Here is a 55,546-nt window from a genome sequence, read left to right as displayed (position 1 = left end):
ATGTCATGATAATGGACGATCAAGGGTTGTGACAATGGAGTTTGACATAATATTTTTTGAGGGGTGTGGGTGTGGGTGCGTTTTGGAGAAAAAAACCAATCTTGTTGACAATTAATTAGCTACAATAAGAAATAGATTAATTTATTACAATTAAAAAATTCCATATCATTTGGGTCCATTCACAAAATACATTCATTAATCCATACTTAATTTCGAATACATTTCAATTTGTCACTAAATGTAAATGTTACACTTTCTTCATCTTAAAAATTTTCCAAAATATCTGAATATTTCTTATTTGTATGGATGGACATCACTAGTCAGTGGCCCGGTGAAAAAAGGGATCAACTCAAAAATAACAAATTTTTTAAATAAATTTTAAAAAGTGGAATAAAACACCATTGAAGTCTAGGAAATAAATAAATTTCATAAAATTTTTTTTAACTGAATTTATAAAATATTGTAAAAGAAATATATTAACCAATTAAAGGAAAAATTACATGGTGATAACTTGTCGTCAAATGTCAAAGCATATTATAAAGGAGTGGTATTGAAAAATCATGGCTGCAATGACCAAAGTGTTAAAAAAAAAAATTGGTATGTTATTTAATTATCACAATTTGTCAATACTGCTGTGGTAATTTTTTTATTTTTACAGATTCTCAAGTAATACACTGTGTTTTTGATTACCACAATAGAATTAGTCAAATAGCGTAATGCTGTATACACGGTGTCCGGAAACTCGTAGTACAAGCGGGAAACTGGAGAATCTACACCACATGGGGAACCCAAATAAACATAAAGTTTTTTGATTTGAGCATTTTCACAAAAAAAAAAAAAAAAACCAAAAAAAAATATTTTTCGGCTATTTTAGGGTTAAAGTTTTTTCTGGTGTTTAGGGTTGAACAACAGATGTTTTAACCCTGCAGAGCAGAAATATTTTATGATTACACCGGATTAAATGAAGGGTGATTTCAAAATAATGCTTCAAATCCGAGTTTCTTCATTTGTTTTACTTTCAAATAGTTTTAATTAGTTGGGTACTTTGATCTTCAGTAATAATTTATAAGAATTTGATTAAAAAAAAAAAAAAAACCAACTTCTAAGTCGATTTACTCGATAACGAAAGCTCAAATCAAAAAAATATATACTACAAAATCGACTCCAAATGTGATGTAGATTCACCAGTTTCCCGAGTTCCGGACACCCTGTATAGTGAGACATAAATTGGGCATTTTGAATACTCATGATATCATCGACGAACTGGTGGCTGTAGTCAGTTAGCCATGAGTTGATAATAGTTTGTCTAGTCTATAGTTAGTAATAAGATAGATCATTGTAGAAATATATTATTTTTGTACAGCGCCCTTGTAGTGATTTTTATTATTATTATTGAGGTGATATAATAGGAATTTATACGATTACTTATTCCATAATGGCTTTGTCTTCAAAATTTTTTTTTCTTCAATAAATGAAAAACATTCTCTGATACGAATAATCTGACGATATTAAAATTCCTTCAACTCCCGTAGTCATAAATACAAATTGTTGCTTGTGCAATGATGGAGAACTTAGCTGGCGGAGGATTTAATATTTCACCCATATGACTGCTGGAGAAGCTAGAAACGTTAGATTTTCAATACCTCTTGACAATTCTTTTAGTAGAGAATTTCTTCTGAAGGAAAATAAAGTTTTTGTGAGGAAAGGCTACTTTAATTTCTATTGTTTTATATCTTGTTTATATCGTGCATTTTTTCAAATATTAAATAAAAAAAAATAAAAAAATAAATTAAAAAAAATACATCCTTCAATATTTTGCATTGAATTGCCATCACCATGTAAATAAATAAAAATAAACTCTTTATTATTTATATTTGATTTTGGCAATATAGCACCTCTTCATAAAATTTTGAGCACATAAGATTTTATCATGAAAAGGTGACAAAGTCCCTTTTTTCAACGGACCACATTAATTTTTCGGGTTCACATTTACCTAAATGGACGAATACAAATTATTTTCTATATAAAAATGAAAACAAAATAATCCATAATAATATAATTACAAAATTGAACCATTCATTTATTAAAAAAAAATATATTATTTATTCGCAAAACATTCCACAAACACTTTTTATAAAATTAAAAAATAAATATAAATTTAATTGTTGTTATAATTATTATGAATGTAGTTGAAGCGAAAAAACGATGGTAATAATATGCAGCCTTAAAATAATGAAAAATCTAATACAAGAAACAACGCTCTCTATCCTCTCTAGTCACATTCCGAATGACAACAGTCTTTTCATATAATTGTAAACACCGGCGCAAACCTCACCACTACAGCACTAGGCAAATTATTTTAAACAATAAATAAAGCGTTCCATCACATAATTTATTATTACCGGTAAAATTTAATATAAGTTATAATTACATTTATAATTTAAAGAGAACTTAAGCATCAATTATAATAATTATATAAGTATTATCACGGTGTAAGCATTTTAGTGAATTCAACATTGAAATCATTACAAACGGGTTGAAGAAAGAGACACTTATCGTTAGAAGAGATCCAAGTTGTTGAACACCCAAACGAATCGTATAAACAACCCATTCTTATGTGACAAATGATGAGTACACGTTTGGCGTGTTTCCCAAATATTCACCGGTGAAAATATTCCATTGAAATACTGGTGGAACAAGGAAAGCATTCCCACTTGACGCCTGTGCTCCAACGATAGCAATCTGTAATCTATTTCTGCAGAGTCAAGGTTTCTTCAGCTATCGAGGTGGCTGTCAGATTCAACAGTTTGACGCGCTTGCGATTTGTACAGGGTCAGCAGTTGTCTACCATTATAGTATCTGCAGGACCTGTAGTTAGTACACCTACTTCTGAGAGGTTAACTTGACTCTGGCTTCGACGGAGCTTCCGTGCTTGAGCTGGTCGCTTAAGGTTACACCGAGCCGAAGGCTTGTCGACAAGACTGCTTCCGTTCAAGGAGACTAAATTGTCATTTCAATCCCTTTTTGACGTAATCAGACATGACTGGGTTATAGAAACATGAAATTCGACAAGGTTATTTTTATCCCAAAAGGAAACCTTCTAGAGGCAACCGTTCATTCACCTGCTTCAAAGACCTCCGTTAGTGTTTCTGTGTCTTTTGGGGCTTGTTAAAGAACAAGTGAAGTGTTTTTTTGAACTCCATATTTTTGAAAATGATTTCAATATTAAACCTAGCTACCTCCAATAAGCATCAATAATTATAATCCATAAAAGATAGGTGCAAAAAGGACGTAAAGGTGTAAGGAGAATGCGTAGCGTGACTACAGTGGAGCGGAGAGAGAGCGGCGGCCCGGAGTTATCTGTCTGGCGGTGGCAGATCGTCCGCCATGTCCAGTGCGTCTGCATCGCCGTCTCCGCTCTGGCGCACGATGGTCTTGTGCAGCCGTTCCATGAGGTGCGAGGATATCTCCCACACTTCGGGCCACTGCTTCAAGATGAACACGGCGCCTATCACCACCATGGACGTTGTGAGTATCCGCACCCTTGAACAAAAATATGAGCAATAAATAAAGATATTTAGTTTTTGGAATAACCTCAAATTGTAATATTTAATTATTGAAAACGATATTAGCGATTCCTAAAAAGATACGGTCACATCTAGGACTCGAATCCAGGACCCTTGCCTTGCCGGGGCACCGCTCTACCAACTGAGCTAATGTGACCCTATCTCCTTCGGTTATATTTAACCGTATCATACTTCGAATAAGAACTACCAACATTGTCTTCATTTTTCTCACCACACATTTGGCGTTGTGGCACCGCACAGTTAAATATGACCAAAGGAGATAGGGTCCCATTAGCTCAGTTGGTAGAGTTTCAAATTTCGAATCGCTAATATTGTCTTCAATAATTAAAGATATTTAGCATAAATCCCTATTCATTTATTTTTATGTGAAAAGTGCACAAAGGTCCCAACCGCCTCCGACTATCCACCGATTAGGACTCGCGGCATCCTTAAATGAGGTTAAATCCATCAAAATGTTTTTTAATTAGTATTTAAAACAGTAACATTATTATTATTGAGCAAGATTATTTATTTAAACTCATGAAAAATTTCCAAAGTTGCCCTAAAATCATGAAAAATTCTTTAACCTCTTGAATATCGCGAGCAGAAAATCCTACAAAAATCCCAACTGTCGGCTGAGAATTCACCCGGTGCCAAAATTACCTTGATGGGTTTTGCTCAGAATAATTTACTTCTGATGTCCGGTCAGGTGCTCTGAAACTATATATTATTGCTAATTATTGACTAATTATTGCTAATAATTATTTGTTATCCTTTATGCTATGCATAAAACCTTGTCTTATAAACATTAGTTTATCATTAAAAAATAAGGGTACAACAGAGGTTGTATATATAACAATACAGTAATAGTTAAAATAAAAAAGATGAAGTCAAATTATGAGGGAACAAGAAGGTAATTAAGGTTTTAAAGTGTTAGTTGAATATAGAATGAGTGTTATGATTGTGGGTGCGTAAATGAAATATGATGGGCACTTACATGTGCAAAAATAATGATTGGGAATGCGGTCCATTGCCATAGTGCTTGGGTTTCAGATCGTCCCTGTTCAAAATGGAAATTTAGGATCAAATAAACAAACAAACAAAGAAACAAATCAACAAACATAAGCGGGGAGTAAAAAAAAGATATTGAAGATGAAGGGGTGTTTCAAAAGTAGATGAAATTAAATAAATTATAATGACAATGTAAGGGGTGTTTCGAGTTTAGCATTACTACTACCTACGTATGTTTCTAGCGAATGTGATCGTTATTGCCTTATAGTAATTTGGGCTTCATTGGAAATTAGAAAGGAAACAAAAACCTGTGATTTAAATGTGATATTTGATAAATTTTAAAAAATGTTTAATATTGAAACAGTTTTGGGACTATTTCATATCCCAGGTCATGTTTAAAATATTTTCTCCCTTGTTCCTCTCATTCCTTAAAGTCTTACCTGGGAATAAAGAAAAAATGAAGACTTAAAAGTATGTACCTACCTGCGCCAGTGATTTATTGTAACACACATGTCATATGGTTTGTCGAGATATTGTCGTGAAAAACTAAGATTACCTCTCTTGCATTTCACCTTTGAACTCAAATCAATCTTTAGAATCGTGCATCACTTATTACATGGTTTAGTGCCATCCACTACAAAATTAACTATGATTATATGAGATGTACACCTCAAAATTTTAAGTGATCCATGCGATAAAGAAACCAACAGTGTTCAAAAGGTAAAGATAATCCATCTCTCCTATTTTCCCAGTGGTTTTAACCCGATCGAATGAACTTATATGTTAATTTACAGTTCTTTTAACCGCCATTTGGGCACTAAATAAACGGTAACCGAAGAAAACAAAAAATGATAGAAGAATATGTCAGGTTAGGGTAGGTTAGATGAGGTTAGGTTTGTAGTTTGTTCTGTTTTGTCACTGTTCCTGGAACCATTTAACAGGCTCCCTGACAACTCTGCCTTTTAGTGGAATTTGAATCTTTTGAATAACTCAGCATCCAACAATTGGCGTGTGCATCAATAACTTTCTTTGCTGAGTGTTCATCCGGCAACTGTCGCGATGTGTCGTTTTTATAACTGGCCTTGTGCTTGATTGAATCGAAAATTGCAGAAAATCAGCGTTATTTGTAAAAGTGAGTTCTGATCGGCTGTTAAACGTTAGGTTTGACTGTAGCGAGCATATACAGATACTCAAAGTGAAATAAATTTATTTTATTATGTATATTACTAGGCATTTCAATTAACCCTTACCACTCCATTATTTTTCAATATTTTTTGTTAGGCAACTCTAATTTAAATAATTTATTTATTTAATATCAACGGTATAAATATACCACAAACAATGATAACATGTCACAGTTAAAATCGTAGAAATATTTTTAAAAAAGAATTACAAATATATGTGGCATTTGATTGTGAAATGACATTAGAGAGTAAGTAAGTAAGTAAACAAGAGATACAAGTACATAAGTTTCTATAGTGCAAATGAGGTAGAATTAGATTAAATTAATATTGATTGAAAAGATTTGATAGCATAGCCCTCTTGTACCTACCTTGCGTGCAGTTAAATAGATCTGCCACATCTGCGTATCTATTACTAACTTCATGCAACCTAGGTACAAGCGAGTGTTTGGAATACTCAGTCCTGATATTGTTGCATTTTAACTAAATTTTAGAACGAGTAGCTCTCGTGGGTATATGGAATTCAATGAGGTTAATTAAATCAGGACTGTCTATTCATTCGTTATGATTTATTCTTCAAATAAAAAATATTTTATGGAAAACATTATGGACTACTTATATTTTTGCATAGTATGGTACTTTTTAAAACATTCTCCAGGATGGAGACCAGGTTTTCTGGAACAGGTCTCACAAAACCACACTGTTTCGCGTCTTCCTTCTTTGCTGTTAACACTATCATCATCAGGATCTTCAAAATCACAAGCAACAGGCTCCTACTCACTGTCACTTTCATAAGATTCATCTTCCGAAAACACTTGGTATTCAGATGCCATATCACGCCAAGTTCCCGCCATTTTAGGTTAGGTGAATTTGCAAAAGTTATTTTATAGTAAAATAAAAACGGAAAACAGTCAAAATCTTATGAAAGCGTGAATTTAAATGTTTTTTTATCGAATAATCACAAGAAACAACGTAATGAATAATAAACAACGAAAATATACCGCGCGGGCACGTCTTATCTTGTCGGCCGCCAGCCGACAGCTGAGTTGCAGCGTACAAATAGTGATGTCGGCTGGCACCCGACAAATGAGTGGTAAGGGTTAATAGACAACATGTTTCGTTCACGTCAAATTCCAGACATGTTACAACATACTAACAAATAACACAAAGCAAAAATTAAACTTTACTATCATCGTAACGAAGACAAATATGCCAAATGCCAATTGCACAAACCGTCAGTTTTAATTAAGTAATGGCGGGCTGGTATTGAGAGTGTGCTACCGGCCGTCACCATAAGCCTTGTACTGTCATCTGTGGTTGAGATTTTAAAACGATTTTTGCAGTGAACATAGTTCGATAGATTATTGTTGTCTGCGTTTGGTTTTTGACTAACAACTACACTAGTTTTAAAGTTATATCGTTTTGAATATGGGTGACAGAGCAGAACGTTCAGAGTTTTCCAAGGATGGCAGAGGACCTGTTAATACATGGCCACAGCGCATTATCCTCACCTGGTCCGAAGGAACGGCATGAGGATGCCGGCAGCGGTGGCCACCAGCAGCAGCACCACCTGCAGCACCGTCAGCACCACGTTGATCAGTTTCACGGCCAGCACGCGAGCGTTGAAGCCCTCAATGCCCTCCAGGTTCACGTACTGCTGCTGTTGCATGGCTTGGTGTTCCATCTTGCTGATCTGGAAGAATACAACATTATTGATTGTTTTAACTCAACTGTTGTACGTTCCGTTTTCGGTTTTGAAAATCTGGTACATCCACTTTATTATTCAAGCAAGCCCTACTTTGACCAGATGACTAATTATGACTAATTGGCTTATTTATACTGAGCTTTTCAATATGTATTATGGTACCTACTTACTGACAAATTTAAATAAATTCCGGCCGCGACGGAAATCTACCGCGAAATCTCGATTTACGTGGAAATATATCGTATTTTTAAGAATATCTCAATTTAAAGGGTAGGCCGCGACCGAAATCGGCCGCGAAATCTCGATTTACACGTAAATATATACAGTAGAACCTCGTTAATTCGAAATCCAAGGGGACATCAAAAAACAAATTTCGAATTTACGAATTCCCACCTAATTCGTGATTGTAGCGGCGGGCCCTTTAAATTCAGATATTCGCAATAAATTCGTAAAAATGCTATATATTTACGCGTAAATCGAGATTTCACGGCCGATTTCCGTGGCAGCGGGCCATTTAAATTCAAATATTCGAAATAAATTCGTAAATATATGATACATTTATGCGTAAATCGAAATTTCGCGACCGAGTTTCGTCGCGGCCGACCCTTTAAATTCAGATATTTGGTGTAAACTCGTAAAACTACGACATATATCCGCGTAAAACGTATTTTCTCGGCCCTTCAAACTCAGATATTCGAAATAAATTTGAAAAAGTACGACATTCCAGTGTAAATCGATTCAGATTTACAAAATAATAATACTAATTAGGACGGTGTAAAACCACGTAAAAATACATTTTTCGGCGTTTTACCGCCACGGCTGACTTTTAGATTCAGATTTACGAAATATTATGATTTATTTTCGCAAAAATGATTTTTTTTCGAATTACATGAACTAATTTTCGTGCACGGACAAAAATTAATTTCGAATTACGAATTAACGAAATTCAAATTAAAAAAAATTTTGTGTGAAAAAATTTTTCTGCGGAAATTTTTTTGGCGAAAATTTCGAATGACGCGTTTTTTCGAATTATCGGGGTTCGAATTAACGGCATTCTACTGTAGCATTTTTACGAATTTATTGCGAAAATCTGAATTTAAAGGGCCGGCCGCTACGGTAATCGGCCGCGAAAATAAAGATATAATTGGTATTAATACGAATTTACTCCTAAAATATCACCCGGATTTGAAGAGGCGGCCGAGAAAATCGATTTTCGGTGTTTTTTTTTTTTTTTTTTCATGAAATTTCGAATTACGTGGGAATTCGTTAATTCGAAATTTGATTTTTGATGTCACGTGGATTTCGAATTAACGAGGTTCTACTGTAATTATCATAAAGATGATTTTTTTTAAATTTGAAGTAGTTTCTTGGGAAAAATTGTAAAATTACTTATTCACTCGAACGATAGTTACCCAAATGTAGGTAGGTGATGTTTTAAAATTTTTTAAATAAAACCAAAAAATATGGGATTGGTGAAATCTAGGTGGATTGATTGGCTTTAAACCGCAGTAAGAAGTTCATATATATTTCTGTATTAATATTTGAAGGTATGATATGAATTAAATCGAATGGCCTTATCGAAAACAAAACACCCGGAAATCTCCATCGCTCGAGTGGTTATTTAAAATACTAAAAATGTTACATGAAATATTATGCGGTTTATAATTAAGTAGGAAGGTATTTAAGTACCTACTTACAAAACTTATGATTTCAGATGAAATTTTGGTTTTGATTTTTTAAATAAAAGAAAATTAATACTAGTTTTTTGTCATGCAGTGAAGTTGAGGGGTTCAATAAACTAGATGCGATAAAGGCGACGAAAGAATGATAAATCCTTACCTTGGTTTGGCATAGTTCTAGCATCTCGTGAATGTCTCTCACCCTCTCCTCGCTCTGGTACTGAACCTTCTCCTCCACATCCGCTAAAGCCTGCTTCAAGTTCTCCACCTAAAACACAGATATATAGTTAAAAACCATGTCCGGGTTGGGTTATCCTACTCGTACACACTCAGTTAGCTGTCGTCTAGCTGCCGTATAGCTTGCTAGAGCTGACCATTTTACAAGCGTAAACATTATACCTTAACATGGAAAAAAAACCAAACAATGGAAATTTTATGAAAGATCGATAGCGGTGTTCATTTGTTTGTATGAAAGATCAATAGCGGTGTTCATTTGTTTTTATGAAAGATCAATAGCGGTGTTCATTTGTTTTTATGAATGATCAATAGCGGTGTTCATTTGTTTTTATGAAAGATCAATAGCGGTGTTCATTTGTTTTTATGAAAGATCAATAGCGGTGTTCATTTGTTTTTATGAAAGATCAATAGCGGTGTTCATTTGTTTTTATGAAAGATTGATTTGTTCCACCAGCCTCTCCGAGCGGAATCTCTTCCCCTGCAGGGCCGATGACAAGTATTAGTGATAATACGGTAAACATACCTCGTTCTGGTGAAGTTCTGTGAGATCATTGATTTGTTCCTCCAGCCTCTCCGAGCGGAATCTCTCCTCCTGCAGGGCCGATGACAAGTACGACACCTCCTGTGATAAAGTCTGCAAACAACATTACATCCATATTCATAAAGATAGATAGATATTAAACGAGAAGCAGAGATTTAACCTTTACAACTCCGTCTCATCACATGGCACATTTTAACACAATGAATGTATTAGAGTAAAACTTCATGGATCACATATGCAACATCCGCATACAGGGAGAGCCGAAATTGAATCACATATGCAACAGCCGCGTAGATCAGGTTAAAATAGAAAAGATTCTCAAAAATCATTCTAGAACTCTTTTTATTTATTTATTTTGCAGTCTCCATATATCACAAATTTAGAACACGTGAAGGTACAGTAGATGAGAAATGGAAAATATATATGTTATCTTTTTACAGTGAACTTCACACAGGAGGCCATGAGAAAAATAATTTCCATTAGGTTCTATGTCATCAGGTGATGAGATGTGGAGGGTCTTATTGAGGAGTCCGGTAAACACGGAGGCTGGCAGATTGTTCCACAGCCGAGCCGTTGATCTCAAGAACAAGTCTTAGAAGCGACCCGCTCTCATGTGACAAATGTCAACCGTGTACAAATGTTGGGCGTGCGTTTGGAGTGTTTCCTGACTATGCACCGGTGCCGAAGGGATCAATGACGCTAGTTCCTCAGAACATCTTCCATTGAAATACCGGTAAAACAAAGACAGCATTCCCACTTGAAGCATGTGCTCTAAAGATTGCAATCCGTTTGTTTGTTAACATAAACAAGTAAGTATATAACATGTGTATAATGAAGATTTAAAACAATTGTAACGACAACAATATCATCAAATAAAGATGCAATAGGTACAACTAGAAAAGGTTTGATGTAGAATATTTTTTAGTTCACGAACATGAGTACATACATAGCAATTGTTATAGGATCCGTGTGATTTTTAAGGTGGTCTTTCACCAGGGCGATACCGAGAGCATCTATGGAAGCAGGTTTCTTTGTAATAATACCTTAATAGTGTCCAGTTTTTCACATATCCTGTCGATGTCCTCCCTCCTGTCTTTAAGTTCACAGAAGATCTGCTTCAGGGAATAAACGTCATTCAGGTTATTGTTGCCAGTCTGGTTCTGGTATCTGCAATGCAACATAATGACAAAATGATAAATTAACTTTTACACCACATTCTAAATGTAAATATCCTAACAGTTGTTATGAAGCACAGTCACCCTATACGTATTAAAGTACAGTCACCCCATACGTATTAAAGTACGGCCACCCTAAATTCTCCCACCCCACGCACAAAGCAGATGATCAAGCGCTCGGTTGCTCCGTGTCCCCCGCCAGTCAATATCTGGCATCAGCCTCGGACACACTGTGTCCCGCCCCAGTCGAAATCCAACCTCGGGTCGATACACTGTGTCATTGCGCTCGGCAGAATCATCGCTCACTCGAGCATGACGCAATCCTTACCGGAAGCTCACGAATCCACGCGACAAAAACCGCGTCCTAAAACAATCTCTATGGTTGTGCCACGAGTTACAGCATGGCATGGCGAATCAGTAAGCAACACCAGAATATTCCCCTTTTAATTGTGTTCAATTCGTAAATTCACCTAGTTACCAATTCACCCTGTTGAGGGAGAGAGAGAATTCGATAATGTGTCTTTATAGTTAGGATGTGCTCCCCATGTAATTCTACTGTAATAAACCTTTGTCCTACATGTTTTGTTTGTGATAATTGAAGTGACCTTTCCCCATGTGACCGACTGCTGAGGACGGTGAACCGAACAAAGAGTCTCCTACGCCCTGATGAACATAGAATCTCACCTATCTACCATGAGCTATCCTAATCCTGCCCTTGGTTCGATTCCAGTTTGGGGCCGAAACACCATTTATATCACAGTGATGAAATACGAATTTTAAACAAAGTTGTACAGAGCAGTTTGGTCATTTTTCTATCGACGATAATAGTTAAAAAGTAGTCCACAAGTCTAAAGTATACTTTATATTAAAATATTTACAAAGAACCTTTAATTTTGTTGCACGGAAAGTTACAAAGATACATTGATGAATGTACATAATACAGTATAATCTCTATAATCATAAAAATTAAAAATTGAGCCTGTTCGGTTTGACAAATTTTCGAATTACTGAAATCTTTAACCTGGCAAGAAACTTCAATAAATAAAAATATATTTTGTTTAACCCGTAGACTAACCCGGTAGAGATAATATCCACTTAGAGCCGGTATTTTTTTGAAAACTTCATTTATATAGAACATAAGAAATTTTTACTTCTGAGCCTTTGTCTTTGATTTAGCAAAATATAAGAAAAATTCGAAAGAAAAGGGTTACCATCGGAACCGGTTTCAATATTATGTAAAATATAAATATGAATATTTACCCGCATCCCGAACTGGTAACGGATGAGCACTCGCTCCCCTCCTCGCTGGTGAGCTTGTTGTGGCCGGAGCCACCCCCGCCTGCCCCCCCGGAGCCCCCGCCGGGCCCCGCAGAGGGGGCGGGCTGGGCCCCCGCGCCGCCCTCCGCCCCGCGCAGGTTTCCCGGCAGCGTGTGTGCCCCCTCGCCGTCCTGGCGGCGACCATCGGCCCAGTTGTTGCCTGGAAAGTGGTTTATTCATTAAATAAAGTCAAATACATGGATTTAATCCATAACAAAAATATTTCTATAACTTCGGTTCGCGGAATGTCAATAACAAATAATTAAGAAGAAATGCGAGACATCTCTTATCAAATTGTAAAACTACCAAGTTAGCTTTGTGATTTATCGAAAATTCCAACAAACAAGAACTTTTGAAATAATTACAATAAATGTTTTAAAATATCTCTTCAAATTAGCCACATTTTGGACAGCGGACGCTCTGCAAATTAGCCAAAATGAGGCCAAAAACGCCCCGTCAAAGCCTGTTGACACATCTAGAAGAGGAGAAGTTACCACAAAAGTCAAGCAAGATTCACAACAGTCAGTCCAAAGCAGTTGTTTGAAAAGCGAAAAGCAATAAGTATATTTAAACGAATTTATAGTATTTAAAAGCAATTATATAATCAAAATAAATCACAACCTATAAAGCAGAAATCTGAGAATGCCTGAAGCAAAAAATACTGTTGAACGGTGAGTTCTGGCATCATGATTTGCACCTGAATTTTCTAGACCGTCTCAACTTGTTTAAGCTATGAGTTACACTCACTGTCAAAAAATAAGATAAGACACCATGTTATTTTTTGTCAGGTTACAAAAAGCCATTGTTTTGTAATGCAAGTAAGGCAGCTCGCAGACGAGAGACTTTAGTTGCGGCAACTATTTCATCGTAGTTGCCGTCTTCAAATTAAGTGTTTGAATTGGGAACAGTCTCATATATACCACAGTGAATTTTTATGCCCGTAACTGTCTCTCGTCTGGGGGCGCCCTAAGTTATGAAAAGTATTGATAATTTTTTGTACAAAATCACTTTTGTATTTTATTTATTTTTTTGCCAAACAGGTTTTTACATCAAAACTAAGATCTAATTTGTGCGTTATGGGTGATACCTGCATTACAGTCTGTCAGACTTATTAATAAATAAAAACTATTATTATGTAGGGTAAACTAGGTTATAATTGCCCGCAAATAGTGGCTGCCCAATCTCACTAATGTGTGTAAATATTTCACAAAAATCTTATCAGATGTCTCTATTAGTTCAATGTGAACAAACTACCGTATCGGCAGAAATAGCAACGTTGCGTGTTGAAAGTGAAATTAAATTTTGTGAAGCTAGTCAAAGTTTCTTTTCAATTTTGCAGGTATTTCTTATATTATCTTAATAATAAAACAAAATAAATCAAATATGATTTAAGATTTTCACGGCCAAAAGTATTTTTGTTATTTGTTTTTGGGGTGTTATGCCGTGTTGCGCTAACTCCTTCTTTAGTTCTTATCTGAATAACACATCTGCCCTGATGATGGACACTGCAATGCTGTCCGAAACGTTGGCTAAAGAAGGAGTTAGCGCAACACGGCATAACACCCCAAAAACAAATACCAAAAATAAATCAATGTGTACAATCTTCAGGTTGTTTTATTAACGATTTTTATCAAATCGCTAAAGTGGACAATGACTGTCATTATTGTAGGAATCACTATGAACAAGTGGTCAATCACTGTAAATTTAGCTTTATTTTTGTTCATCATTTAGTGATTCTGTAATATAATCGATGGAAGGTTTTGATAGGTAATAATTAATTAAATACTATGCAACTATTTATTGTTTTGTAATGTGGTAGATAGGATCAAACCTTGTAACAGTTTCAATTGCTACACCAGGAATCTAAAGTTAACCCATCAGTAAGTAAGAACTGATTTTTGACTTGCAAACGATCGCCTAGCATCTCGGATGTATGGCCGCTCGTTTTGGAGAAGTAACAGCGCTACTTGCGGAGAACGAGCAAATTGAACGAGCCCGCGGCAGCGGTCTCTTGGAAGGATTCTGATGGGTGCATCTCCAGACGACATGTTGGAACGAGTTAGCTAGCTTGATGTTACTGGACATTGTGTTCTAAATTATTATTAAATTTTGTGAGATCAATTCCTTGACTCACATATATGTAACAAGGTCAGTTCTTATGGTTTATTTAATGTCACATGTACGAAATAATGCTTTCCAATAATTCCAATCTACAAGTGCTTCTGATGGAACCTTGCACGCGATCTGAGATATTATTCAGTCCTAATTATAGAATCTCTTCTTCTTATTATGTATAACATATTTATTGTCTTATATTATGTCTTAATTATAAATGTTACAATAGCGTCCAACGTGGTTTATGATTAAATGTTACAAACTTTAAACATTCAAAATTTCCATATGCGGGCAATTATTACCTATTTTACTGCTATGTAAATTTATATATAATAGTTATTTACTGTAAATTACCTCTTAGTTCCTGTGGGGCAGCTTGCAAACAAAGTATACAATCAAAACATGTGTTTAAGCAACAATTCTACCATCAATTATCTCAAAGTGAAGATATTATTAAGTGCAATGAAATTCAATTTGTCAACTTCAAACTAGGCCTAAGCATCTTGTATTCAGAAAATAGCATAGTTCTCATGGATAATAGAAACAAGGGTTATTAATATGTAACTGGATGCGCAATGCATGTCGCCAGCATTGTTCACCAATACAATACTGCAAATTTTCTACCAACATACCAAACGCACAACTTTCATCGCATAGCCACTTTGATAGCCTGTGAAGTTTGGTTGTAACCCGGCGACAGTCGGCAAGCTTCCATGCCATATCTCCCTCTGTTTCTATTATCTGTGATAAACCTTTAGCTGCAATGGAACCCTGGATCGTCGGGTCGGTAAGCAAGCACTCATCCACTGAGGTGGCCAGTTTAAAAATTGAACCAAAGGCGAAAGAGTAAAAGAGTAGGCAAGCACGTTTCCGTTAAGCCACCAACACAAAACAGATTACCGTTTAAATTTTAGCGTGATATTGATTTAAAAGTAATTGGTTTGAATAATTTGTTAGATAAGCACTCTTCCATAAAGCAATCAAGCCGAAAGTGATAAAAAATATGGCAACATTTTATTTAATGTAACTTCAATTCTTCCGTTCTTGTCACATGTCTTTTTTTTATTTTATTTTATATTATAGAAACAAACAGTACATGATTTACAGAGATGAAACAATATACAGGAATAAGATACTTCATGTTGTGTACCTATGATATGTTTCCTTGTAATGTCTGCTAAGTGGTATGTTTATTCCTTAATTACCAGGCGACTTGTGTAGTTTATAGGTGTGTGTGTGACGTGTGTAATGTATGTGTGAGTGTTTGTGTGTGTCTGTATGTATGCGCATTGAATTCTTTAAATTATTGACATGATGCCACGTTTGAATTTGGGCAGTGAATCCGAAAAAATGTCAATGTTGGAGTTAAGACAAATATTATTTAGAGTATGAAGAGCTAGGTTAATTGTCGAATTAGATTCTTGCTTGAAAACGATAGAGACAATGTCGAATCTTACCAATCAAATATACTGATAGAAATTCAAATAGTATATTATTTCTGAATCTTAGTACAGCAGTACCGCGTTAATTCCAATTTTTGCCAGAAAAAAGTTGGCAAATTTTTTGTTTACAGAATATTTTTTTATTTCTAAATTTAATATTGTTTCATAATTCTAAATTTATTTTGGTCGGCAATTAGGTAGGTAGGTAGGTTAGTTTGGTAGGAACTTACGAAAGGAATTAACGGAGTTCTACTGTAATAATCAAAACAAACGGACACGGCCGTCTCTGGGAAGGTCATGTTTACAAGTTGAAATCAATGGAGTCATATTTTATTTTGTAATGTATATGTGAACTTACGGACTGCCATTTGGTTGATGTTATCAGCGGATCCAAACTTATTCTTGATAAGATGAGCAAACTCTCTCGGCTTGGACATGACTGTTCCTCCCAGGCCGGTTATTCCGTCTCTGATGTTGCCACCTACGTTTCTGCAATGCCAAACAAGCTAAAATTATTGGCTATCCTACAAGAAGCTGCAACGATTCTAGGCTTTCTAAGACAAATTCATTCACAACACAAAACAATACTGATTATAAAGAGTTATATAGTTAAAAGTCTTTTGGATTTCCGGATTATTATAAAAATGTATATAAGAAAAGAATTTTATGATAATCCAGAAAAATGTTTTTTTCTCAATTTTATTTTATAATTATTAACCGGGTTTGAATAGACGGCTAAAGCCTTGTCAAGTGACATTCCGATTCTAATGTGGCGATTCAACAGGGTGATACTGAAAAAAAATATTGGGAATCAAATCTAGAGATACAATTTGAGCACTCTTAACTAGAATGGCTCAATCAGACTTTACGTTAAAATTTTTGACAGATGATTTTTTTATATATTACTAGCGGTACCCCGCCACGCGTTACTGTGGCTCAGTCCGTCTCTGCAGATAGAGAAACAATTGCGTATATTGCCTTTACGTCCAACAGATGCATTTTTTCAAAAAAGCACGTTTTTACCTGCCATCTATATAAAAAAAACACGCATATTCGAATGCAACATTGTGAGCAAAATTTAAAAGCAATCAGTGAAAAACTTAAGATTTAAGATTTTGAACAAATAAACATTTACATTCTTATTTATATAGAAGATAGATAATAGATTTTTACTGTATTGAAAATCAAATATAACTTACTTGAGTCCTTGTCCCATGTCTCGGAGCATCTCTCTGGGTTGTCTGTGTGCACCTTGACCACTACTGGACCCGTGGGTCTGGAAATATTAAATAATCCAATCAAAAGATAGTTAAGGATGGCCAAACTAAAGTGTTCTTGGCACATTGCTTGAGGACAACAGGTCAAAGATAGTGTAAACCTAGGACCAGTCCAACAATACCAGGTAAACCTGTCGATCTACAACATGACGCCTTACTAAATATTACTTACTTCCACAGCCGAGCTGTTTGAACTCAAGAACGAGTCATAGAAACAACCCGTTCTCATGTGACAAATGTCAACCGTTTTTTTGTTATTTGTTTTTGGGGTATTATGCCGTGTTGCGCTAACTCCTTCTTTAGCCAACGTTTCGGACAGCATTGCAGTGTCCATCATCAGGGCAGATGTCTTATTTGAGGTTGTGTTAAAATGTGAGCTTAAGTATGAGGTTGTGATACCGTGTTGCCAGCTCCAACCCTCTGAGCTAACATTAACGTATCATTTTTTATTTAAAGTGGTTTTCTTCGTTTAGCTCTGGTGTATCCGTCAATTACCGGATACCAAGAACTATTGAGCTTAGCTCCATCGTCTCTATTAATGTTTACGGGATTTTTATGAATTTCAATGGCCTCCGTAATCAGCCGTGCTCTATAAGTTTTCGGTCTCCCCAGGATTTCAGGAACAAATCCAAAGTAATGCCCGGTGTCAATCAAATGCTCGGCAATTGCCGATTTGTCAGGGTGGCCGAGTTTACAAGCTCTGAAGTGTTCTGAAATTCTTTTGGAGATAGTCCGCTCTGTCTGGCCTACATAGACCTTGTCACATCCGGAACAGCTGAGTTTCGGAGTGTATAAACTCAGCTGTTCCGGATGTGACAAGGTCTATGTAGGCCAGACAGAGCGGACTATCTCCAAAAGAATTTCAGAACACTTCAGAGCTTGTAAACTCGGCCACCCTGACAAATCGGCAATTGCCGAGCATTTGATTGACACCGGGCATTACTTTGGATTTGTTCCTGAAATCCTGGGGAGACCGAAAACTTATAGAGCACGGCTGATTACGGAGGCCATTGAAATTCATAAAAATCCCGTAAACATTAATAGAGACGATGGAGCTAAGCTTAATAGTTCTTGGTATCCGGTAATTGACGGCTACACCAGAGCTAAACGAAGAAAACCACTTTAAATAAAAAATGATACGTTAATGTTAGCTCAGAGGGTTGGAGCTGGCAACACGGTATCACAACCTCATACTTAAGCTCACATTTTAACACAACCTCAAATAAGACATCTGCCCTGATGATGGACACTGCAATGCTGTCCGAAACGTTGGCTAAAGAAGGAGTTAGCGCAACACGGCATAATACCCCAAAAACAAATAACAAAAATACTTTTGGCCGTGAAAATCTTAAATCATATTTAATGTCAACCGTGTACGTGCGTTTGGGGTGTTTATGCAAACTTGTTTATTGTTTGTGCGACTGTGCACCGTTGCCGAAGGGATCAATCACACTACATCCTCGAAGCATCTTCCATTGAAACACCGGTAGAGCAAGGACATCATTCCCACCTGATATCTGTACTCTAATGATAGCAATCAAACGAACCGGCCGTTTCACTAAATAGTCGAGGGTTTTTTCAAGTATTTTAGGGCTCCGAAGGTGGCTGCCAATTTCAACAGTGGAGGGCACTTGCGATTGGTACGGGGTCAGCAGTTATGTACTATCTACAGTATCTGCGGGCAGCTTATGACAGATTAACCTTTTGAACATGTTAATTTTCTCCGTTTTATCTATACCCGTACGCGCTACATATTTTCAAATACCTATGCAAGCAATTAAATGTCAAATTATAGCATTCTGGCATGATTTATTGGACTATATAGACAGAACAGATTATTCTCCACAATATGAAAACAAATCCTCGTGTGTCAACACTCTTAGATGTTTATAAAAACAAAAACATAAAATTTCATACAAAGACGTACCTTTTGAATGTGGTCCCGCCATTCACTCGGCGTGTGTGTACTTAGGCCACTGCGTTGATAGACACAAGTGGGACACTATGATCACTTATCATTTTTAGTTATGAAAAGTTGTGAATGACATACTAGTACTAACGCCATCCGTTGACAAAAATGTAAACTAAAGGACTAAAAGGCGCGAAGAGGCGCACTTGATTATCGATCTTTTTTTATGAAATACAATTTTATTTTTGAGAAATTCTTGTAGATGTCAGCATCGTGATAGTTCTACGAATGTCCAAGTGAGCAAGAAATACATTTATGACGAAAGAGTGCTGGAATATCGGCTGTCAAAGTTTCCGTATCAAATGTTGATACAGCCACGTGTGAGTATAAACTTTTTACCGTAACAACGTTCCTTCCCACCTTTTTAAAATTCACGTCGTTGACTCCCCAGATTGTACATTCTGTGGTCTAGAAGTGGGAACTTTAGATCACATATTTTTTGGTTGTCCCTCTCTAAACAAATATCCTCTCTTCTATCAAGCCTTATCTAAAATTGCCTCCCCTCCATTCAACATCTCATCTCTTCTAAGTCTGAACTCGACTCCAATTTTCATTATAATTTTGAAATTTGCCTATTTAAATAAAATTAATATTTAAATTCACCTTTCATTTCTCAATAATTTTAAATGATGGCCAAAAACACCCTTGAAGGGTGAAAGCCAGAAATAATAAGAAAAAAAAAAAAACAGTTGATACGGCCGCGTGCAAAGAGTTAACTTGACTCTGGCTTCCATGGAACCCTGTTTGCGACGTCAGTACACACAAGATGGAGGGCCTTAATATAAAAATGATAGCGATCTATCTGCACTAGGAGCCAGAAGTACAAGAAGAAGTGATATTCACCTCCCAGTTCTTGATCCGCTTGTGGTAGCCGTCCAGCTTCTTCTGCAGCTGTGAGATGGAGTGCGCCGACTTCTGGTTCTTCTTCTCAAACACGGCCTTGATCCTCAGCAGTTGCTGTTTGTCTGCGTTAGCTGCCAGCTTCAGGTACTCGTTCACATTGTCTGAAAATCAACATATTCATCAACAATTAACCATTTTTATATATTTTCGTAGTCTCAAGGTACTAAGAATTATAAAATATCAAAATTGAGAATGCAAATATGGATACAGTTTTTAAATTCGCTTACCGATGGTTTTTAATAATAATAATATTTGGATGATTTGTATAGCGCCGTTTTTGTGCAAAATCACCTCAAGGGCGCTGTACAAATATATAATACATTTCTACAATGATCTATGTTATTGCTAACTATTTATGGAGATAATATACAGTACTATACTTACCTGGTAGGTCACTTGAGATTAACACTTAATTAACATTAACTAATTGTTTATTAGCGAAATTTAGATACAGGATTTAGGATGTAATTGGAAAATTGGAAATAACTGGACTTTCTCTCAGGAAAGGTATATTTTTAGTTTAGACCTGAATTCTGTTGGACTTGTTATGGATCTTAGTTCCGGAGGGAGTTTATTCCAAGCCTTCGGCCCAGATGCTCCGAAAGCGCGATCACCAAACTTAGTATTTGGCTTACGCTTAGGTTCCATCAGTCTGACTATAACTGCTATCGTGTAAACTCTAATTACCACTTTACACAAAACTAGAAAACATATTTAATTAGACTATACTCTTTTGTTGTTTAATATAAAAATATTTATCAAAAAATTTGCAAACCTTAAATTAAACTATTGTACGCAAACTGAAAGTGCGTTATTCTCTCTTTCTAACTAACAAACCATCACACCGTTTCCCGCAGGGGTAGGCAGAGAGGACGGACCGCCAAACAACTCAGTCTTGGCACACACTCCTTGCCTCATTCACATTCATACATTGTCTCATACATACTCTTCTATTATTCTGACTCTTGGCATGGCCCGACTCGAGTATCTGATTCACTTGATCGTGCCATGTCTTCCTCGGGCGTCCCCGACTTCTGCTACCATTCGCATTTGCATCATATATCCTCCTTACACTCCTTTCTTCGCTTATTCGCTCTACATGCCCAAACCATCTAAGCGTCCCTTTCTTAATCTTACTCATTACGCTTACCTCAGCCTTGCACTCTTTGCGGATCTCCACATTCCTCACACGATCAAACATGGTTTTACCACACACACGCCTCAGGGATCTCATTTCAATAGCATTCAATCTTCTTTCATCCTTTCTTTGCCAGTTCCATGCCTCACTTCCATACATCAAGGTAGGTACCAGCACTCCATTGTGGACTGCTAACTTCGCTTCTTTGGACAATTTTTTGTTGGCGCCAACTGCGTTCAGTCCTCCATTAACCCTTTTTTCAATATCTCTGTCAGCCTGCCCATCTCTCTAGAACATACTTCCTAAATACACAAACTCATCCACCTGCTCCAAGTATTCCTCATTCACAGCTATATTGCTCACTGTTTTCGTACTCTCTCTTTCAAACACCATTACTTTAGACTTACTTACATTCATCATTAACTCATTCTTCGTTCATCCTAGACACAAGAGACTGTAGATCATCTATACCAGGGGTGCTCAAAGATGAACTGCTGGCGATCTACCTCAATATTATTAGATTCCGATCGATCGACTCTGAGAGGCTGCAAGTATGTGTGATGTAGGATTGTCTTCTATGTAGGTAGGGTGTATCGTGGCATATATAGGGACGTTGCATAATTGCATGGCCACGAATCCACATAGAATTTGGAGGAACGACAGAAATTAGTTCACAATATGCATTTTTTAGTCAAGGTAGGTGGAGGTCTGCACTAAAAAGTCGATGAAAAAACTTATATTTATTAAAAATTGCAAGTTTATCGGTTCTTACAAAAAACAAACGAGTTCTAGTTTCTAAACTTAACTAAATAATGACTTTGGATGTTGAAGCGTGGCACTGCATGTCCTCAGCATACTTTTCATACGATGGTACGTAATTACCGAGTGCTAATCGGAAGCACGATGACATAATATGTTCGTCAGTTAGTCGATTGCGATATTTTTACTTAATTATCTTCATTTCAGAAAATGCAGACTCGCCCAAGTGAGTTGACCCAAACATTGCGAGTACGAAATTTGCCAGCTGTTCCAGAACACTCCGTTCAGTAACTCAGTCTGCTACAAGCTACAAATAAATAATAAAAAAGAAGGCATGAAAATTTGGAAATTTTCTCGAGATCGACTCAAAAAGCACTCGAGATCGACCGGTCGATCGCAATCGACCGTTTGAGCACCCCTGATCTATACTATCTCTCTTTCTAACATTGTTTAAATCATATATCTCAATGTAATACAAAATGCGATAGCTTAACTTTTATGAGAGAGACTGGAAGATATATCTCCCAAAAGATTCTACAGGTGTTTGTTTCCTGTGAAGAATATCTCCCCAAATTGCCCAAGGGGTAACGAATAATAATACGTACCATCTCTTATGGTCTGCTCCAATCTGATTAAGTCTTTTGTCCTAGCAACTTTACTGTTGAGGTGAGCTATGGCCGTCGTAGCTCGGGAGGAACCACTGCTACCGGCGCCATCTCCTTCATCTACCTGGTTGGCTGCAAAAGAGAAGGGGATGGAAGATGTAAAAAAAAATTGTTGGTTTTTAATTGGTATTATGTACACTGCATTTTTTATCGAGCTAAAATTCGGCATCTTAAAATTAAAGAAACATCAATATACATGGCGTACGGAAAATCATGTTATGTAATGTAGATTCACAAGATTCCCACTTGTACCATGAATTTCCGGACACAGTTGTAGTTATTTTTAAAGTTTAATTAAAGTGCATATTTCATAAGTTACTAATAATAAGGTTATCTAGTAAAATATACTGTCCTGATGAAGAAGCCACGTGGTAAAGAAACCCGGTTGGCAATCAAACATAATAATTTTGGTTGTCTGTGATAATGTACGTTAGTTATTACTGCGTGAAATTTTCATGTTCAATGAACTCAAATTTTGTTTCAATAAGTGTTTTTTTTCAAAATTATAACTGGTGCGAAGAATAATTCAGACAAGGTATAAAGTATGTACCTACCTATAATCAGAAAATAATTTTATTTTTATTAATTTGATGTGTATTTCTTTTGATTATATTTTTGACAGATTCAATGATTTTTAGAGTTTATTAACGGTATTCATTAGAAAAGCCTTGAATGGCTTTACAAAGTAAACGTAAATTTCTGATTGTCTTTATAATTTGTCACCAAAAAAAAGAGAAGTTATATTTTAAAGAAAAGAGATGAAGCATTAATTATAATATCTCGTGATTGTTTGCAGGTACGCATGGTATATAAATATCTAATAAGGTTCTTTTTCACATTATGTCTACAATTCCTGGACAACTGCTGGTCAACCAAATGCTGTTTTGTAGTTTTGACTTTAGATATTCAAATCGATGGACCAGTCCATCAGAGAAAAGGGAACAAACCAAGTTGTACAGCGCGGTGTGACCGTCTCCCTTTCCGTGATTTTTCAATAAATGAATCTGAAAGAATACGGGCAACTCGCATTGTAATATTACTATTCAGTCCTTGGAAATATAATCTGCTTACAAATTACTAGTCCTTTTCATAATGGTGCGCGAATTGCTGGCTGTCTGGCAAATCCCAAATTGGGAAACAAAACTACATTTAGTGGTAAAATTGTTATAATTTACCCATCTCACTCATTTTTAGAATCGCTAGGCCAGGAGGTTTGTTTAAAAGCTAACATTCAGATCCTGCCCTAAAAGTCCCGCAATGTGCTCTGCTGCAAGTCTTTGCATTACTTTAGCAAACTTTACTTTTCTGTGCAGGGCCTGGTTATTTCAATGTGCACTCTTCAGCGGACAATGTACAACTGATGTCATTGTTTATTTAAGGCACTCTCGAACCCTACTGGTGCCAAGAATATTGTCACGTGGTTTATCTCCAGCTCAACCAAATGATACCCAGATATCACGTTTGGGCAAGATTTTGAATATCTATGTTATGACTATATAATTATGATTTTTGTTGTCTGCCCGTTTGTTGACATGAAAAGTTCAACCAGCTTTTATACAACTTTGCGTTTTAACACATGGTCGGGTTGGTAGAAAGGATTGAAAAGATTACCAACAGGAGTATAATTCATAAATAAATATTAAATATCATTGGAGAAGAAGATAATACTAAACGAAACATGAAACAGAAGAAAAAAAAAACCCTTAACGTTCAAAAGTTATCAAAGAAAAGTTGTTCCAATAAAAAATTGTACAGGGTTTTCCAATAAGAGGTGTTATTTTGATATTCAATCGCAAAAGATCAATGGTTTCGTTTTTTGTGTGGCATGTAGCGCCGTCTTGTTGAAAGTAAACGTTGTCCAGATCAATACCATCCAATTCCGGCCATAAAGAATCATTAATCATCTCTCGATAGCGCAATCCATTCACCGTAACTGTTGCTCCAGCCTCATTTTCGAAAAAGTTATGTCCAATGACTCCGCCGGACCATAAACCGCATCAAACAGTCAGACGTTGAGAATAGAGAGGGTTTTCAACAGTAACTCTTGGGTTTTCCGAGACCCAGATGCGACAATTTTGCTTGTTGACAAAGCCACCGAGGTGGAAATGGGCCTCATCACTCAAGATGATTTGCATTTGATTCACTCTAGTGAATTTTAATAATTTAAATGCGTTGTTGAAGCATGTATCGTTCCATTTTTATTAATGGCGTAGTTTCTACTTGTCAAATGTCAAAAAGTGACAGCTTCAAAAGTAACATCTACCGAAATAGCGGGCTATTCAAAATAACACCTCTTATTGGAAAACTGTGTATATTCATTTACACTTTTAGAAAAAGTCAATAGGTATCTCAAATAAATAAAAATCGGATATGTTTATCTGAGACACTATCTAAGTTGCAAGACAATATTTTTAATTCTGCATTTAAAATATGAGATTGACAAAAATGGCGTTTGTAATAATTAGGTCCCATTGGTCAAGTGGTTAAAGGCGTTCTCCTGGTAAGTTAGAGATATTGGATTTGATTCCCAGTTGAGACCGTTATCGTTTTATTTTCTGTGTCTTGTTCTGTTTCATGTTCCATTTAGAATTATTAGTGTTATGTTCTTCTTCAATGATATGGTTATAACCTTAATAATTAACTGGAATAAAAATGGATATTGTTAGAAACAACAAAAGCCAACAAATAACAATCAAAATTAATTTTATATAATGCGGTTGTTATATATACAGTATACAAAGCAATACAATTCGTTTAGTCAAAAAACATACAATAAAGTCAATCACAATCAAAAATTAAGACATTCCATGTATGGTGAAACTTTTTTGTCAACAACATTTGTATAGGTATCGCAGAGAAAGTTCACTCACACAGATGCATTACTTGCATACAGCAAAACTGGTTATTTAACTTCAGAAAATAAAATTACCAGAGAAATTGAAAAATATTGTAGATTTTGTTTTTATTACATTTGGACAGTCCATGACAGCTGTAACTTGTCACTCTAGATAAAAAATTATTTTGTTAATAGTTATAGCTGTAGATAATAAAAGTAGACCGTTTTTGTTGATTGTAACCGGCAGACATGCCGCGACATCCAAAACAATTAGACACACTAATTTCAGTTATGTCTCTTGTCTGTAACTACGGTTCAATGAACAACAAATTGACAACAACTAAACAGTTTGTTTGATTAAATTCAGTAAAGCGGTAAAGTACCTACCTATAATATTATTTTAATATTTTTTTTAGAAATTGGAATAATTATAATATGCCGTGATTTTTAATGGGTCTGCGCTATAGACATATTTTTCCAGTGATTATTTTTTTTTACTTATGTGCTAATAATAATAGTTCTTGCTATCCGGCACTGATGGCTACATCAAAACTAAACGCCGAAAACCACATTAATTTAAGTATCTAATTGTTTTACTGAAATAGAGTTTTTTTTTATCAAAGTCAACTTTAAAAGGTGCAACAGAGATAGAGAGAGAAAAAAAATTCAAATAACTATCAATCAGAAGCGATAAAACAAGCAAGTGGGTAATAATTATTTACTTAGCTAAATAAAAAATTCATCGCAACTAAATATATTTTTTTAAATTTGTTATGGTTTAAGGAAGTTAGTTCACATTTGCAACAGTAATTTGAGACGTATACAGGGTGACTGGTTTTCAATGCGAAATATTGTATGATATCGACATTACTCAGGAGACATTTACAAACAGAAAAAGGTTTTGTGAACAATGTAGGCTGTTTTTAACGATCTAAATTCATCGATGTCATTTTATTTTTTTTACATTAACTCCGAACTCCGCCGCTAAGACCTGGACAAACCCCACCTCGTGGATTCAAGACCCTGCTTAGTCTCCCAACGCAATGAACAAATTTTTCAACTCAATTCAATCTATTTATTAATTTTACGAATATTACCAATAAAATTTTTTAACTCGTTTTTAAAAGATACTGACAAACAACCATTAATGTGTAGTAAATGGCCGTGAAAATACAAAAAAATCAACCTGTAAAAACAAAGTGTTTTTAGTATAATACAAATACTTTCAATTTTCGACGTAATTGCATTTCTTAGGTCAGCCGGCTAGAATGATTGGATTCAAAGGTGCTAAAAACCTCGCCAAATGCCAAGAGTTGTTGGGGTTAAGACCAACATTTATTTCGTATATTAACTGCTGCAATATCATCAGATTTCAATAAAAATTAAATGCGTATATGTATGTGATTGCCACCAAAACGAGTCTATCTGCTGAGTATCAGCTCGATCGGATGTCGGGAAGTGGGTTGATTTCCGCTTCCAGGATTTGCATTCATTCATTCCCGAAAAATAAGGTAAAATTCAATAGATAGATTTATTTAAAAACCCACCAACAGGAGTGTAAATTTATAAAAGCACATTTTATACTAGCAGTAACAAAGCTTGACGTCTAAATTCCTCTTCGTTATTGTTAAAAATATCAATATCCAAAGTGATTCTACTAAACAACAAGATAGCTCTCCCCCACTGGCAGGACACCCAAATATGACAGGAGTTAACACCTGGGACTAAGTTCACAAAATCTTTTTTGTTCGTATATGTCTTCTTTATAATATCCTTTATTTCGCCTAAGTAACAATCGCCCTGTATATTTTAGGACACAGTTAAGCTCAACACGTCCCAAGGAAGTGTCCATTTTGTACTTTTCCACACCTGTGTAGTGAAACATGCTGTGATCGCTGTCAGACAGATACTGTCCCCCCCTCTGAGCCAAGGTCGAAAGCAACACCGGATGGGGCAGAAAGTCGGGATGTTCTGGAATATCTTCCACGGCTGAGGAACAAAAGACATAGTAATCGTACAACACATTCGTACTTAAAGCTTCCAGTTCGATCGCAAGTGTGTCGAGGCTGCCATCTAGTGGTAAAAACCTAAAGCTCTGATTTTTCATATGAGAACATCACACTATAGGCTGCCATCTACTGGTAAAAAGTTGAAGAGCTGAGTTTTCACATGGGAACATCAGACTGTAAGGCTGCAATCTTGTGGTAAAAAGTTGAAGATCTGAGTTTTCACATGGGCACATCATACTGTAAGGCTGCCATCTAGTGGTAAAAAGTTGAAGATCTGAGTTTTCACATGGGAACATCACACTGTAAGGCTGCCATCTAGTGGTAAAAAGTTGAAAATCTGAGTTTTCACATGGGCACATCATACTGTAAGGCTGCCATCTAGTGGTAAAAAGTTGAAGATCTGAGTTTTCACATGGGAACATCACACTGTAAGGCTGCCATCTAGTGGTAAAAAGTTGAAAATCTGAGTTTTCACATGGGCACATCATACTGTAAGGCTGCCATCTAGTGGTAAAAAGTTGAAGAGCTGAGTTTTCACATGGGAACATCAGACTGTAAGGCTGCAATCTTGTGGTAAAAAGTTGAAGATCTGAGTTTTCACATGGGCACATCATACTGTAAGGCTGCCATCTACTGGTAAAAAGTTGAAGAGCTGAGTTTTCACATGGGAACATCAGACTGTAAGGCTGCAATCTTGTGGTAAAAAGTTGAAGATCTGAGTTTTCACATGGGCACATCATACTGTAAGGCTGCCATCTAGTGGTAAAAAGTTGAAGATCTGAGTTTTCACATGGGAACATCACACTGTAAGGCTGCCATCTAGTGGTAAAAAGTTGAAAATCTGAGTTTTCACATGGGCACATCATACTGTAAGGCTGCCATCTAGTGGTAAAAAGTTGAAGATCTGAGTTTTCACATGGGAACATCACACTGTAAGGCTGCCATCTAGTGGTAAAAAGTTGAAAATCTGAGTTTTCACATGGGCACATCATACTGTAAGGCTGCCATCTAGTGGTAAAAAGTTGAAGATCTGAGTTTTCACATGGGAACATCACACTGTAAGGCTGCCATCTAGTGGTAAAAAGTTGAAAATCTGAGTTTTCACATGGGCACATCATACTGTAAGGCTGCCATCTAGTGGTAAAAAGTTGAAGATCTGAGTTTTCACATGGGAACATCACACTGTAAGGCTGCCATCTAGTGGTAAAAAGTTGAAAATCTGAGTTTTCACATGGGAACATCACACTGTAAGGCTGCCATCTAGTGGTAAAAAGTTGAAGATCTGAGTTTTCACATGGGCACATCATACTGTAAGGCTGCCATCTAGTGGTAAAAAGTTGAAGATCTGAGTTTTCACATGGGCACATCATACTGTAAGGCTGCCATCTAGTGGTAAAAAGTTGAAGATCTGAGTTTTCACATGGGAACATCACACTGTAAGGCTGCCATCTAGTGGTAAAAAGTTGAAGATCTGAGTTTTCACATGGGCACATCATACTGTAAGGCTGCCATCTAGTGGTAAAAAGTTGAAGATCTGAGTTTTCACATGGGAACATCACACTGTAAGGCTGCCATCTAGTGGTAAAAAGTTGAAAATCTGAGTTTTCACATGGGCACATCATACTGTAAGGCTGCCATCTAGTGGTAAAAAGTTGAAGATCTGAGTTTTCACATGGGAACATCACACTGTAAGGCTGCCATCTAGTGGTAAAAAGTTGAAAATCTGAGTTTTCACATGGGCACATCATACTGTAAGGCTGCCATCTAGTGGTAAAAAGTTGAAGATCTGAGTTTTCACATGGGAACATCACACTGTAAGGCTGCCATCTAGTGGTAAAAAGTTGAAAATCTGAGTTTTCACATGGGCACATCATACTGTAAGGCTGCCATCTAGTGGTAAAAAGTTGAAGACATCACACTGTAAGGCTGCCATCTAGTGGTAAAAAGTTGAAAATCTGAGTTTTCACATGGGCACATCATACTGTAAGGCTGCCATCTAGTGGTAAAAAGTTGAAGATCTGAGTTTTCACATGGGAACATCACACTGTAAGGCTGCCATCTAGTGGTAAAAAGTTGAAAATCTGAGTTTTCACATGGGCACATCATACTGTAAGGCTGCCATCTAGTGGTAAAAAGTTGAAGATCTGAGTTTTCACATGGGAACATCACACTGTAAGGCTGCCATCTAGTGGTAAAAAGTTGAAAATCTGAGTTTTCACATGGGCACATCATACTGTAAGGCTGCCATCTAGTGGTAAAAAGTTGAAGATCTGAGTTTTCACATGGGAACATCACACTGTAAGGCTGCCATCTAGTGGTAAAAAGTTGAAAATCTGAGTTTTCACATGGGCACATCATACTGTAAGGCTGCCATCTAGTGGTAAAAAGTTGAAGATCTGAGTTTTCACATGGGAACATCACACTGTAAGGCTGCCATCTAGTGGTAAAAAGTTGAAAATCTGAGTTTTCACATGGGCACATCATACTGTAAGGCTGCCATCTAGTGGTAAAAAGTTGAAGATCTGAGTTTTCACATGGGAACATCACACTGTAAGGCTGCCATCTAGTGGTAAAAAGTTGAAAATCTGAGTTTTCACATGGGCACATCATACTGTAAGGCTGCCATCTAGTGGTAAAAAGTTGAAGACATCACACTGTAAGGCTGCCATCTAGTGGTAAAAAGTTGAAAATCTGAGTTTTCACATGGGCACATCATACTGTAAGGCTGCCATCTAGTGGTAAAAAGTTGAAGATCTGAGTTTTCACATGGGAACATCACACTGTAAGGCTGCCATCTAGTGGTAAAAAGTTGAAAATCTGAGTTTTCACATGGGAACATCACACTGTAAGGCTGCCATCTAGTGGTAAAAAGTTGAAAATCTGAGTTTTCACATGGGCACATCATACTGTAAGGCTGCCATCTAGTGGTAAAAAGTTGAAGATCTGAGTTTTCACATGGGAACATCACACTGTAAGGCTGCCATCTAGTGGTAAAAAGTTGAAGATCTGAGTTTTCATGTGGGAACATCACACTGTAAGGCTGCCATCTAGTGGTAAAAAGTTGAAGATCTGAGTTTTCATGTGGGAAGTCACACTGTAAGGCTGCCACCTAGTGGTAAAAAGTTGATGATCTGAGTTTTCAGATGGGAAAACTTCTTTTAATTTAAGTTCTAGAGCTCAAATTATAAAAAAAGTTCAAGGAAATACAACACCTGCTAAAAGATGTCTGTTCTTGCTGGAAAACCTGGAAAACACAACACTATTCAAAGGAAAAGACTCCGTGCGGAGATTATATCGATGTTAGTCAACCTACAATAAGAAAATATTATAATTACCTCTGTATCCAGACTGTGGGGAACTGAATTCGTCGCTGGACATTCCGTAGGACACGTTGGCGCTGTGGTAGCCGGGGGGACTGTTCAGGATTCCGCTGTACTCTGTTAGTGAGGTTAGGTTTCCAAGCAACTGCTTCTGCGGTGAGTCTTCCATGCTGAAAAATTAGTTCGTTACGAATCTGAATTATTATCATCTTCCAGAATACAGGTTAATTTTTCGAAATAAAATTGACAGTGAGAGAAGCAATTTGATCAGTTCGTAGCTGCAGATGCAGATAATACTTCCACAATGGCGGCTCACTTGTTCACAGATAAAGGAAATATATTATTACCTAGCCAAGCTAATAAAATATATTTTAATATGTTTGTAGCGATGCTACTAGAATATTCTGAAACGATCGCCAATGGAAAACGCATGCATTGTAGCGGGAACACTCTAGATGCAATGCGAGCGTTCGGCGTTTCTACCAAATCTTTCTGAAGCGCGTTGAGATGTACTCAGTCTGTCATTAATTAGCAGTTTTACGAGTGACCAACATGCGAGCACTGCAACTGCTTGCTGCATACTGAAGAGGCCGACCACCGACTGCCAGTTCCCCCCGCGTCGCGCCCCGCTGTTACTTCACATCAGCGCCCTGGCCCCGGCTATCATACCTGGCCAGCTCCTCACGCGCCGAGACCCTGTTACACCTTCGCCGGTCTGTGCCTCGGCCCCGCGGCATCATCGCTGGCCTGCATCTCCCGCACAACTGCCGACCAAGTCCATCGCACCGTACGGTTACCTTGTTCACACTGGAGTACCCGGAAGACCAATGGTCTTCACCAGTGCTGAACACATCCTCCACCAACGCGGTGTCGCCTTAATGACTACCGCCTCGACCATTCTACCGTCGTCATCGGTCCGGAGTCATCTCCCAACTGCGCAACTCTACTGACTCAAAATAAATGCTGTGACACAACAATCATTATCTTTCATTTTCTCCTTACCAGATCCCCAAATGTTGGTACAAAATCCCACGAAAAGAAAGTACGTTTTGATAATGCCGATTGACTAACAACTTTTAAGCCCACTTTTTACATCTTAATGTTTCTTAACATTATTTTATTGCACTTCAGTCACTTAAAATAATAATAAAGTGCAATTATTTTGATTAAATGCCACAAAAACGTATTTACATACCAGGCTCGTGGTAAATATGACTTCTCGCAGCAAGCCAGCGATTCACTCTTCTGGTTTTATTGCATTTTATTATCTAGAACCATTGCATAATGCACATTTGGAAAGATTTTATCAACTCATTTAAGAAACACAATTATTATAGCATTCAAAATAACCTTATCAAAGAAAACGTTGCATTCTTGATCGAAACAATGCTCTCAATGAAGAAAACATTTTCGAAGTTGACAAGCAGGAGAAATAATGAAAATTCGTTCGAGTTAAACTCGATCCTAAAGTCAGTTAGAGTTATTAAATGTTAATTGTTATAAAATACTTACGATCTGCTGCTGGTCTGATTGCTGTGTGAAGAATTGACCATGCCAGGGTTGGATCCGAGGTCTCTGGAGTGGCTCTTGGAATGGTGGCTCCTCTCGCTGCTATGCTTGGAAGAGGTGGACGAAGCTGGTTCCTGAAAACACAGATGCAGAGCATAAGAAGACAAAATTAAATCATCAAAGCTAATGCAAGGAAAAATACTACATACTAAAAATGGGGCAAGAAGACTGATCTGACTATTGACCGATGATGTAATTTTATAAGTTTACTAACAGTGTTCATTTTAAAGTTTTTTATCTTGATTTCGGATCAAGAGATAATTGAGAATGTTTGTTTTCGAAAGACAAATATATTTTTTATATATACTTTCAGCTTCACAAATTCTACAATTATAATATTCCAGGATGTTTCAAAGGTCTGCAATAGTTCTATATTCATTATTGTTTATTGCTGTGCAAGTCGTAAATTTATTCTTGATATTTTGCCCCACGATTCAGAACCTCTAACCACCGTGTATGTATGTGTTATATGTCTTACGGTGTTAGTGAATTTGGATTTGCAAGTCCTAAAGTTGGGGGATTGAATATTCAAATAGTTCTGTACAAAATCATGGAAAAGCCATTATCTATAATAATTACCTGATACAATTGTGTGACGGGTAATGATTCCGTTCTCAGTTCTGCCAGAGCTGGCGACTGACTCCGGCTGGTCTGTCTCACGCTGCCCACCGGCTGCAGACCCTCGCGGTCTTTACTCCGCTCCTTCCCTTGCTCGCCCTCCCTCCTGCCGTGCTGGTCCTCTCGTCTGTTTTCATCTCTGCTATCTTTGCCAGACTCTCTGTCCCTTCTGCTTTCATCTCTGCTTTCTTTGCCAGATTCTCTGTCTCTTCTGATTTCGTCTCTGCTTTCTTTGCCGGATTCTCTGTCTCTTCTGATTTCGTCTCTGCTTTCTTTGCCGGATTCTCTGTCTCTTCTGATTTCGTCTCTGCTCTCTTTACCGGATTCTCTGTCTCTTCTGAATTCATCTCTGGTTTCTTTGCCGGATTCTCTGTCCCTTCTGGTTTCATCTCTACTTTCCTTGCCAAACTCTCTGTCTCTACTATCTTTGCCAGATTCTCTGATGTCTCTTTTGCTTTCATCTCTGTTATCTTTGTTGAATTCTCTGTCTCTTCTGCTTTCATCTCTGTTATCTTTGCCAGATTCTCTGCTCCGCTCTCGACTCTCTCCACTGTTTTCTTTTTTCTTGCGAGTGCTCTCGGACCGTTCCTTCACCACCTCGGGGACCTTATCAACCTGTAATTTAAATAAATTATTGAAAATAATTTTGGCAAGAGATAATAATTCAGATGAGTTAAAAGTAATTGTTTTTTAAAACGCTATGAAATCAAGGAAGTAAAGCGAAGCTCAGATACTGTTTCAGGGATCGCACTTTGAAATAAGCTAAAATATGGAATAATCTCTCACATGGATAACAAAATACCCAAATAATAAACCTGAAAGCATTATTTCAGAACTATGTCGATCGCAGTATCAAAGTTCTATAGTACAATATTTTCTGTTGGTATGTGTGACATATAGATGGCGCTGTAGCTTTTTAGAGAGTTAAAAGATTTTCAATTTTGCATCGGCAACCTTGGTTAGGTTAGGTTAGGTTGTTGAAATTATATTAATACTTTGTTACTGTAGTTTTCCTACTCTTATGATCTAAGTTTTTTAATCAATATGTTGGCTGCATGCAGAAACTATAAGCAAAAGAAAGTGCGCAAATTCATGTTTCTTGCCGCAGAAAGGGCGTGATTTATTAGTAGTTTGCCAGTGTTCATTGGTGTATATTTTTTCTTACCTTCTCCGCCTTCTCCAGCTTCTCTCCGTTCTTCTCCCCTCCTCCTTTCATCTTCTTCAGTTTGGAGGGAATCTTGACAGCAGTTATATCACTTTTTAAACTTGGAATGCGAATGCATTTCAAAACGATGTCTTCATTTTATTATATTAACTATATAAAATAATTAAAAAATCACCAAACGAATGTTTTAAATGTACAATAATGGAACAACATACTGCCCACAGTAATAATGTTTATTAAATTTTAAATATTAGCATGCAATTATTATTATTAGTATTTATTTATCACTTATTAACCAATCAAATAGTCACGGAATATCACAATAAATTGTGAAATGAATGTCCAGGAATAAACAACTATGTGCGCTGAATTCAGTATAAAAAATTTAAAATTAAATAATATTTGGTAAATTTAAAATGTTATTATTTTTACAATGACTTATTATTGAAGACGCGCATGAACAGCGTCTTAATTTTAGTAAAAGAAGAAGATCTCTGACAAGAAAACTCGTTGTCCAAAGATGCGTTTGAATGCCGTTTACCCGAACTTCCCGAACTAGAAGAAGCTCCGGAATTGTTTTCTAGGCCGTCATCAGAGTCGGTTTCAAATTTATAAGCTTTAACCAGGATTTTTCTGATTGGATCGTACGTATAAATAACGCTTTTTCTTTTTGATGAAAATTTTCTCAAGCCGCCATTTTGTCTTTCACTGTGACTTCTTGATACAAATTTTCGCGGTTTTCCCTCGTTTTTAATATCAGAATCGCGCTCTTTTGTTCCTAGCGCTTTCTCGCGTTCATTTTTCAAATATTTCCAGCTGGCAATGACGGTTTCTCTACGCACTAGCTTCCTAGTCGTATTCGTATTGAAATTTGAATTCGAATAATCTAGCCGGCTGTCAGTTTTGGCGCCAATGTACCGCACGGGTGTTCGCGATTGCGCGGGAATTTCTCCTTCTTGTTTGGGCGGGTGTTCGCAAACGTCAATAGTTTCAGTAGTGTTGTAGTAGTGGTTGTTGATGTCGCTATAGGTAGGGCCGGGTCGGGGCTCAAAGATGGAGTTCCTGCGACGCGAGGGGGCCTGGCTCGGCGCCGGTTCGACCAGGGAGCGGTGGGCGGCTGGCCTTGCTGCCGCTTGCGTTCGCTGGGCTGACTCCGAAGCCTGCTGCCTGTTCTGGAAAAGAAGAAGAAAAATCATAAGTTTTACTAATAAAAACTATACACATATTGATAAACTTGTCGAATTCCGCTACACGCTTGATACCAAAAAAATATATAAATAGCACTCGGTTTCAACTTAATTACTCCAAGAAATAACTATTTATGTAGTGGGAGATGGTAAAAGATGCATTAAAGTTGCATTTTATCTCAAAGGTTAGAAAATACGCATAAAATAATTAAAATGGCGCAAAATAACACCATAAAAACCTATTTTGTACATATCACAAAGGAGAATAAATTATTATAAGCAATAATTAGTCGACTGAAATATCCGTACAAATTGAAAATTTATAAATGCAGAATTTATTTTTACTCTGGAGATACAGGGTTTTCCAATAAGAGGTGTTATTTTGAATAGCCCGCTATTTCGGTAGATGTTACTTTTGAAGCTGTCATTTTTCGACATTTGACAAGTAGAAACTACGCCATTAATAAAAATGGAACGATACACGCTTCAACAACGCATTTAAATTATTAAAATTCACTTGAGTGAATCAAATGCAAATCATCTTGAGTGATGAGGCCCATTTCCACCTCGGTGGCTTCGTCAACAAGCAAAATTGTCGCATCTGGGGCTCGGAAAACCCAAAAGTTATTGTTGAAACACCTTTCTTATCTTCAACGTGTGACTGTTTGGTGCGGTTTATGGTCCGGCGTAGTCATTGGACCTTACTTTTTCGAAAATGAGGCTGGAGCAACAGTTACGGTGAATGGATTGCGCTATCGAGAGATGATTAATGATTTTTTATGGCCGGAATTGGATGGTATTGATCTGTACAACGTTTACTTTCAACGAGACGGCGCTACGTGCCACACAAGCAACGAAACCATTGATCTTTTACGATTGAATATCAAAATAACACCTCTTATTGGAAAACCCTGTATTTTCAATTTGTATGGATATTTCAGGCGACTAATTATTGCTTATAATAATGTGTTATCCTTTGTGCTATGCATAAAAAACCTTGTCTTATAAACATTAGTTTATCATTAAAAAAATTATATTTTGTGCATGTTTACTTAAACCCCCCCACTAAAAAAATAGTTGTCTCCGTTAGATATTTAAGTAGAAATCAAGTGTTGTTTTTTTTTAAGTTTTGCATGCAGCGGAATTCGACATGTTTACCTTGAAATTATATACACTTTGAAATAAGATTTTCACTAGATTTTGAAACAAAAATAATGAAAAAAAAAATATTTATTAGTAATACTGAAAAAAAATATTTTACTAATTTTATAGATTAGTTTAATTGTACTGAGAAAAAGAGTATGTTCGAAAAAATCCTATAATCCATCAATGAGATTAGGTTTCGTATCGTTATAAAAACTTCAATTCGTAGATTAATGATAAAAGCAATCAATGAGTCAATCACCATGAGTATGATGTCAATGACTAAAGTGTTATAAATTTATTTATCTATAAATGACGAACCATTGTGGTCACCGTGCGGTCTATTATGTCTAATGTGGTTAAGTATGAAATAAGACGTTTTAAAATTACCACAAAGAAATCATATAAAGCATTATTATAAGTTAATATTTTTTTATTTCTTATAAATCAAATATGTATCACTTCGTTCAAACCCAAAGAATTTATAAGGCTCCGTAGTAAGCGTTTAAAAAGAAGAAGAAAGTAGTTTGAAAGGGAGATAGATGATAGATGTAAATACGAATGTTGGAGAGAGCGCGCTAATATTAAAAAAAAAAGATAATATTTAACTGTGAATATATTTAATAAATCACGATTCGTTTAGAGCAAAACTCTCTCGACTAATGCCTAAGTTGCATTTAAAGAGACATTGTGATTTTTTTCATACCTATAACATATTAAATAACAAAATGTGTTTGTAATAATTTTCGGAGCTCACTTTGCGATTATTTTTCTCGAAGGAATTTCATATAATTAAGTGATAGCTGTATCGCCTCTTGAAGGCAATGTTAAACTAGGAGGTTAACTAGCTTTACAAAGCAGAACTTTATATACTATGAGGATAACTGAACTTTACACAGCAGAACTTTATATACTATGAGGATAACTGAACTTTACCCAGCAGAACTTTATATACTATGAGGATAACTGAACTTTACCCAGCAGAACTTGATATACTATGAGGATAACTAACTATACCCAACAGAAATTTCTATACTATGAGGATAACTAACTTTAGCCAGCAGAACTTTCTATACTACGAGGATAACTAACTTTACCCAACAGAACTTTCTATATTATGAGGATAACTAACTTTAGCCAGCAGAACTTTCTATACTATGAGGATAACTAACTTTACCCAGCAGAACTTTCAAAAATATATTTGATTGAAATTTTATTTATAAATGGTGTCCGGAAACTAGTGATACAAGCGGGAAACTGGTGAACTTGAAGGTTGGGCAAGTATCTGGCTATTCAGACTTGGGTCACCGAACACGGCTAAAGCCATTTCAAGCAACATTTCAATAGTGAATGGTGGTCTTACACCAGGGCAATACTGAGAATATCTTCCAATCTGGAACGTGCCGAAAATATACCTTATATTATTTTCAATTATTTAATCGTGAAAAAACGCATATTAATCATATAAAATTTATTTGATTAATAATTCGCGGGATTTGAACCCGCGACCTCCGGATTGCCAGTTGAGAGCGTTACCCCTCGACCACGGAGGCTGTCCTTACGTTAAAAAAAAAACGGTAAGCTGTTTTCTGTCATGCTTTAGAAGGGATTATAATTATATATAAAAATTAACTCAAATTTAAAAATAGCATGCTGTACCTAATGGTCATCATAAGTATTTTATCTGATAGGTTACTTATTGAATGCAATACGACTAGACCCGAGTTTGTTGAACAGATCGATGCTATTGCAATTTGCATACAAAAGCGTTCACTCCGTCTACATTGCCAGGAAATACATTCTAAATCTGCGAACGAAAACATTCAAAGATACGTATTCAAGAATTGGCAAGAATTCATTCAATGTTATACAAAATCTACTGCTTTCGCGGTGTTCTGGCAAATTACTATGTATTTAAGGGTACCTAATATTGGTTATTGGATAACCAACACCTTTGCCATTGGTCACCCCAAGAGTTTCGCTACGTTTGATGATATAGCAGGGGTGCCCGGGTTCATCGGATGAGATGTGTTCAGCATGCGCCTACCCACCAGCTGTGTGGCGTGCCAGATCGGTAGAGGATGATTTTGGCAGACCCTTTGACCTCTCCAACTGATCTCTCTCGACCCATCGCCTTGCACCGCAACGGGAGGGATAGATCATTCGTCCGTTACTCCTGGACACACTAATCCCTAGATTCCTACCCACATACATTAATTCCTTCCTATAACTTCTTCGCCTTTAAAAGACCCTCCACACAGCATCCCCAAAGATGACATAAAAAATAATTTCCCTCAGGGCCTTGAGTTAAAAAAAGGATTTTTCGAAATACATAATAATATGTCAAGGGTCTGCGTCCGCGCTAGTATTAATTTAATTTGAACTTTACTTTTTTATTTATTTATTATTGGATAATTTGTATAGCGCCGCTTTTGTGAGATATCACCTCAGGGGCGCTTTACAGTTGATGCAGGTATTACAGAAAATATGAATATTACAAAAATAGAGTGAAGTTAAGTTAAGTAAAATGAAGTAAAGGAACAGGTGACACGAAGATAGAAGATGGAGACTCTGCAGCAAGAATCCCAGGTGGTGAAGAAACTGGTCCAGCTGCTGCAGCGAAAGAGTCCACCGCGTCCACCAACAGTGCCAGCACGAGGTTCGTCATCCGTCCAGGTATGTGTCTGCTGCTAATAAAGCGCTGACACACTATCCTCTCACAGATACCAGACCCTGGCAGCACCGCTGTGACGTTCTACGAAAATAGAAGATGGAGACTCTGCAGCAAGAATCCTAAGTGGTGAAGGAACTGGACCAGCTGCTGCAGTAAGAGAGTCCACCGCGTCCAACAACAGCGTCCAGGTATGTATCTGCTGCTAATAAAGCGCTGACACCTCACATAGATAAGAGACCCTGGCAGCACCGCTGTGACGTTTGGCAAGTCCATCATTTATCTCCATGTAATCCTGTTCCTGGTAATTGTTGAAGTGGTGCATTCTGTCCGCAATAAAAAGCGGCGGTTGGGTAATAAATTGCCCTGGGCTTAGTAAAAAACTTGCCAGTGTCCAAGCTTGCCCAGTTTCCGAGAATTTTGTTGAAAACATCTGGAGTGCATTTACCGGTCGCCGTTCGTTTCGAAAGTCCGATATTTTTGAGCAAATTTCAGAATATTCACTTTAAAACACTGCACTCAAATCACATATTATAAAGTTCTAATAATTATTAAGTTTATTTTTATTTAAGTTCAAATGTTGATGGATTGATTTTAAAAATAATTTCAAAGGGATGTTGCCTCATTTCCCTTGAAAATACTAAAAAAACACAAAGCGGTTGGAGGAAGCGTTAGGACGCGTCCTGCTGCCACGAAGGGCGCTACAATACGATACAATTTACGTGTTTAATTCATTGCAAAAGCATGAAAACGAATAAAATTGAATATCGCAAGTTTGCACGTACATTGTATATTCACAAAATCCTTGGGAAATGTTCATTAGAATGTCACGAACGACGATTAGAGTGACGTAAACTACGCTAAACTGAATTACAGCTTGTTCTGTTTACTAGCTTCTAATGCATTCTCGGTGTCGTTACCAACCAACTCGAGTTCCCAAGGAGAAGTTTTGCCAATAAGTCGAATTGATGCGGATTTTAACCTTTCAGGCCTCTGGCATACTGACCGTTATAATTCATATAATATGTGTGTATTTCAGCTTCTCGATAAAATCCAAATAACGTTTGTTCAACTGTGGGTGGATTACACTGCATCCCAATAGCATAAGCTAAAAGTCGCTTACAATAATGCATATCGCCAACTATTCCGCCTACCGAGATGCTGCAGCGCCACGGAAATGTTCCTGGAGGGACGAGTACTTTCAGAGCGCTTCTCCGCCATCACATGGGAAGCTTATGGCACAGACTACGCCAATCAAGTAACAATATCATCACTGCAATGGTTGCCTGGATGGAATCCCCCCTGATGGCCCTCTGGAGAAATATCCTCCATAAACGGCTGCTTACACTCATTTTTGGGTTTATATATTTTTTTTGTGCCTGTCGGAATCACCCATGTGTTATTATTATTTTTCTTACGCTAATCATGTATACTATTTCAAATACTAATACAAATACAATCTGGAATAAATTCTTTTTATTATTATAATCTCCGAATGTTCTTCACCAATTGCTTTGAAATTTTGACCCAACGTTGCATTCGAATACGCGTTTGTTTTTATATACCTATTTTATATAGATGTTACCTGTGACAGGTAAAAACAAGCTTTTTCTATAAAAACAGCGCCATCTATTGGACAAAATGCTTTTTTTTTAAACGCCATCTTTCGGATGTAAAAGTAACACGCGCTATTGTTTCTCTGTCTGCACAGACAGACTGAGCCGCAGCAACGCGTGGCGGGGTACAGCTAGAAAATATATAAATTTTGAAAATTAAAATTTTGGATGAAAATATAAAAAGTTTTTAAAATGACCCGCCCTACTTTTTTTCCTCTAAACACCAACCTAAAATAACTGATAACGAAAAAAAACACAAATTTTATTATTATTATTATTATTATTACTTTACTGCAACCTCACTTTTTAATCGTTTCATATTAAAAATTAAAAATTTACAAAGTGTCATAATTTTTTCTCAAATTGCGGTACATTTGAATAAATTATTCTGTGGTTAACTTCGGTATAGAAGAATAGAGGGATCGCAATCATTATACACCCGTAATGGAGCAAAGAACAAAGCGCTCGGGGCAGGAACTCCATAAGTCTGTAATGGCGTGTTTACTTGGGCGCCGTTTGCAGAAGATGAGAAGTCACCGCTATAAATACTAATGAAGAAGCATTAAAATGTAATGTTTTAATTACGAAGAAAAACAATAATTACCTACTGGGATGTTTGCTAAAGGACCAATACGACCAGCGGCTGCCCAAAGTGAAGAAATCAAATTAGTATTCTATAGACCTAAGGCGATGCACTACGCCGTGTAATATTTTAAATTGAGCCGCTATCAATAACAACCCTTACGTAGATCGCGATAAGGTTTAAATTCCCGCTTAACACCATCCGCCTGTATTGATTTATGCAAGAAAAAAACATGGCCAAAAAGTGCCTTTTATTTTATTTTGTGGATGTTCAGGCATAAATATTTAATTTTTTTTCGATCATTTTATAAATAAATTAATTTGCCACATTAAACAATAAAATCATAACCGAAAATGGGTTCGTAAGTAGTAGATTTTGAACTTTAAAGCAGTTTTCATAGACCTTTACATTATTTTTTTTCTGGGCTTATAAAAAGACTTATCTAAAAAATACTCGATTGTTTCAAAGGCCAAGATGTATTCTACTCGCAGTATTTAATTAAAGCATCTGAAACATTTCTAGGCGACCAAATTTTCAAACCAAAAACACATGATTTTGCATTACTACGTATGGCATCGCCCTAAGCTAGAAAATGGATAGTTGGTCAGGATAAATATGAATCATGAAATCGAAATTATTAAATCCTCATATAGGTCTCATGCAAATTCTGATGTCTCCCTTTACTCATCGTGAGAAATATGGTCTAAACGAAGTTAGAAAGAGAAAACACCACGCTTTATATTCAAATCTAGAAGAATTTAAATTTGCACCACTACGAAAACAAAGTTTTCGACCGCAATTCGACAAAATTTATGAAACTTCGTGAATTTTTTACTATTTATTTTTATATGGAACGACAAAAAAGTGAAATGACAAAACGTTTATAATGCATGTATCTAATAAAATATGTGCGTTTTTCAGTAATTTTAGTTAGAAAAGACATTAAGGTAAGCAATTTTAAAAACTTTTTTTAGTTGATTTATAAATTTTAATATTTCAAAAATTTAATGTTTATTTTAATTTAAAGCTTATTTTATCAGCTTTCAAAAACAGTTTTTCGTTTTCAGATACGTTCAGAAATAATCCACTTGTTTGAATTTTAATTTTATCGAGAAGCGTAAATACACACAAATTCACGGACTTTCTGACAGTGTCGTTAAGGCGAAGCTTAATGCTAAATCACTATTTTGATTAATCTTTATAACGAATTGGTGTACATTATGAATACCAAAAATATGCTTTAGATAAATTGAAGGTTTTCCTATCGCTTCGCTTGAGTAGAATACAAATATAAAAATAAATTACTCAATAAAAAATATAAATAAAAAACCAAAAAAAACATTTTGTCAATAGAAATGTATGAATGCGTAAAGGAAACAATTTAAAAATACAGTATTATAGCTAAGATTATCTGTGACATTTTCACTTGATTGACTCTTTTGCTTTCTTATAAAAATTTTTACAAAATAAATAAAAACCACTTTTTTGCTTCGAATCGAACGTTTCTAAACTCCGTTTGTCAATCGATTTTAATGCCTATTACCTACAATATAAGGTATACCAAGAATATACACATTTTTGGCTTGTAGCTCCTTCTTAAGGGGTAGGAAAATGGGATGAAGGTAGTTTTTCGAAATCTACTAAAAAAAATATTTTTTCAATAGAAATGTATGAACGGAAAAAGGAAACAACTTTTAAAAAATACAGTATTATAGCTAAGATTATCTGTGACAGTTTCACTTGATTAACTTTTTTGCTTTCTTATAAAGTTATTTACAAAATAAATAAAAACCAGTTTTGTGCTTGGAATCGAACTTTTCTAGACTCCGTTTGTCAAGCGATTTTAATGCCTATTACATACGATATTAGGTATACCAAGAATATACACATTTTTCGCTTGTAGCTTCCTCTGAAGGGTTAACATAAATTTTGGAGAAACATACCAACGTATGCATCCAAATTAAAAACAATTTATATAGTATATTCGTGTGTTTTACATGAATAATTTACATAAAATAGAATTTGAGTGAGCTGTATTTCGCGATATGATCACGGCAACAATCTGTAATAGTTACTTCGACGCTATTGCGTATGTGTAATGTAATATCTGTGAATTAGTCAACCCGCAAGTTTCCATTCGTTCCTCAGATTAATGTGTAACATTTATTACTAAGTATGACCGCACTTACAAACCGCAAAACTCAATAAACTTGTACCATGAAAACTATTATCCACTGAAGCGATTCTTGGCAGATAATGCCAATTTTGCAAAAACTTTTGAGCGATCGCTCGCCATAATGTGCCGAATTTATGTAACCTAAAAATATGGGATAAACGGTGAAATCTAGGTAGATTCATTGGCTTTACACCGCAGTAAGCAGTAAAAATATGGGTAAACGGTGAAATCTAGGTAGATTCATTGGCTTTACACCTGGGTAAGCAGTAAAAATATGGGTAAACTGTGAAATCTAGGTAGATTCATTGGCTTTACACCGCAGTAAGCAGTAAAAATATGGGTAAACGGTGAAATCTAGGTAGATTCATTGGCTTTACACCGCAGTAAGCAGTAAAAATATGAGTAGGTGAAATCTAGGTAGATTCATTGGCTTTACACCGCAGTAAGCAATTTCACATGTTTCCATATTAATATTTTGAGGAATGGTATTAATTAAATAATATGGTAAATGTGTATATATGACACACCAATCGTTCTAGTGGTTATATATATATTTGGAAACTTGCTTCCACCAGTCGCAATCACGAGAAAATTTTATATTCAATCAAGCAATCACGAAATCGGCGCGGTAATCCGTTTTTTTTGCTTTGCTTTATCGAAAGCTCGTGGAAGTTTATGGTAGTGACGGGATGAGTTCACAAAATGTCACAAAGTAGGTTATGTTGTTCAGAGAAGGCTGTACTGAAACCGAAGACTGCGACGAGGCAAAGCCGGAAAAGTCATGGCATCTGTTTTTTGCAACCGTAAGGAGATCCTTTGGTGGATTTTATGCCTAAAGGGAATACCATTAAGGTCCCACAGTAAGCACTCAAAGATGGTTTGAAAGGGAGATATTTAAATACAAATGATAGAGGGGGCGCGCTAATATTAAAAAACGAAAATGGTGAAATTATTTAATAAAACACGACTCGTTTGAAATAGAGCAAAAATCTCTCGTCAAATGATTTAGTTGCATTTAAAGATACACTGTGAATTTTTTCATGCCTATAACATATTAAATAACAGAACAAAACCTGTTTTTAAGAATTTTCGCAGCTTACTTTGCGATTTTTTTCTATCGAGGGAATTTCATATAATTAACGTTTCAGCATAACAAATGTATAGATATTATCTTCAAATATAACTTTTTTTTGGAAATTAAAAACTTAAAGAGTTAACGAGAAACTTGTTATAAATCGGTAGAAGTTGGGTTTGCAGAGGCTTACAGAAAAACCCTAAACACTTAATATCTATTATCCTTATTAAATAGTCTGTTTGTGCGCTCAGTTCTTCTAAACTACGCAACGGATTTTGAATGAAGTTTCACTATTATTTAGAGAATTTCTTCCAGAAGGTTTATAAACATAAGAAAATAGAGAAAAGTCTAGCAAAGCAGGTTACACGTCAGCTAGTATGATCTAAACGGCGATAGAAAGGGAAAACACCACGCTTTATATTCAAATCTAGAAGATTACCACAAAATAATTAAAATGTGCACCTTTATGAAACCAAAGGTTCCGACTACAATTTTAAAAAAGTGAAGTGTTAACGATTATAATACATTTTTTTCTAATAAAATAAGTGTGTATTTACAGATTTATTTCGTTATCAGTAATTTTAATTACAAAAAAGTAAAATTGGACATTTTTTTTTGTTTGCAATCAAAATTTGATGACCGGATAAATCATCAAAATGATAATTCATCACAACTTTAAAAAGTTATATAAAGTCATGGAAAGTGATGAAACAAAAACTTTATTAACGGGTTAAGTAGGTTAGGTTAGGTTAAAAAAAAATTTCATCGTCTAATGACTTTATATCACTTTTTAAAAGTGTGTTGAATTGTCATTGTGTTAGAAATAAAATATATATATTATATTTTTTATGTTTGATTAAAAATTTAAATATTTAAAAAAATTCTATGTTTATTTCTAATAATAAAATATAGGACCTTATTTCAACCCCTTTCAAAAACAGTTTTTAGTTTTCGGATAGTTCAGAAATATTCCATTTATTTGGATTTTATTGAGAAGCGGAAATATACACAAATTCTACGACTTTCTGACAGCATCTTTAAGAAATATAACGATTAATAATATGCCAGAGGCGTGAAGGGTTAAAAAATGTATTTTATTTATTCAATTATACTCAGGATTCGAAGGATAAAATCCTTCGGGTATGCTGCTGGTTACGCCCTACATATAATTATGTTTCTGTTCATTGGATAGAATATATTATAATTGATTAACACTGGATCCTGAATCATATGCAGTGGTGTAGCACTAAAGCAAACTAACCCAAGGGCATAGTTTTATGTGATCACCGCACAAGAGATCCAACCGAGTGGAGCCAGGACTATTTTTTTTACATTAACCCCACACAGGAAGCCCTGAGGAAAATAATTTGCCTCTGGGCCTATGTCGTCTCTGGGGATGCTGTGTGGAGGGTATTTTTAAGGAAAGGAAGTAGAGGAAATTATAGATAGGTAAAATGTACGAGGAATGGGTAAGAATCTAGGGATTAGTGTGTCCAGTCAGTGTAAGGTGCAAGGCGATGGGTCAAGAGAGATCAGTTGGAGAGGTCAAAGGGTCTCCCCAAACCAGCCTCTCCCGATCCGGCACATCAAAATCTAGTCAAATTATTCTTTTCCTGTTAAAAACGGGACTGGAGGCCTATAACGAATGATTTGAAAAATTTCACAACAAACTATCAATAAAGCACGCATATATTATGAGGAAGTCGGAACACGCGTACTTCAAAATAATATTATTTGCGCACCTCGTCCATTACATTTATTCGGACAAGGCCACCTGCGTTGAACACGTGATCAGATATATTCTGAATGACTAATATTTTATCAGAAAATTGTCACGCAGTCACATTTTTAACACTATCTTATGCAATTATGTCCTAAATCCTGTTTCTAAATTTCGCCAATAAACAATTAGTTAATGTTAATGTGTTAATCTCAAGTGACCTACAAGGTAAGTATTGTACTGTATATTATCTCCATAAATAGTTAGTTATAACATAGATCACTGTAGATATGTATTATAAATTTGTACAGAGCCCTTGAGGTGATTTTGCACAAAAACGGCACTACACAAGTCATCCAATTATTATTATTATTTTGATGAAAAAAAAACGTACTCATTTTTTTCCGTGTGAAAAATATCCACTATTTTTTTAGGTAACCAGATAAATCGTCACAATGATAATTCATCACATCTTTAAAAAGTTATATAAAGTCATGGAAAGTGGTGACACCAAAACTTTATTAACTGGGTTATGTAGGTTAGGTTAAAAAAAAATTCATCGTTTCTAACGGCTTTATATCACCTTTTTAAAAGTGTGTTGAATTGTCACTGTGTTGAGTTATCATGGAACCATTTTTTTAATAGACTGATATTTCGAAGCCCGGTCCCCTGACGGTTTGCCCAGTTCGCCCCGGGGGTAGGTGCGCCACTGATAACATGACCCGCATATCAAATCAAGCATACTTAATAAAACCTGAGTCACAATAATATTAATAATCAATCCTGCATGAATTGAATGACTCGACAGCGATGCAGCGCATGGGGTATCGATTTTATATTTTGTTCGGAGAATTATTAATCTTATCATTTTTGGGGTCGGCAGAGCCGGATCGAATCATTGGTACATAATCTCAGCGTCATCCTATATTTATAGAATCGAAACATTGCTTGAAATGGCTTTAGCTGTGTTTGGTGGCCACACGGAGAATACTTACTGATAAAAAAATATTGATAATTTATTAAAAATCTCTTCAAATTATTCGTTTTCCGGTTAAAAACGGGATTGAAGGCTTTAAAGAATCAATTTATTGGATTCCTAATAAACTGTCAGTAAAATACCAATGAATTGTAACGATGTCCGTACACGTGTTCATAAATCCTAACATTTTCCCATTTCGTTATTGTATATTATTAAGACAATCGCACGTGATATTATTAGGAAATTTACTAAAAAATTATCAGGAAGCGGCCTGCAGTCCCGTTTTTAACAAGGATTACTAATATTTTTTTTATAAATCAGCAATATTCTTCTTCTCCGTGGAGATCTGAATAATCAGGTTCTACCGGTATTTCAATGGAAGATACTCTAGCAGAGAAACTAGCGTTATTGATTCCTTCGGCACGGTGTAACGGACGCCGAACGCGCGCCCGACATTTGTACATGATTGAAATTTTTTTCACCTACGACTCGTTCTGAATTCAACAGCTTGGCTGTGGAACGCTCTACTGGTGTCTGCATCTGTGTTTCATCCCTCCTCTCTTCAAAAATACCCTCCACACAGCATACCCAAAGATGACATCCTGTGTGGAATTACGGGTACTTCTTTCCTACTCTCTTCAACCTCACAATGTACCCCAATTTGTAATGACATAATCCCACCGAGTCGGAACTCTAGTACAGTGCATCTCACTTTATCACATGTTCCTACATTCCTCCACCTAATTACTTGTCACACAATTACCTTTCCCTGTCTGACAAAGTAGAGTGGCTACATTTAGTGACGCTGCAACAATTTATTTATACATTAACAGTCTGTTAAGAAAACCGGTGCAGTGAACATGTTCCTTTAGTGCGTTTAATTCTAGTGTATTACGGAAGCTTGCGCAGTGATGACCTAGCAGTTTCCTTCAAGTCCATAATATCGAATGAAAAGAACAAGGATAAATCGAAATCCTTTCCAATTCTAACTGTTAACCACAGATACCCCAATAATTATGTAAAATATTGATTACAGTCCACAATAAAACCACAAACTGATTCGCGTAGAATATTGCGACTTTCCCATTAGGGATGACTTGCAAACAAGCTCCGACTCCGGGTATTGTGTGTCGTGTACATAAGTGAATGCTAATTCTCCTCTGGCGCCCATTTAGCCAGTCATAATACGTAAATTGATTCATCATTGTGTAAATTCCTAACAGATGCACATTTATGCATTCTCGGAATCTGCATAAAAATAATAAATAAGTAATAAAAATGTTATCTGAAAGTCAGTATAAAACGCGTTGGAATATTAAAATTAAATGGACTTATTTTTAAGGTACGGACGCACATGCTATTTTAAAGCATGCTTGTGAGCATGTTTCAAGCTAGCATGCTTTTCAACTATACACATTTGCTAGTGAAAGTACGGTTACACATGCTTATAAATAAACATGTTCTTCAACTGTACCCATTTGCTTTAAAGGTAAGGACACACATGCTCATAATAAGAATTCTTACGACAATGCTTCAAACTAGCATGCTCTTCTGTACACATTTGCTTGTGAAGGTATGGATACACATACTCATCATAAATAGAGACACCCATTCATAGCATTAACGATATTTTCGCGAATTAAAGCGATAAATGGCGTTTTTAGCGATAAATAAAAAGATTTTTTAGACACTATAATGTTGTATTGACAGATCGTAGAACGAGCATGTAACACTCTACTGTAGAAACATGTGCCATGTTGAGTTTCAATCAAAAATACTATAAACATGTTTCAAGTGATTTTGCTAATTTAATTGTTTTTCCCCTCTTGCCAACTCCAATTCCTTGACGTTATCCTATTTAGCTATAAAAGCTGTGAAAATCAAAGCTATTTTTTCAATAATTAATGCTACATTTCTTAAAAATTCAAGCTATGAATGGGTGTCTCTACTCATAAATAAGCATGCTTTTCAACTGAACACATTGCTTGTAAAGCTAAGGAAACGCATGCTTACGGGCATGCTTCAAACTAGCATACTCTTCAACTGTACTGATTTGCTTGTGTTAGGCATATTTGTTTAAATAAACGCAGGCTTTCGCTTAAAATGGAAGCTTTACAAGAACTAGCATGCTCATAATCAAAACTATTCAGACATGCTAAGAGAGTACACCCCTTCCATCCTGTTATAATATTCTTATCTGCCTACTCCTACGGAACCCAGCGAGGCGGTTATCAGCCCGTGCCATTGTTAGCACACAAACATACATTAGCAGACAGCGGGGAGTGGAGACTGAACCGTAACAATACCAATCTGCAGACAACGACAAAACTTTGCAAACGCACAAACAATGAGAGTAGAAAGACTATCGCTTAACCTAACCGTAAAATGAGTCGACAAGTGAGAGTGGGGAATGAATTACATGTATTATAAAACTGTGACGGGATGCAGACCAACGATGCAAATAGAGTGGTAGGTCGGAAATTATTCAAGGGTTCATACGGATTTAATTGTACACATAAAAACTGTTGTCCATAGAAATAGTTTATTTATTTAACACCCAGAGGGCTTTTACATGTAGGTGGTACAATTTTAATGACAGTTTTGAAACATAAGAAAGAAATAATAAAAATAAAATTACATTAAAAAATAATATATGCAAGAAACAAAATTAAAAAATACAGCGATTTGACTGGTTTGCAAAAATATAACTTCCATTTAGGAATAGTGTTGAAATAAGTCTTTTACGTGATCCACAAAATTAGCAAAGTTAATATTAAATATATCGACATCACCCACAGACATAGGAATTAATAGACGAGAAGATAATGGCGAGGGGTAAAATCAACTGTTGAAGAACGAAGGGAGTGAAGCTGACTGTGATTCGTCAATAAATCAATCTGACAGTAAATAGGCATCTCGCATTATAATATCACCATTTACTTCTTAAAAGTAAAATCTGCTTTTGAATGAATAGACATTTTTACATGGGAGCGCAAATTACTCGCCACGTTATGAACAAATTTGCGAAGTCCAAATTCGGCAAAAAAATTCGGTTGTATTTTCAGAGTCGAATATTTCGTTTAAGTATTTAGTTAAGACACTTTTATAAATGTTCATAATTTACTTCCCAGCAACCAACCAGCTTTGTGTTTCGCGTCCAGACGTTTCTCGATGTGATAGTAACAACTGATTCATATTATACGATGTGAATATGCTTAAAATAAAGTAAAATAATGCTTATATATGGAATGTAATACGACAATTGGGTTTATTCTCTTTTTCACATCTATTTTTACAAGTTTTCATAGTACAAGTCAACATTTTGCCGTGTTATTTCGTAAAATGAACCGATGATGCCTCGACCATAGTTCGCACAAGAATGATGACGTCACGTTTTCAAATTTCACTTGAGGCCATACGCGAGCACAGCCGGCTCCAATGGAACCGGTATGGGGAGTGGGGATAATACGCTTTTAATCACTTAGGGCAGGTCTACTAATATTCATATGTCTATGACATCACCTAAGTATTGGTTTCCCATAGTGTGAAACCGTTGTATTGGGGAGTTCGCAATGTAATTGCGCTTATGTGTGTTGCAGTGGAATAGTGTATTTTGTCGTGTTGTTTTTGAAGGTATTCGTAAGTTTATGAGTTGCAGAAGTTCGCAACAGTCGAATTTAGAATAAGTCGTTTATTTTACGCCTGTCTTCCAATGTGTGTATTTTTAGAGTATTTAATAAGAAATGATATTGTAAGTCTTCTAGTGGGATATTTAATAGTGTGAAAACTGTCACTTTAAACTTCGATAGCTTATGATGGAAATGATAATAATAAGAAAATAGGGTGAATTTATAACTTGAAATGGCTTTCACCGTGTTTGGTGAACAGATCTGAATAGCCAGGTCTACCTCTTCTCCATCTCTCTTTAGTCTTATAACATACCCCAATTGGGGATGCCATAGTATCACAGGCTGCAAACAGTTGGGACTATGTATGAAAAAACTTAAATGAAAAAAAACACATCGTTTTAAACCCCTAATTTCTTTATTTTTTTGCCAACCGGTTAGACCGTAATATACTCGAATTAAACGCACTAAAGAAACATGTTCACTGCACAGGTTTTCTTAACAGACTAATGATAATGGATAAATAAATTTTTGCAGTGTCACTGAATGTAGGCACTCCACACTGTCAGACATGGACAGGTAATTGTGTGACAAGTAATTTGGTGGAGGAATGCAAGAATATATGATAAAGTGAGATGCACACTGTACTAGAGTTCAGACTCGGTGGGATTATGTCAAGTACCCTTTTTTACAGTAATTCCACACAGGATGTCATCTTTGGGGATGCTGTGTGGAGGGTCTTTATGAGGAGAGGAGGAATGAAACACAGATGTAGACACCTCTAATTTGTTTTTTTTTTACCAACCGGGTTTCCCTTGATTTAAGCTTAATCAGGGAAGCGAAAGCATCATCAGGCGAAACCGGTTTGAATTTTTTTAAATAAATTATTGGTTTAAAACAAAATGATTGTTTCAGTTAATAATATATCAAACCACAAAGTGATTGCTGTCTATCAAAACAAAAAACTATTATTTTCACAAAGAGTAAAAACAACTCCATTATCTGTTGGCGACATATTTCTTTATGTCGGCTAGCCTTCGATTAGAGGGGGTCCCGGAAGAAGAATACGTGTATGCATTTGAAACGCAAAACACGGTTCCGCATTCTACAGCTTACTGTAATTTTTTTTTGTAAAATTTAAGTCAATTGGTGCCTTATAATGATTTATTTTTGAGGTATTCTGCCGTGTTGCTCTACCTCCTTCTTTAGCCAACGTATCGGACCGCATTACAGTGTCCATCATCAGGGCAGATGTATGTGCCATCATCAGACGTATGAAGATGGAAGATCAACCCAAATCCTTTAGTTTAATTTTTTGCGTTTTTTAACTGTAAAAAATATTAATAACTGGCGCCCAACGTGGGGCAATTTAGGCCGATACAAGTCAACAAATCTTCTAACCATAGACATATGAATATTAGTAGACCTGCCCTAAGTGATTAAAAGCGTATTATCCCCACTCCCCATACCGGTTCCATTGAGCCGGCTGGGCTCGCGTATGGCTTCCCATGAATCAAAAGAATGTGACGTCATCATTCTTGTTCGAACTAGCGTCGAGCTACGGTCGAGTTCGTTTTACGAAATAACGCGGCAAAATGGTCGGTTGCGCTATGAAAACTTGTAAAAATAGAAGTGAAAAAGAGAATAAACCCAATTGTCGTATTACATTCCATAGGTAAGCATTATTTTAATTTGTTTTAAGCTTATCACATCGTATAATATAGATCAGTTTTAGAAACATATACTATCACGCGATGGACGCGAACAACAAAGCCGTGTCCACAAGAATCAGGGATGTGCCTTCGCCTTTTGCGCTTTGATAAAATATGTATATATATATATATATATTTTTTTTTTACTCGCCACGTTATGAACTAATTTGCGAAGTCCAAATTTGGCAAAGTAAATTTCTTCTGTTTGCAGAGTCGTAGTTAGTTTCAGAGTATTTAGTTAAGAGACTTTTACAAATGTTTCATAATTTACTTACCCCAGTAAACAACGATGAGCACACTTGAGAATCGCTACATTGTGATGTGATAGTATGTGTTTCTAAAACTGATCCATATAATACGGTGTGAATAAGCTTAAAATAAAGTAAAATAATGCTTACTTATGGAATGTAATACGACAATTGGGTTTATTCTCTTTTTCACATCTATTTTTACAAGTTTTCATATCACAAGTCAACATTTTGCCGTGTTATTTCGTAAAATGAACCGATGATGCCTCGACCATAGTTCGCACAAGAATGATGACGTCACGTTTTCAAATTTCACTTGAGGCCATACGCGAGCCCAGCCGGCTCCAATGGAACCGGTATGGGGAGTGGGGATAATACGCTTTTAATCACTTAGGGCAGGTCTACTAATATTCATATGTCTATGGTATTACGTTGTTTTCGATCATATTCAATTATTAACCTATCAACTGTGGGAGGGACTCCGGAGTCCTCCAAACTAAAATCGAAGATTTTTTTTAAATCAATTTTAACCCGTGTTTACAAAGGAACTGTATGAATAATACGGCCAGAATCGCTTGCGCTAAATATTTCTTTAGGAAATATTTTTTATTTGATAAACGCAGCTTCTTTGACGGCGTTGGAATATATTATCTTCCACTTTAGAACGTGCCGCAAACATCCTTTAAATTATTTTAAATTAGTAAATCGTGAAATAATTCAAATTAATCAAATAAAATTTTTATTTGCACGCTGGGTTTCGAACCCGAAACTTCCCGCTTGCTAGTTGAGAGCGTTACCCCTCGACTACGGAGACCTTCATATCTATGATTTGTAATTTTTCTCACGGACACGGGCGTCATCACAGTCAACAGATTAATACCTTCTTTCTATGTTGGTTCATCTTTAAAATATATTTTTATTCAGCTGTTATTATTTATCTAGCATCGATAATATAACTATTGTACATGTTGTTTTCTCTTAAACTGTGCTTTTATTTTTGTACATTATTTAAACCCCTGTAAGTTGTTTATTGGATGCTGTTCTCACAAATATACTTTAATTATTAACCCTTTTGTCTTTTTCTTTTGATTTCTTCCATTGTCCGTATATATTTATATATACATAATTTATATGTATAACTCGTATATTTTTTAATAATATTATGCATAGTCTTAGAATACTGTTATTATGTCGGTGTATATAATACTGTCTTACTAATTTCTTGCAGACATATTATGATGCTTAAATGTACCTAAAAAAATGTTTATGCAAATATTATACCCAAAAAATAAATAAAAAGCACCTTCATCGACAAAATACTCCCAAATAATACCCCACACCTGGCTATGTGGTGGTGAGAAGTACCTAGCTATGTAAATCTGGTCACTGAACACGCCTAAAGCCATTTCAAGTAGTTGGGGCGATACTGAGAGTATCTACAAAAACAAGGAGCAAATAATAATGTAAATGCTACGTATTATTGTGATGAAATAATGTTTGAAATAATTCGCGTAAATTAATTTTAATTAAAAGTGATAATTACATTATTTTATTATTAATAGGAAAAAAAGCGGTTGTGACAACCCTAGATCATTGTTCGAATGTGGCCGTTGCTTAGAGTAATAATATAGCCGTTGTCAAGTGTGCTTGTCGCTGTTTACTGGGGTAAGTAAATTATGAACATTCGTAAAAGGGTCTTAACTAAATACTCTGAAACTAACTACGACGCTGCAAACAGAAGAAATTTACTTTGCCGAATTTGGACTTCGCAAATTTGTTCATAACGTGGCGAGTAATTTGCGCTCCCATGTAAAAATGTCTATTCATTCAAAGCAGATTTTACTTTTAAGAAGTAAATGGTGATATTATAATGCGAGATGCCTATTTACTGTCAGATTGATTTATTGACGAATCACAGTCATCTTCACTCCCTTCGTTCTTCAACAGTTGATTTTACCCCTCGCCTTTATCTTCTCGTCTATTAATTCCTATGTCTGTGCTTCTAACCAATATTACTGTTTAATCACTACGAATACGAGCACAGGCAAGACAATGGAGGCAATCAACAGAGAGATGTTATTTGATTTCCGTGTGTGGGCGCGCTTATTATTTATAATGTAAAGCAATATTATGTATGTATGTGGGTGTGTGCTGTGCATCCCACTTTCATAAAAAAGGTAATGGCCGGACATTCGTGACAAAATCAGCACACTTTTAAAACACAACACGACATCCCAGTATTTAATATAACCAAAAATATTCGTCATTATTCTGTTTGTTTTGATGTTATACAGGGTGTCCGGAAACTCGTAGTACAAGCGGGAAACTGGTGAATCTACATCACATTTGGAGTCGATTTTGTAGTATATATTTTTTTTTATTTGAGCTTTCGTTATCGAGTAAATCGAGTTTGAAGTTGATTTTTTTATTTTTTTTTTTAATCAAATTCTTATAAATTATTACTGAAGATCAAAGTACCCAACTAATTAAAACTATTTGAAAGTAAAACAAATGAAGAAACTCGGATTTGAAGCATTATTTTGAAATCACCCTTCATTTAACCCGGTGTAATCATAAAATATTTCTGCTCTGCAGGGTTAAAACATCTGTTAT

At 36.0% G+C, this 55,546-nt stretch overlaps 1 protein-coding gene across 2 annotated transcripts; it reads right to left on the bottom strand.

Moving 5' to 3' along the window:
* Positions 1-1,212: 1,212 nt before the first annotated feature.
* Positions 1,213-34,620, bottom strand: Dmtn (transmembrane and coiled-coil domain 2 protein Dmtn). Of its 2 annotated transcripts, XM_089649345.1 has the most exons (17): positions 34,198-34,620; positions 32,994-33,647; positions 32,358-32,488; positions 30,861-31,015; positions 27,386-27,505; positions 22,621-22,752; positions 20,059-20,219; positions 17,169-17,245; positions 16,328-16,458; positions 14,882-14,902; positions 12,356-12,572; positions 10,964-11,087; positions 9,903-10,013; positions 9,303-9,410; positions 7,270-7,451; positions 4,564-4,626; positions 1,213-3,543 (listed from the first exon to the last, which is right to left on the bottom strand). In XM_089649345.1, the coding sequence occupies exons 1-17, from the start codon at positions 34,246-34,248 to the stop codon at positions 3,357-3,359; spliced, it is 2,625 nt and encodes an 874-aa protein (XP_089505471.1). In that variant the 5' UTR covers positions 34,249-34,620; the 3' UTR covers positions 1,213-3,356. The 2 variants fall into 2 exon arrangements, with proteins under 2 accessions (XP_089505471.1, XP_089505472.1); XM_089649346.1 differs by lacking the exon at positions 27,386-27,505.
* Positions 34,621-55,546: the final 20,926 nt, after the last annotated feature.

Source organism: Hesperophylax consimilis, chromosome 29 (genome assembly GCF_061612785.1).
Source record: "Hesperophylax consimilis isolate HC1 chromosome 29, BYU_Hcon_1.0, whole genome shotgun sequence".
Classification (NCBI taxonomy): domain Eukaryota; kingdom Metazoa; phylum Arthropoda; class Insecta; order Trichoptera; family Limnephilidae; genus Hesperophylax; species Hesperophylax consimilis.
This window is presented reverse-complemented; position numbering and strand designations above follow the sequence as displayed.

Excerpts from the sequence above, each read along its gene's own strand:
- Dmtn (XM_089649345.1), bottom strand. The coding sequence starts at position 34,248 with ATGAAAGGAGGAGGGGAGAAGAACGGAGAGAAGCTGGAGAAGGCGGAG. Across the intron at positions 32,489-32,993 it reads CCGTCACACAATTGTATCAG|GAACCAGCTTCGTCCACCTC; the intron begins GTAATTATTATA and ends CTGTGTTTTCAG. Across the intron at positions 16,459-17,168 it reads GACATGGGACAAGGACTCAA|AAACGTAGGTGGCAACATCA; the intron begins GTAAGTTATATT and ends TTGGCATTGCAG.